General features: G+C 50.3%; 1 protein-coding gene and 1 pseudogene across 4 annotated transcripts; both read right to left on the reverse strand.

Annotated features, from left to right (window-relative positions):
* Positions 1-9,336: 9,336 nt before the first annotated feature.
* On the reverse strand, positions 9,337-28,660 carry EPHB3 (EPH receptor B3). 4 transcript variants are annotated; one of them, XM_037131307.2, is made up of 16 exons: positions 28,109-28,660; positions 19,800-19,864; positions 18,039-18,711; positions 15,608-15,763; positions 14,493-14,843; positions 14,203-14,327; positions 13,865-14,024; positions 13,677-13,785; positions 13,246-13,298; positions 12,171-12,293; positions 11,800-12,047; positions 11,116-11,331; positions 10,855-11,004; positions 10,574-10,767; positions 10,316-10,471; positions 9,337-10,200 (listed from the first exon to the last, which is right to left on the reverse strand). In XM_037131307.2, exons 1-16 carry the CDS (start codon positions 28,209-28,211, stop codon positions 10,092-10,094), a joined length of 2,991 nt encoding a protein of 996 aa, XP_036987202.2. In that variant the 5' UTR covers positions 28,212-28,660; the 3' UTR covers positions 9,337-10,091. The 4 variants fall into 4 exon arrangements, with proteins under 4 accessions (XP_036987202.2, XP_036987201.2, XP_036987200.2 ...); XM_037131306.2 differs by having other exon boundaries at positions 10,316-10,767; XM_037131305.2 differs by having other exon boundaries at positions 10,855-11,331.
* On the reverse strand, positions 28,401-56,354 carry LOC119056437 (actin-related protein 2/3 complex subunit 2-like; annotated as a pseudogene).
* Positions 56,355-70,926: the final 14,572 nt, after the last annotated feature.

Here is a 70,926-nt window from a genome sequence, read left to right on the forward strand (position 1 = left end):
CCTGGTTCAAATACAAGCTCTGACTTTTTCCAGGCTTGTGACCCTGGGTAGGTTACTTCCCTGCACCTCAGTTTCCTTGTCTGTAAAATGGGGTAATAGCATCTTCCTCACAACCAAATAGGGTTTCTATGGGGATGAAACTATGTAAAACGGTCTAGTCCAAGATACGGTCATTCCCTTCCCCTCCCTTCATATATTCTGTGTTCCTGTCCAGGAGAAGCTCAGTAGGAGGAGAAAGTGTCCCCAGCAGAGTTAAAAGTCCAGTGGTTAAATATTATAGATGCCCATGAAACCTAAGACAAGACCCTCTGCCTCTGTTCTTCCACCTGGAAAGACGTAAACATGGGGGAGACAGAATGAGACCGGAAAGGTGACACAAAGTAATGCAAAAGGAAAAGGTCGAAATCCCAGTTTCTGGCCTCCTTTAACCCACGCCTCCTGTACTGAGGTCTGGCTGTGGGAGAAGGCCCATTCCTGGGCAGGGGGGAACCCTCTCCCCGTCTTCACTCCTGGGGCCATTGTAGAGGCAGGGTCTCCATGATTCCTCTCCCATGATGAACAGCTTTGTTATTTGTTTGTTGTTGTTGTTGTTGTACACAGCGCTGGATAATCTGCCTGCAGGTGCCTGGCCCAGAGAGTGAGAGTCAGGGGCCATGGGGAGAGTCTGGGCTCGGGGGGGGGGGGGGCTCTACCTCCCACTCCCACCTGAACCCTGACGCCACTTCTTCTGCTCTTGCCTTGAAAAGACCTGTCAGGGGCAGGAAGCAGAGGCTTCTCAGGGAGGACTCCTGAGGCTGTGCTGGTACAGTCACAGGCCAAGGGGGCCCTAGACCTGTAATGCCACTGTTCCCCCAAACCCACACTTCTTCGTAGACAGACACAGAGCACAGGTGGCTTAGTTTACCTTCCCACAGGGAAAAAAAGGAATGTACATACTTTTTTACCTCTTGAAATTGTTTGTGAAAGGGTTTCTATGTGCCTCACACTTTCTTTGCACCCTCTTGTTTCATTCTCTCAATGGCCATGTGAGGTTGGCGTCGTGAGTTCATTTTATAGATAAGGAAGCTCGGAAAGGCTAAGTGAGTTGTTCAAGGTTACACAGGCCCCATGCAGCAGAGCTCAGGTCTCACAACTGGATGCCTTCAGAGGTAGAGCCTGCCTTTTAACTGGGAAAGGCCTCATTCCATCTTGTCGTTCTGACTGCTACTTCCTAAAAGCCCTTCTCTGAGATGAGATACGGTTGTCCTTCCAGACGCACAGAACACCCCTCACTCCAGACACAGTGCCCCAACACTTTTTGGAATACCTATTAGTTTACTGCTGTAATCACAGCTCTCCAACCCTGGAATCTGCTTGGGTGCTGGGGTTCCAGAGTTAAGCCTGTCGAAGATACCACAACAGGCGCGGAGGGAGGAGCCCCCACAATAACCCCTTGCCTTCTTCCTAGGATGGCTAATGGGAAGGTGTTTTCCCTGGATATCAAGGCAGGAAGAAGAGCAAGAAAGGAATCAGGACGCCTGTAATAAATTCCAGGATGTCTCTGTACTTGGGGGTGAGGGTAAGTGGGTGAGGACCAAGCTTTGGTGCTTAGCTGTGATTTGGGGAGGAGTCGGGGGGCAGGACAGGACAGATTTCATAGACCATTGTGGAGGAAATGGCCAAAAGAAGGCATAGGTATATCTAGGGAAAAGGGTAGAGACTATAATTTGTGCATTTTCTTACTCTCTTTTACAGCCCTAAATATAGAAATTCACCCTTCTTTATCCATCCAAACTTCTAAACATTCACTCATTCATCCAACCATTCATCCACCAAGTCATCCAGCCACCCTAATTATCTAATTGTCTGTCCATTCGCTCATTCACCCATCCTGCTGTTCATTCATCTTTTCATCCACCCACCCACCAGTTGTCTGCTCATCCATCCATTCATCTGTTAACTTATTTACCTCCCATCCTCCATCCATCCTTCTATCCGCTCACCCATTCACCAGTTCTTCCATCTATTCATATATTCATCCATCCCTCCACCCATCCATCCATACGTCCTTCCATTCATCCATCCATGCACTCTCTCATTCAAACACCTACTTGTCTATTCTTCATTCATCCTACCACTTATATGCCCACCTACCCATCCACATAACCATTCACCTACTCACCATCCATTCATTCAACTATTCTTCGTTCATGCACACGTTCACCTGTCTATCCATCCTTCTATCCATCTGTTGATCTTTTCATCTACCCATTCATTCATTCACCCATCCATTCATCTACTTGCACACACGTGTATGCATACATACACACATACTTCACTCCACCCATCAATATATTCATGTGTTAACTCATGTTTATATAATTAAATAGTCTAATAAAGTTCTTTAGCCCAGCGCCTGGAACAGTAAGCAGTGAATAATGTTAATCATAGTTGCTGTTCTTATTCCAAGATTTTATTTGAGAAGCAGAATAGTGTGGGCATAACAGCTCTGGAGTCAGACTACCTGGATTCAAATCTGGGCTCTGCACATACTAGTTCTGTGACCTTGGACCAGTTACTTAACTTCTTTTAGTCAAGCTTCCCCATCTGTAAAATGGAAACAGTAAGAGTACATTTCCATTGAGAATCAGAAATGTAGACTTGTCCTGAAAATTCAATGAATTACTAAATGTAAAACACTTAGAATAGTGGCTGGCACACAGTAAGCCCTCAACACATTATTATTATTATCCATTCATCCTATAGGCACTACTGAGCCCCTGTCTTGTGCCAGATCCTGGCACGTCTCCCGGGAAATACATGTTATAAAGATACGGTGCCTCCTTTAAGCAGCAGAGAAGACACACAGAAACATTTCCGATGCAGTGCGATGAGAACTCTCAGAGAGGTGTGAAGGCTGCCTGTAGGAGCAGTGAGGGTGCATCCCCCACATACCTACCTCAGCCTCTTCTCTGCTCTCCACACCTCTCCTGGGCAATCCTGCCCTCCACCCCTCAACTGTGTCCCTGGCCTCCATGCTGTGCCTGATCCTCTGCCTCACACCTCACTCCTAAGCTCCAGGTCCATGTGTTCAATGGCTCTATGGGCAACTCCCTCAAGGCTTCAAACTGAACCCACTGCTCTCCACTCATATCATTCTTCCTCCTGTAGTTTCTGAAGCCATAAAAGGTGCCCAAGGACACCCAGTTGCCCAGTCCTCCCTATCACCCAGGCTCAGATATTTACCGTCTCCCCTTCCACATGTAATCAGTCTCTAAGCACGTTGTTTACCTCTGCAAGGTAAGATCCCACCTACCTGCCTCCTCCTCACTCCATTTCCGCCCAGGACCTCATTCCTTTCCCCCGAGACGGTGGCTTTCTCCCTTTCCTTCCTGGCACCATCCTCTGTGTCTTCTAATCCATCCCACACCTGCCTCACTCCACTTCCCAAAACAGTTCTCAAGATGTCACTCTTCTCTTCAAAATCCACCAGTGACACCTAGAATATTCATTCTTTTGTCACCCTATTACTTAGCTTTCTCCTCCACTGAACCGTAGGCTTCTCAAGGGCGGGCGACTCACTTATCTCCATTGCCTGAGGCTCAGTGCCTGGAAAAGGGTGTAGCTGAGGCTGGAGTCGGGTAGAAAAGGCTGTACCAGCTGCCGTGGGAGAATTTTATCGGAAGTCAGAGAAACAAGGAAAGGACTGCTCAGAGACATCAGGACGGGAGTGTTTGAGAGTAGGCATAGCCCAGGTTGGGCAGGAAGAGCACACCCCGGAAGACCCCCAGGAGGGCAAGAAAGAGGGGTCGGGGACCAGAGATCTCAAAACCGGGCAGCCAGGAGGAAGTGGCAGGGAGCCTGGGATATCAGACTCGAAACGGAGTTGGCTAAGTGATAACCAGGGTCACAGGGCTGCCCTCCACGCTGCTGTAAGCCAACTGGGAACAAAGGGGGAGGTCATTAGTGGTAAGAGGTCAAGGTCTGGGTGTAAAAGCCAAGAAGCTGGAGCTGAGAAGAATCAGGTTGGCCAGGTACCAAGTCCCAGAAAACACCTGACTGTGAACCTTAGACTCAAAAAGGATGACTGAGGTCAGGATGGGAAGAAGGTAGTCTACGGGAAGATTTCAATAATGAAGGAGGTGTCTTCAGAAGAAGTGGAGAGGACAAAGGGAGAACAATGCCTGGGCGTGGTGCTGGGGTGGCCCCGGGGAAGGAGTGGCAGGGTGTGTGGGAGTCAGAGGTGTCTGCAGAAAGCTAGCTCCTGTACGCCCCCCCTACATTCCTTCAGACACACCCTTTCCTGGTCCCCTAGGGCAAGCACCACCTCCCTCACCTACTCTAAGTTCAGTACCCAGAGAGGGAGACTTGTCTCCTGCCTCTCTCCTTCTCCCTGTCAGTTCAGGACAAAGTGGGGAAGTGGGTCTTCCCCAGGCCCCCAACAGTCAGGGTCAGGACAGCCACCTCTGGGCTGATGTCACAGCAGGCCTCCAGCCAGATCCTGAGCCTGTTTTCATTCCTGCTCCGTGAGATGGGAATCATTAATGACAAACAGAGAGGGGCAGGGAGGGAAAGTAGAGGGACAGGGCTGCTTGCCTGTCAGACCTGTGTCCCCACCCCCAAGCTGGAACCCTATACCATTCCTGGACTGTACTGACAAGTGCCTTCAGCTCCTGGGGCCCCCACCCTGGCCCCTCCCCCCACTCTCACTCTCCTCTTCCTCCCACCCTTTCTCTGAGAACTGAAAGCCCAGGAAGCCCCTGCTCCTCTGTGCAGGGCCCTTCCTAGGGGGGAGAGCATCACTCTGAAGTGGCCCAGGAAGGGCCTGTGTGCACCATCCAGGTGCAGCATTCCTAGATGTTCGTAGGCCCTCTTCCAAGGCATCCTGATGTGGTGGGAAGAAAATGGAAGCATGACCGGAGTAGACCAGATTGGGATTGCTTTGCCATTGACTGACTGGCTCTGTGATCTCTCCAAGAGAGGCAAGCCATGTGTTCTCTCCAAGCTCTTCTGTGGAAATAGGGAGAGAATCGTTTTCTCAGAGATGTTTGTGGGTAAATGTGCCCTGCTGCAGGGTAGAGGACTACAGAAATAGCAACCTACAGAACTAGCCCAAAGAACACTGTGGAGTTGTAGAACTGCTGCGGCCAGGTGTTCAAGGCTGGCCCTCTGGGCTGTGGAAAGCACATGCCCCCAGCTGGGATTGAATTACGGGAAAATAGAAGGCTTGTCAGTGTCATATATCCATGGCCCTGTTCCTTCCTCATTGCCTGAGTTCGAATGAGGAAGGAACAAGGTTGTGGACATACGACATTAACTAATGGACTGCCCTGCTCTTACCTGCCCCAGGGCCTTTGCATGTACTGCTCTCCTCTCCCCTCTTGCTAATTGCTAACAGCCTTCAAGGCTTAAGTCAAGTCACATTCTTGAGCAGTCTTCTTTGACAGGGTGCTTAGCCTGGGTCCCTTCCTTACAGTCCCTGGTCCTTACCTAGCAATAGCACTTCCCTTGTCACATCGTATTAGTTGACTTATATATAGTGTCCCCCTCTGAGCTGTGTGTACGTTCAAGGAGTGATGCTGTAGCCAGTTCATCTCTACTTCCCCAAATCCACACACTGAGACTGACATATGCAAGGGCTCAATGAAGTTACGCAGAATAAATGAATGAGTGAGGGAGGCAGTGAATGAAGACATACTCAGGGTCAGACAGCAAAAGGTTGAAAGGACCTGGATGGTAATAGGGGCTCCAGCTCCCACTCTGGGGTATGGGATAGCCGGTCCCAGGGCCCTTAGCCTTGCCCAAAATTAGCTCAGGTCCCCAGAGTTGTGATTTGGTCCCACATACGTAACATTTATCTCCACTTGATTATATACATTTCTTGTTATGGCTGTTTGAATGGCCTCCATGTCCCTGTTGGACTGAGATCTTTGAAGCAGTAGCTGTCTCTGGGCTTGCTCATTCCACTGTCCCTAGTGCCCACCACAGTGGCTAGTGCATAGAGAATGTCCACTAAATATCTGAAGAATGAATGAATATTGGAGGGAAGGAGCCCCCTCCTGCCACCCCCTCCAGACCCAGGATCAGTGGGCCAAAGGGAGAAATGAAGGAACTAGGATTCCTCAGTTACTTGCTTCGTTCTTTACCCCTTAGTGAACTTCTTTACTCTCACTGCCTTCAAACCACCTGGGCCCCAGCAGCCTTTTCCCAGGAAGTGGGCCCGGGCCTGGGCTAAGCTTGCATCACAGTGTTCAGCACCCCCATGGGCGGAATGGGGTTGATGGATTTCCCCGAGTGCTTTGGTTTCTTTGAACCCTGCTCTGTGCCAAGCACTATTCAGCACTTTCCTATCTGTTCCTATATTTTATTTAAACTTCATATTAATAAAAATAGTAGCTGACATTTTTGAGTACTTACTATGATCCCAGCACGTACTTTACATGTATTAACTGATTGATGTTTGTAACAGTCTCATGAGGCAGGAATGATTAACTCCATCTTTTTCTAGATGAGGGCAAGAGGCACTGAGAGGTCACAGCCTGCCCAAGGTCACAGACTAGGAACCTAGGCTTCCACCCCAGGTCTGCCTATACTCCAAATCTATGCCCTTCCCACTGCAGTACTACAGTAGCCCCAGATTTTCCAGGTTCTGAGCCAGGGCCTGGCCACCCAGGCTTAGGTCTAAAAGCAGCTCTCCAGGCTCCTGCTTGCATGGGGCCACCCTGGAGGGGCTGAGCACAGCCCAGAGCAGCTCGCTCTGCCTACCTTTCCCACTCTGAGTTCAGGCATAGAGAGGGGAACAAAATAGGCCTTTTGGGGCTACAACTGCCTCTTAGGGGCAACATCCCCCTCCCGCTGGCTTCCCATTTTAAGAGCTAACTTGGAGATCTAATTATTTACCCCCCAGGAGTGTGTGTAATTAACCAAGACTGGGCAGATTAAGACCTCACTTACCTTCACTCCTTACCTGACTCCAGGAAAGCCAGGCCCCTCCTGAGTACCCTCATTCTTCCCCTGCAGTAACCACAGCCTGCCTCTCCTCACACCCCTGCTCGGGAGTCTGAGGACTCATCCCAGCCTTCTCAGAGGAGACTCAGGTTGCTGGGTTGGTTAAGCTGCCCAGGTAGGAATGCACCGGGGAGAGGCACTTTCAAGGGAGGGGATGGCTTTCGTCTTTCCTCCTTTGCATCCCTTCCCCCCATCTCAGGGTGTGTGGGTTGGGAGGTGGGGCTAGGGAGGGTCTAGGAAATGAAGACTTGTGAACCCGAGTAAGGGAGGTGATCTGGGGACTTGGTGTGGGTGCGGCTTTGGTAAGGGTAGTGTGCCCCTGCCTGCTGTTTGCGCATGTGAAGGAAAGCAGAGGTGTGCATGCAGGGGCTTCCAGGCAATCTGGACACGCGTGGAGGAAGATATGTGCAATGTGCTGCACCAGGCACATCCAACAGAGCACCAAATGCACCCTGGATTTCCGGGTTCAAGAGGTCCCTCGAAATCTTCGGCCTGGGGCGCACACCAAGTGTCCCCGTCACTGCGGCTCCCAGCCCCCAGTCCTCTGGCGCTCCAAGTCCACGACCCTGCCCTTCCTGCGGACCCAGTAGGGGGCGACGTCTTACCTCTTCTGGCAGAGCCCCCATTCCATACTCCCGCTAATATAGTTGGAGTGACGTGAGAGGGGTCACAACAGGCGACCGGGGGCCACGGACCCTCCCCTGTGTCGGAGCCTGAGGAGTAGGAAGTGGATACTTGAGCCGGAGATTGGAGCGCCCCCTCCCCTTTATCTGAGTCCTCTGTGGGGGAATGCGGCGCAGGGTGTGCAGGACGCCACTCAGCACTGCGTCCCCTCCCCCGGTGGCCCGTGACACCTCGTGCTGTTGACAGCTCTGGCGCCTAGGCCCAAGGCGACCTCGGGCCCCGGCAACGTTTCCCGACCCCCGCCCTCCGCAGACTCCCCAGCCAAGGCCTCGCCAAGAAGCTCCGTCCCCTCCCCGCCCCGCTGTGAGGACCGAGAGGACGTGGTGAGCCGGAGCTTTACGGGGCGCCCCTCCCCCGGCCGGCTACTGCAGCGCGGCACAGGGCTCCGTGGGGGGAATACTAAGGAGCGGGCGCGGTCGCAGCGCTCAGCGGAGGGGCTGGAGCGGCCCAGGGAGCTTGCGCCGTGCTCCTGCCGCCCGGGTCCCCGGGTCCCTGCCAGGCGGCCACTGGCGGCGCGCAGAACGAAACTCAGCCTTCCACTCCCGCAGCCTCTGTCCTCCAGGTCCAGGTCTCCTGACCTGAAGGAGCTGTCCCGGGACTACGGGCCTGAAGCTCCGCCAGCCCCTAGCAACCACCCACCCCCATTTAGAATTCCTCAACCGCTGCGCCAGCCTGGAAGCATCCGGGAAATGTGAGGGGCTTTGAGGAGATCTAGGAGGCTTTGTCCATGACCTTCCGGCCATGGGTCCAGCCAAATACCCTCTAATTTAGGCTGTGTAGATACCTTGGAAACCTGTTCCAGGTTACGCAAGGTGTTATTACTGCTCAAGGGCCCCTCCTGATACTGGAAAAACGACTGGACCTGCGCCCCCTACCTCTCTTCTGCATCCAAGGGGTCTCTGGGCACCCCCCCACACACACACACATTTTCTCCTCTGACATTTACAGAAGCTGTTTTCCCCGACCCTTTCCCGGGCTCTTGCTGTTTGCCCCCTGAACCTTTCTAGTGTGCAGGCAGTCTTTGGGTGGGGGCCCAGGCCCAGGCCCAGGCCTCCCTGCCTTAGCGACTTCGGGCAAGTTACTTAACCTCTCCCTTTCCTCCTCTGTAAAAAGGAAATTAAAATACTTCCTTCCCTGGCTGGGTTGTTGTGAGATTAAATAAGAGCCATGTAAAAAAAGCATTTTAGCCCAATGCCTGGAGCATTGTAACTCGGCAAAGACTAGCCGCACTTCTGGGCTGATGTCTGCTGAAAGGAGCCGGCCTCTGCAGCTGAACTCAGGTGGGCTCTCTGCCCCGCGGTCCTTAGCCACGTGACCCTGGGAGCTGACCAACCCACTCTACCCTCAGCTCCATCAGAAACAACGGGTGTGAAAGGATGCTGTCTGTAAAATGCCATCCAGACTCAAGTGTCTGCCCCTCTGCCCAGGAGGGCTGGGCCCTAGAGGAAGCTCTGGTGTCGTTTGCACTCTCCTGTTATCACCCCACTGCCAAGAAGTTAGATGCACTGACACTACAGCAAAAAAGGAGGGAAGTCGAGCCTGGAGAGGCCTGGATCTGGCCTCCCATGACTCCAGGGAATTCTGAAGGGCTGGCCACCAGGGACTGTGAACTTCAGGGCACCAGGGCATCCTGCCTCAGGAGCGAAATGAGAAGGAGCAAGAGGATCGTCTTATTGCCTTTATTCCACTGACGGCCCAGCTGGCCCCACTGCAGGGTACAGGGCCAAGCTTTTACACACTCACCCACGCTCTCTGTGCAGGCCAGTGCGTGCACACACAAACACACTCACACACATCATATCTCTGGCTCTGAGAGTCAGTCTCTGGGGGGCAAGGGCTGCTCCTCAGCCTGCCCCTGCCTGCCCTTTTATGACAGCACCAAGGGTGGGGGCGGGGCAGGGCCCTCAGCCCCCAGAACAAGTCCCTGTGCAAACTGGAGGTGCCAGTTGGCTCTGGAGTGGGGGTGTCACATTTCCCCATTCCTGGAGTCCCCTCCTCCAGTTCCTGAGGGAGGGACTGCTCTCTGCCTACCTGGGGGGCCACACCCCTGCCAGGGCTGGGCCCGATGGAACCCAGGCTTATCTCCCACCTGCCCCTGTCAGGACCTCCGGCATTGAAGAACAGTCAAGTCTGAGGTGGTGGGGGTCTCCCACTGGCGAGCAGGAAGGCCTGGGCACCCGAGGGGCCTGAGGCGGGGTCATCACCCCTCTCCTAATCCATCTTCAATATGAAGAGGTGTTGGGCACAACTTCTGGGGAGGGAGCACAGGCCTGGAGGAGAAGCCCCGGCTTGGGCCCTCCCCAAACTTTCATCTTCTGGGCCACAGCCTAAGGCCAGGCATCCAAAAGTCCAATAGTCCAGCTGACTGGTCAGAGTCCCTGTGTGGTCCTTGGGGAGCACAACCCCGTGGGAGCTGGGTGTCAGACCTGCACGGGCAGAGTCTGGTTCATCTGCAGCCGCATGTCCTGGATACTGCTGAGGATCTTCTTCTGGTGGCCAGCCAAGGTGACTCCGATCCGGAGTAGGTCTCTGCAGATGGGCCAAGGGCAGGGTCAGTCTCCCACCTCCTGCCCACCACCCTGGGCTCAGCTCAGCTCAGCTCAGCAACCGCTGCCCTGCCCTTCCCAGTCTGAGGCACACTTACTCTGCGGTCATCTGAGCCACCAGGTCAAAGGATGCAAACCCTGCACTGACAAAGCTCTCTTTGTACCGCCCCATCTTAATGGCGTCCAGCCAGTCACCGACTGTTGTGAAGGTCGTGTAATCTGGGACTGTGCGGTCCAGGAGGGGCTGTGACATGCTTCGGGAGGAGAAAGGGACCTGGTGAGTCTTAATGTTTGGGGAAGAAGGGGGAGGGCTGTTGGCTCGAGAGCAGGGTAGGAGCAGGTGCAGAGGTACTGACCCAGACTGGGCGCTGGCAATGACCTTGAGGCTGGCGGCATTGCGGATGAGCTTGTCCAGGGTGTTGACAATCTGGGAGAACTTGGGCCTGAGGTTCCGGTCCCGCACCCAGCAGTCCAGCATGAGCTGGTGCAGTGCCGTGGGGCAGTCCATGGGCGGGGGCAGTCGGTAGTCCTGCTCCACAGCGTTGATGACCTGAACCGAAAGCAGAGGCACCTGGAGTGAGCAACCACTCTGCTCCCCAGCCAACTCCCACCCCCCAACCACCCAGGCCCCACTCACATCCTGGTTGCTCATGTCCCAGTAGGGTCGCTCTCCATAGCTCATGACCTCCCACATGACAATTCCATAGCTCCACACATCACTGGCAGAGGTGAACTTCCGATAGGCTATGGCCTCTGGAGCAGTCCAGCGGATGGGGATCTTTCCACCCTGGTGGGGGGGGCACATGCCCTTCACCCTGTGACTCCGGGCTAGTCCCCAGCCCTGAGCCCCTGCCTGCTTGGCCCCGCCCCCAGGCTCCCTCCCAGCTGCTTCCTGTACCAGGGAGCTGGTGTAGGTAGGATCAGAGGGATCGTCCTCAAGGAAGCGGGAGAGGCCAAAGTCCGAGACTTTGCAGACCAGGTTGCTGTTGACAAGGATGTTGCGGGCAGCCAGGTCTCGGTGCACATAGTTCATCTCAGACAGGTATTTCATGCCAGCAGCAATGCCCCGCAACATGCCCACCAGCTGGATGACGGTGAACTGTCCATCGTTGAGCTGGAGACAATAAGCAAGCTCAAGCACAGCCATCCCCTCCCCCCTGGCCCAGGGCCTGCCCAAGGCCTGCTCCCCCACTCACTCCAAGTCCTCCAAGACTGCTCTGCGTATCCCTGTGACCACGTCCAGAGGGCACTGAGGGTAAGGAAGCTGCCCTGCTCTGTAATAGGCATCTATACACAACATCTCCATTAATCCCGGTGAGTAACCAAATAAAACTTTCCACTTCCATTTTACAGCCAAGGCAGCTAGACTTGGAGGCTGAGCAAAGCCTGAGGTCACACAGGCAGTGGGGGCAGAGTCAGGATGAGAACCCTGGTCTCTCTGGCTCTGAAGGCCCCACACTATGCCACCTCAATAACCGCTTACGGACTTGAACAGGGTCTGTGTGGCCTGTGGGAGGGGCTGGCTTCCTCAGCCCAGCTCTCTGGGACAGGGGAACGGTGAGGGGTTGGGGCTGGCTCCTACCCGGAGGAAAGAGTCCAGGGCGCAGTTCTCCATGAACTCTGTGAGGATCATGACCGGCCGACTTTTGGTGACCACGCCCTCCAGCCGGATTATGTTGGGGTGGTCGAACTGACCCATGATGGAAGCCTCACTTAGGAAGTCCCGCCGCTGCCTCTCAGTGTAGCCCACTTTCAGTGTCTTGATGGCCACGAACACCTCCCTGCGGCCGGGCTGCTTCAGCCGACCCCGGCACACTTCCCCAAACTCCCCTGCAGGGCACAGGGCACAGGCAGTAAGTTATTTCTGGGATTGCTCCTACACACAGCCCCCCTCCTCTGGGGTAACCGCCCCTCCCCCAACCTCTCTTCCCCCTTGTGACCCTGGGGACTCACCAGCTCCAATCACTTCCTCAATCTTGACGCAGGACACATCGATCTCCTTGGCAAACTCCCGCACAGCCTCATTAGGGTCCTCATAGGTGAACGGGTCAATATAAACTTTCATTCCGGGGGCGACTAGAGAAGGAGAAGGTGGGCACACTCTTCAGGCTGGGGATGGTGAGGAGACTCATCAGCCTGCACCCTCAGGCTGTCACCCCTAGTGGGACCACAGGTTGTGACCTCCCTGCTAAGCCAGCTCCATATTCCTCTCCACTGAAGCCACAACTTCCCCCTCCTCCTCTCCCTTCCCCTCCCCTCCCCTCCATAAGAACTAATGTCCATAAGCAGTCAAAGGATTCTTCTAGGGTATTCTTCTTTCACCTTCTTCTCTCATCATGCTGAAACCTCTCTCAAATCTGCCCCTCCCCTTACACCGCCCCTGACCTCGTTCAGGCCTTTAGCACCCCAGCTACTCCAACAGCCTCCCAGCAGGCTGCCTCTGGACTGTTCCCACCAATCTACCTGCATACCTGTCTTCCTAAAACAATAGTTTCATTATATTACTCCTCAGCTGGAGAGCCTTTCCCATTACCTATGGTGGAGTCAAGTCCCAACTCCTCTGCCTGCCTCTCACGACCCTCCAAGGGCTGGCTGCAGCTACCTGGCCCGCTTCTCAGCAGCTGTCAAACCAGTCTTCTCACTGCCCCCACAGTTGGGCACTCTCCCTACCCCACCTACTACCTCCCAGAGGCTCCTGTAGCCAGGAGTGCTCTCCCTCGCCTCTCTATATCCTGCTTAGAGGCGGGCCACCTCCTCCAGGAAGCCTTCCTCCTCTCTGAACTCTTAGTGCCCTTTATGACAGGAACACCCAGCTTAACACTTAATCGTTTTCTCATTGCTTCCTGTGTACATGCATCTTGTCTTTTTCACAGGACTCAACTGCCTTTGAGGACAGGGGTCACATCTCATTCATCTCTGAGGCTGGCAGGAATAAGGTAGGGGGCTCAGGAAACGGCACTGATTGGAAGCAGGAGGAGGCATCTCCAAGGCCGGTGGGGACCAAGGGAGCTTAAGGAGTCAAACTCACTGTATTGCTGCAGCTTCTCCGTGTATTCTGAATCAGAGCCATGCCGCTGCTTCCTGGAGGGGGGAGGGGGGAGGCCTGAGACAAGTCCCACAGCAACCTTTGTTCGGGGGACCCTAGGGCACACAGGAGGGGTAGCGTACCCAGGGGACTGAGTGTAGACCAGTGCTTGGCTGCTAGATCCGCGGTTACAGCAGCCACTGGGTCTTTGGGCAAGGGGCTCAGTGGACACAGAGGGAGCAGGATGTGGATGTGGGCTTGGGCCAGATCCACATGGACCAGAGAAGACCCTTCCAGCAAGGAGAGCGGGGCCCAGGAAGGCTGTGCGTGGCTCTGCATTTGATGCAGGCAATGATTCGCCTATGCACGTGCGTACTAGGGTGCTAAAGGGAAGCTCTTGTCAGCCATGGGAACAAACGTGGGCCTGGGAGTACCTGAGACAGACAACAGCGATGACCACGACAGCCACCACGAAAACAAGTCCAGCCGTGGCAGAACCCACAATGAGGGGAAGCTGTTCCTGGAGCTGCTGGGCACTGGAGCCTGGAGACAGAGAGGGCCCTGGTGAGTGGAGGGACGGAAAGTGTGGCCTGGGGCACGGACAGGCACAGAGGGCACGCACCTCTCTCACTTGTGGTCTCAAACTCAGCGGGGCGGCTGTACTGCCCATAGCCAGCAACAGTGCGGGCGCGGACCTGCACCACGTAGCGGGCGTCAGGCCGCAGCCTGTCCAGCTGCACCGAGTTCTTCTGGCTGGTCACGGTGGAGGCGATGCCCTCACTCTGCAACACCAGCAGGAAGCAGGTGTCTCAGTGGGCCGAGGCCAATTGTCCCCTGCCCACCCCCAGGCCCACCCCATGGCCCCCTCAGGACCCAAGACCTTACTCCCAAGGGCCCCTGATACTATCTGGGGATAATCTTCTGGTCCCAAGGCCTCCTCCCGCCCCTTGAGTCTCTGACCTTCTCAAAATACTTCATCTCGTAGTCTAGGATGACGCCGTTGGGCCGCTCGGGGGGCGCCCAGGACAGTGTCAAGCTGCTGCCTGAGCTGCTGTGCAGGTGGAGTGTAGGCACTTCAGACGGGGCTAGGGGAAGAGTGGGTGGCTCACCACGGGCTCCTTGGGCCCTGGCACCCTTCCCAAGGACCCAGTTCCCGTGGGTCCCCTGGTGGCCCATTGGCAGGCCCCGGGAAACCTCAACTCCATGCAGGAAGTTGGTCCCAGCCCTGCCCTCCTGGGTCCCCTCCTCACCAGCCTGGTTGGTGGTAATATTCACAGCCGCATAGCGAGGGGGCAGAGGGCTCTTGCCCGAGACACCATTGACTGCCTGCACCTCAAAGGTGTAGCGTGTGTGGGCCAGCAGATGGCTGATGTGGACCCGGCGCTCTGTCAGGCCCAGCTGCCGAGGCACAAATTCCACGTTGTCATCGCAGCGTGAGCAGGTGGAGGCCCCCCCGGCCCCAGGCCCCCCATGGCACTTCTTGCAGATGACATTGTATAGGAGGTCGTCCCGACCCCCCAGGTCCCGGGGCTCGCTCCACTCCAGAATCAGTGAGGTCTCATTCACATTGGAGATCACACCCCGGGGTGGAGATGGCACAGCTGTGGGGAAGGAGGAGGGAGAGGGCAGTGAGTGAGGGGCCCCAGGACCACCCTTCTGCCCAGGGTGCCTACACATTCCAACCTGCTCCCTCCCTCCTTGCCTCTGCCTCTGCTTTAATAAGCAGAGTTCCTTTCCTGTACTTTTTTACTCGGCAGACTCCTATTTAGTCTTCAAGGCTCAACTGGAGATGTCACCTCCTCTTGGAAGCCTTCCTCATTCATCCTCTCCCTGTCTACTGCACTCCCATAACACAAATTCTGGCCATCCCTCCAGCCCAGCACTCAGCACACTATGTGGCTATTATCCGTTTTCATGTCTGTTCCTCCCACCAGGTTGCATTTTAGGCAGCGACTGTATCTGATTCTCCTCCACCTCCCTGGTGCCTGGTACAGTGCCGGGCACACCAAAGGCCAGAGCGGGGAGGAAGCAGGACACCAGGCTGCCTGAGGGATGTGAGGTCCCCTCTGTGGTTAAAGCCAGGCCAAGAGAGCAGAAGTTCTGCACAGAGGAAGATGGCCCAGAGGCCCAGCCAGTTCCTGACGCTCAGGAGCTAGGAGGTGCTCACAGTGTTGGGGAAGGGCTGAGCCAGCCCATGTGAACTCTGTCGAGCTCAGGGCCAGTCATCTCCTAGCTGTGCCATGCTGAGTATAACCTCTAACCTCCTGAGCCTGGAGATACTCATTGTGACTGTTCACGCCCTCCAAGGCTGGCCCGCAGAGGCAAGGCCTGGAGCCGGAGAATGTGAGGATGTGTGTTTACTCACTGGTACAGGCGCTGTCTGCAGAGTCCGAATCGGCACGGTAGAAGTTATTGTGGCAGGTGCAGATGCTGGCGGCCGGTGAGGTGGTACGGCTGTTGGGGGGGCAGGGGAGACAGGGCCCCTCTCCCTGTTTTGCCTTGTAGCTCCCGGGGGGACAGGCTGCGGGCAAGAAGAGGAGGGACATGCTCACCTCCCTTCCCTGCAGAAACCAACCCTCCACACCACCGTGAGAATCTGGCCCTTCCCCAGCAGGTCTTGGCCCCTCCACCTCCTACACTGTGGGGGCCATGCTGGTATTGCCTAACTCCAGCTGCAGCTACAAAAAGCCCTTTTGCCCTAATACCATGTCAGTGGATTCCTCCCCAATGCTGCCCCCTCACCTGGGGCCTCACTGATGAAGACTTCAGCCTGGACAGCCTGGGCTTGTCAAGGCCGGGAAAAGAGAAGAGGAGGAAAAGGTGGAAGATGGGAAGAGACCACGAGTGAACTGGCCGCACCCTACATCCCGCCCAGATGCCCCGCCCCTCTCGGAAGCTCCGGGAAAATTGTGGGATCTCAGGGCCACTCCAGGACAGGCCGGAGATAGGGCCTCGGCGTTTCACAGCCAGTCTTTCTCCCCACCCAACCAGCAGCAGGGCAGCAGCTTCCTTCTGCCCTTGGGCAGGGGTGGGCGCTGAGGGGTGAGAAAGGAGAGAAAGAAAGCAGGCAGGAAAGCTGGGGTCACCTGGAGTTCAGAGGCCTACAAGCATCCACAAGGGGAACCCCAGGCTTCAAAGAGCTGGATGCCTGAACGTCAGTTCTCTGCTCTCTCTCCTGCCACCTACCATCTACACTAGGGCCCGGACCTGGGCTCTGTATGTTCCCCAGAACTATCGTGGCCATATAATTTATTATTCAAACTGGAATATTCTGAGAGTGAAAGGGGTCACTAGTAATAATCATGTTAGGACCATCTGCATAAACTAGGAGTGCCTTGGACACACTAAAGCATGTGGTCACCTACCCACAAATGACTACCTCTGGGGAGGTCATCTAGAGTGTGGAATGCCCAGAGTTGGGGCTATGTCTTTCTCTGGGGTTTACGCTCCCCTCCCTAAGGTGATATTCCATCCAAGCTCTTTAGAGCCAGTGGGGGAGGGGGCAGAGGCCAGGCCAGCCTGGTTGCTATGGGAACCAGCATGCATTTCCTGCCAGGGACCTGCAGAGTGTTAGCCCCTCTTCAGCCTGTCAGGCTCATCACCCCCACCCCCTTTCTCCACTTAGGAAGAGGAAGTCTGGGGGCAGGTTCCCAAAGAAGTGAGAGGGGCCTGGCAAGGCACTGTTCACCTTCTCAGGACAACACCCAACACCAGCCTCAGAGACAGGTTGGGGCTGCCAACCCCCTTGCACTTAGGGCTACGCTCAGGGCCAGCTGCCACCCCTCAAAGCTACAGGCTTCAAGTGACGGGGTAGAGAATTGGGCAGAGGGGACGAAAGACAAGGCCCGAGACATCCTGTACTGCATGACAGATCACTGGCTCAGGCTTTAGGCCCAGTTCCCACAATGCCAGCTGTGAGGCCTCGCATGCAAAACCTGAGACTTAGTTTCCTTCTTGGAAAAACAGGGGCCATAACTGAATTGGCCTTACAAGGTTGTGGTGAGGCTCAAATAAGAGAAGTCTAGTATGCAAGTCTCAGCGAGCCACGGGGCACGGGCCTCCTAAACTCCTCTGTGTGAAGTAAGGACAAACAAGCCTGATCGCAAGGCTCCTGAGAGTGACCACTGAACTGCAGCAGAGCCGGTGCTCACCCGGTCCCGGGCACTGCTCCAGCGCTTCACATGCCTCTACTCACATAAGCCCCACTACGTCTCCATGAAGAACTCATTACTGTCCCCCCTCCGTATATGAGGAAACCAAGGTTCGGGAGTTAAGTATCTGCCCACGTTCTCACAGGTGCTACGAGGCAGAGCAGGACTCGGATTTCAGGGACTGGGCCCCTGTCCACAGTGCATAAACACTGCCTTTCACGGAGCTGGTAAGACCCCAAGGTGAAAGGGCCGAACACACGGTGCCCACAGCTTCCATCCCCACAGCCGTATTTCCAGGGTGAGGTGCGCCCTTGGGTAGGGATGAAGCAGGCATCTCTGCCGGCCTCCTGAGTCTCTGACCAGGTTCCCCGAGCACCTTTGTCAAGGATTCTCCATGTCTCTCTTCTTCTCTCTTTAGGTTCATTTTTTCTCTTTTTATGCCTGTATCTCCCCATATTTTTCCTCACCCCCCTCCTTGCCCAACATTCTCTTCACCTGATACCCCTCTTCCCTTTCCGTCCCCGACCCCAGACCTGATGCCAGACTTCCTTGTCTGGCGGGCAGGGAGCAGCAGATAGGGGGCAAAAGGCAGCTGTGGCCCAAGCCCTTCCCTCCCCCTCCCCCCCAAGGCTGGTCCCCACTCACGACGGCACTGGGACTCCTTGGCAGCTGGCTCATGGCCGGAGGCACAGGTGCAGGCACCCACGGGCACCATCCACTCCCCATCACCATTGCAGTACAGCTTGAGTGGCACCGACACTTCTACAGCATTAGCGATACAGGTGCCAGGGGCAATGACCAGTGAGGTGGGCTCAGCCCCCGTGAGGGTCTCGGGGAAGAGGGCGAAGCCTGCGGTGGTGGATGCACACTTCTTATAGAAGGCACGCACAGAGATGAGCGACATGCAGGCACCCTGGTCCTGGAAGGCCAAGTAGAAGCCGGCCTTGGACAGCTGCCCGAAGCTGCGCACCTTGGTGTTGACACGGCCAGAATCGAGCCTCGAGAAGCTCTCATCGGGGGCGATGGTGTCCACCTTCACGTAGGGATTCTCCATCCAGAAGGGGGAGGAGGCTGAGGCCACGTCACTGTCAGCCTCGTAGTAGAAGAGGTTGAAGGTCTCCTTGCAGGAGCCGGGGATGTTGGGGATGCTGTTGCAGTCACGAACAGTGAACTTGAGCTCCACATAGACCCGCTGCACATCCTGCCGCCAGATAAACCCCGTGCGAAGCCAGTTGTTCTGGTTTGACTCACGCACGTTGCACACCTGGTACGTGCGGATGGGGTTCATGGCCTCGTCGTAGCCACTCACCTCTTCCCACTGTACAGGGACCAGGTGAAAAGACATGGCGTGAGCGCCAGCATTTGCCAAGTGCTCACCAGACGACCAGACCTGCTGTATTTACTTCACAGATATGCTTCTGCGCTATAGTAGCTGTACACACAGACTATCTGCATTCAAATCCCAGTTCTCTGCCAGCTGTGTAACTGCAGATAAGTCACTTACCCTCCCTCTGCCTCCATTTCCCCATCTGTAACATGGCGTGAATGAAGCTATACAAGGAATAAATGACTTTAAATGAATAGAGCACTTAGGACATTTGATAATACCATGTGAGTGTTACACCTACTGTTTATTATCTTTGTGCTTTAGTTGCATTATCTCTAAAAAAAAGCTGAGTGGAAGTAAATGAGGCTGTGAGGAAGTCATACAAGTAATGGGCTTATAACAGCGCCTGACAGAGAGTAAGCATGCAATACAATTAGCTATGACATTTATCCTTTACAGCAACCTCACAAGAAGGTGCACCTGTTGTTCTCACTCCAGAGAAAAGGAAGTCAGGGCTCACAAAGGTAGGGGCTTGTCCAAGTGTTCACAGTCAACCTTGGGGCTCCAGAGGTTAGTGTCGTTGTGGAGGCCAACTAAGGAGGTTAATTAGAATAGTTTGGAGATGTTGGGACTACAGGATTTGCAGTCAAGAAATGGAGGCCCAGAAACATAAACTGCCTTGCTCAAGGTCACAGAGTGAGTTAGAGGTCTGGACCCAGGGTTCTCTGGTTCCCAGGCCACTTGCTCTTCCCAGGGGGCCCAGGAAAGAAGGAGCCAGGGTGGACACGCAACGGGCTGTCAGGCTGGAGGGGGCAGGAACAGGCTGCAGACAGGCTGAGGGTGGGCAGAAACGGGACAAAGATGATGTGTGTAGGAGGGGACAGAGGCAGGCTGAAGGCTGAGTGACAAAAATACCCGCAGAGATGGGCCATCAGGCAGAGAAGGCAGGTGACAGGTGAAAAGGAGGGGGTGCTGCAGGAGTCGAAACTGACAGGCAGCGAGAGGTGGCCCTTCTCCAGCCCCGAGAGAGCAAGGAGGATGGCTGCTGGAGAAGCGAGTGGTGAGGAAAGAAGTCTTACCCCACTTTCTGGATGAGATGTCCACGCCAACTCAGATGTCACCCATTTTGTGTCCATAAGGGTCTCTGGGGGAGCAACGGAAGAAAAAAGGTCAGGGGCCGAGCTCAGGGTGGGAAGAAAGGTCACCCAGTAATGGCCAGAACACCAGAGACCAATTCCTGCCAGGCACCACCCTCCCCCTCCCCTAAGTCCCCCAAGCCCACAGCTCCCCTGCCCTGGAGAAGACCCTGCAGCCATCTCCAGAGATGTCACAGCCCCAGAGATGTCAGGTCAGGCCAGCTGAGAGCGGGTGTCTGCTGCTGACCCCAGGCCGGGTTAATGAGGCAAGAGCCAGGGCCGGCTCACACACCTACAGCCTCTGCTAATCTCCACACAAAGGGGCCAGCAGAGCCTTTATGCTGGAACAAAGGCCCGTGTGCTTCAGACCCTGCTGCCCAGGCCTCCCTTGATTCCATTCCCAACGCAAAGGCCCAGCCCCACACACCCTGCCCCGAGGAAGGGGAGGGCAGTTAGGGGTCAGAGCCCACTCCACCCCAGCCTCCCACTCAGCCACCTCGGGTGGATGGGGCGGGAATGCTCTTTGAGGGTGGGAAGGGGGCCCCCGAGACCCAGCTCCTTGAGAGCCAGTGCGGTTCTTCCTACAATCTTTAGATGAAGGTACAGTTGGCGTATCCCTTTTGCAGATGAGAAAACCAAAGCTCAGATAAACATGGTTTAAGGTAGAACTGCTAGGACTTGGGGTGAAGGCTTGAGGGGCAGCTCAAATGTGGGTCTGACTCCACAACTAACCCCTTAAAACCACCACATGCTCCCTGCAATACGGCCCTCTGTAAAGGAGAAACAGAGAAAGCCTGCACAGCTGCTGTGTATCCTTTAAGCCTCAACTAAGTGGTCGCCTCCTCCAGGAAGCCTTCCCTGAACCCCTAAGACAGGGTTAGACGCCTTCCTTTGTGCATCCAGGACCAAGGGCTTTGTCACAGCACCAGTCCTTTTCTGAGTTGCAGTGTCTCGTCCCCTTCCCCTTGCTCAGCCACAGCAGGAGCCCATTAATGCTGCTGACATACACTTGCTCCCCTCAGAACCTGGGCCTGGGTTCTGACTAAACAACTCTGCTGACAGTGTGACCCCAAGATCAGATCTAGGAGCAAGAAAGAGGAAACAAAAGTGCCAACTCCTTTCCTGAGGGGAAGACAGGACAGCCAGCCATCCTCCCTCCCCTCTCAGCTGGAATGGGGCACAGTCACCCCAGAACTTCTGGAGGCCTTTACACCAACAGTAGAGCAGGCTGAGGGGACCCGGAGGGGAAAGACCCACACCCCACAGGTTCCAGGCTTGTGGCCTTCGCTGGCTCCCTGCAGTCTGGGTCTGAGCTGAGACGGTGGAGGAGGCAGCTGTGGCCCCAGTCCCTCAGGTGAGGCAGTGGGGCAGCCAGTCCCTGCCGCGCTGGTCCCCGGAGGGCGGGCTGCAGGGTGACCTCTCCCAGACTCAAAGTCGTCGTCGGTGGCCTGACAGGCCCCTCTGGCAGACAGACAGATAGACACAGACATTGGGCGGGGCGGACAGGAGGGAAGAGGGGACGGGGCAGAAGCAGGGGCGCAGAGACAGGCAGGGAAAGGGGCTGGCGGTGCAGCAGGGGCCTCATGGAGGCGGATGGGGGGCGGCTCTGAGCAGGAGGGATGTGCAGAGTCGGCCGGGGAGGACCAGACAGCTGGGATGGCCGACGGCGCGTCACAAAAGACAGTGAGATGGAGAGACAAGAGGCCCAAGGAAACAGAGGCAGAGAGGGAGGCTGTCAAGCGGCCTCTGCCCGAGCCAGCAGCCCGATGTAGCCCCGTCCCGGGGAGCCCGGCCAGCCCGGCCGAACGCACCCCTCCCCCAGCCAGCCCGCCAGTCCGCCCGCTCGTCTGCCCGCTGCCCGCCACCCGCCCGCGCTGCTCCCTCGGCTGCCTCCCTCCTCCCTCGCCCTCACTTCCTTCTGCTCGGCCTGTGCCAAACCCATCTGGAACTGTTTAAACCCAAATATTCAGCCCCCTCCCCCCTCCAGCCAGATTCCTCCACAGTTTAAAACAAGCCCTGCGCTGGCTCTGAGGGAGGGGAGGGGAGTGGGGGGCGGTGGGAGGAGGGGGGCGGGCAGGAGAAAGGGGGAGGCTCTTCATTTCTGTTTAATTTCTGGGGAGCGAGAGGAGGAGGGAGGGGATCGGCCCTTGGCCATCGCTCAGCCTTGGCCATCGCTCAATCTCGGCACATTTTTCCCATTAATGAGGAGAGGACTTGGATTTCGAGTCCTGTGTGCCTGAGGAAGGGCTCCGGTCACCCCGACAGGGAGGGGGCTGGCTCTCTGGGCGAGAGGAGGGGTCCGTTCCCTTCAGCAAACAGTCCCAGCCTCTGGAAGGGTGTGAGTGGGAGGGAGGGGGACAGAGCCCCCGACTGCTGGGAGGGAGAGGCCCAACCCGGCAGAGCCCACCTCTTTTCTGCTCCGTGTGTGGTGTGGGTGTGTGCGCTGAGGTTGGGGCAAAGGATATGGGGGGGGGGGGGGGGGGGGGGGGGGGTAAAGACAAAAGAAGAGTGAGTGAGCAGTCGCCAAATGCCCAGCTGTTGCCTGCACCCCTACCCTCCTCTGTTCCACCATGTGGCTGCTGGAGGGAGACCACGGAGCAGCCGGCCACTCCCAGATACAGGGCTGGGTCAGCGAGGGAACCCCAAAGGCCCCCCCAAAGCAAGCAGGGAAGTGGACCCCAGGCCTGGGGACCTTCTGGGACTAGGCCTTCGGATGCCTAGAAGTGAAGCAATACCACTTTTAAACTTCCACAAAGCGACAGAGAACAGCCACGTGGCAGCCGCCGTGTGGCCTTCGCCTGTGCACAGACGCACAGACGCACGCGTTCCTCGCAGTTCTGCGCAGCCAGGCTCACCCCCACCGCTGCAGCCGAGGAGCACAGAGTCAACACACATGGTGGACAAACACACACAAAGCCGCAGCTGCCCACAGATGCACACACGGCTTCACAGGTAGCCATGGCGGTCCGTCTCCCTCAGACACACGGTGCACACGGTGCCGGCACGTCGGGCTTCCTGACACTGGCACACAGAGCATCTCTCCTGGCCTCAGACCAGACTCACTCCTACCGTCCGCATCGGTGCAGACGCCCTGACGCCTGCATCCGCAGAGGGACACACACCACTGCACACACTGTTGCCAGTCACAAGCTCCAGTCTTGAGTGTGGGCAAGTGCAAACACAAACGCCAGCTCTCCTGCACAGACTCTTACGTGGTCTTACACAGTCACATCTACCTGCCACACGCACACACACAGAGGCCCCTGGCACTGAAACACGCGGCGGGCGCGTACACACACAACGTAAGTGTTAACATCTAGAGTCTGTGTAAAGCCTCAGAGGTACATCCTTCACGCACGTGCAACATACGCATGCGCGCTGCATGGAAGGTCTCTCTAGGGCAGGGGTTCGGAGGGGGCAGTGTCCGCTAAGAAAGCAGTGGTACTGGGGCGGCTCTGACCAGAGGTGCAGACCTGCTTCCCATCGCCCTGGCAGCACAGGTCACAGGCGGGAGGGGGGGGGGGCAGGGGCATCAAGATGATTCTGGGTGTGGCTGGGTGCAGCCTCCCCAGGTACAGCCTGTGGCCAAGCAGCCGCCACTTCCCTGCCAGCACAATGGCACTGTCCCAAGGGCCCCTGAGCCTTTGGGGAGGAGGTGGCATCGTGAAGAGATCTGGCCACAGGAACTTTGAGCAACACTTCCACACCTAAGTTAGGGGCCCAGCATAGGGAGAACAGGGCTTGTGTCTGAGAGCCTCATTGGGTCACCCTGGGCCAGGAGCACCAGCTAGGAGCCCGCCACCGGCCCTGACTGGCCCCACACTGCGAGGCCCCATAGCACCCACCCTGTGAATGGGTGTCGGTGAGACACAGGGAACCAAAAAGTTCTAGAGAAGGAAGTGAGATGCCTCTAAGCCCAACTCCAGCCCAAGGGCTTCATGGTGGTGGGAAAAGGTCACTCTCCAGGGCAGAGTGTGCAGGGGCAGGAGGACAGAGAAGCTGTGGCCTGGGCAAGAAGGCGCATCCCGGAGCCCTGCCCGCAGGGAGGAAGAGCTGCCTGCCACCCCCGAGTTGCACCCCCCCACACACACACATAGGGCCCCTACCTCAGCAACCAACTCCAGGGATCTGTCCCCAGTCTTCTCTCTTGAGGACCAAAGGGTCTTGGGGTTCTCTGCCAGGGAACCCGGAGGAGCCTAACTCACTCAGGGCCACCTTTCCCATCCATCTGCCCCCACCACAGTCCTCTGGCACTCAAGTCTTGGAGAGAGGGGTGTGGAGCATCTCAGAACAGAGAACACATTTTGTTTTTCATTCTTCTCCTCAGATCATGGGGATTTATAATTAAATAAACCTGAGAGGGAGGAGAAGGGAGGAAAAAGCAAAGGGCAGGGAGCCCAGATGCCTCGGTACTCATCCATGCCCCCCACCCCAAGTCCTGGCCCTGCCAGCCAGTCAGAAGTCTGGATAGACAGCCCTGGTGAGGCCTTTGAGCCTTCCCAGGGATCCGAATCAGAGTGGGTCTGGCCGGGAGTCTGGGGACAGAAGACAACTAGAGACCTGGTGCTAGGGCAGCCCTTGGGGCAAGGGGCCTCTCCCACCCCAACCAGGTGTCCAGCTGTACCCAGGCTGCCTCCCCAACACTCCCCTCCTCCAGTTGCCAATCCCGACAAACCAGTTTGACTCAGCACAACAGGCAGGGCTACAATTTTCAAACTATGCAGCCCTGGTGATTCAGCCTCTTCACGCTGTTTAATTAGTACAAGGCCGGGTGGCAGAGGCCTTGCCCATGGCAGCTTCAGCTTTCGCTCACTGCCGCTGAGGCCACAGAGTGGCAGCAGCAGTTCTGGCTAAAGGCAAGGCAGTGACAAGCAAACTGGTTCCCCAAATACCTGCCACTGTCTCTCAGCAGGAGCTCTGAAGCGCTGGCTCATGACAAACAGGGACTGGAGTTGGGGGGCGGGGCGGGCAGAGGCAACTCAAACAAGTGAGCCGGCCGCAAAAATCCCAGGCCATTGCCCCGCTCGGTTACCACATACACAGTGGTCAGTGGTCAGTGCCGCAGCCTGAGAAAGAGCTGGCCTCACGCACCGCCCCTTTCTCTCAGGAACCAGTTCCCCTGCAGCGGCAGCTCCGCTAAGGTGACTTGGCCAGGAGGGGGCCCGCCGGCTCCCCACCTCACAACTGCTTTTCAATTTTCTCCAAAGGGTCTGCGGTTCCCAGCAGGGCCCTGCCCTTCCTGTCTCAGGTGTGAGGACTCTGGTTCCAAGAGCCCTCCTCATCCCACACCCTGGGCCTGGTCCGCTCGCCTACCGGATCCCACTCCCACTCCCATTCTTGTTCCTGAAAGGGAGGGTGGTCTCACTTGGGAGACTGGGGAACACTGCTGGAAAGGAGACCGAACAACAAGGTGGCCTTGTTTCCCCGTGTCCGTGGGTAAATCTGAGGGCAGTGTGTGTGTGTGTGTGTTTATGTGTGTGTGTTGGGGGTGGGGTAACCAGTCAAAGGGCAAGGGGCGGGGTGTTTCTTCAACCCGGGAGGACAAGCAAGGGCTCTGGCTCCATCTTCACGGAAAACTAACGCAATCCTTTGATACAGAGTTTTGCTGAAGCCCAGGTGTAAGGGGCGGGGAGAGCAACTGGGTGCTAGCCAGTATCTAATGAGCCAGTCCACAAGGGGCTGCGTCCTCCGCTCACGAACCCTGAGCCTAAATATAACGACTTCGGGTGCAGGGAGCCAAGGTCTCCCCTAGGCCAAGAGCAAGCCCATATCCTGGCAAAGCCTAATGGAAGGCTGAAGCAAGGAGGCTAGGTCCCCTGCCCAGAAAGCCGGGGGCACTGACGAGATCTGCAGTGCTTCCCCCGGAGTCACAGCCCAGGACCTCCAAGCCTACCCATCCCACTGTTCCAGCTCCATCCAGAATAGGGGTGGGGGACAGGCTGGAGTCAGGGACAGCTCTGTTCCCATTTCACCCCATCCCTCCCACAGCTAAAGGGGGAGGGAGGTGAGGTGACAACTTCTCTCTCCTCAGACCGACCTTCCCTCTCCCCATTATTCTTTCCTATAACCACTCTCCAGCAGGGCAGGGGCACAACTGTGAATTTCCACTTCTGATGTTCCCTAAGGAGCAAACCCTGGGATGATAATAATAACAGCTAATCCTTGAATAACAATGGCTATGTGCTAAGCACTCCACACACATTAAGGATTCAACCCTCACAACAACCCTAGGAGGTGGGTACTATCCCACCCCATCTCACTGTGAGGGAGAACTGGAGGGTGGACAGGGGTGCCATCCTGGCTGCGACCAGTGCCTGCAGAATCTCTCTTTTTCCTTTCACTCTCTCACACACAAACCAAAGACCCTAAGGTCTGGGGTTGGCAGAAGGAACTGGTGAAAGCCACACTTGGGAGGCACTGCAGCTTCCTCGGGGCATCCCACACTGGCCTGGCCTCCCAGCCTGAGAGCAGCCCTAGATCCCACTTCATGGCTGAGGGGGGAGGACCTCTGGGGCCACAGAGGGGTAGGGGCCACAGCTCATCAGGTCTCTGCCTCCTAGTCGGCCCCTCCCTCCGCTCCCTGATCTCCAGAGACCAGCACCCAGCCAGGGCCTGCCTCAGAGGGCCTAGCAGATTGTGAGGGGGGAAAAGAGACAGAGAGAAGGCAGGAGCCTCCTCGGGTAGTCCTCGCTCCACTGGCCCAAGCCACACCCCCATCCCCTCCTGAGCACCAGTGCCCACCACACCCCACAGCAAGGGCCCTGGAGCTGGGCACATGTAGCCCCGTAAGCGTGTGTGCCTGTGCCGCCTCTCCTGGGCCGAGACGGGGACCTGGGAACTTCAGCAGGCTCGCTGGCTCACAGCCTCGAGGCAACCAACAACAAAGCCCGCACTGGCTTCTCATGCCAGCGATCCTATCACACACATGTGGATGAGTGTGCACAAGTGTGGGCGCAACCTTGTGCGTCTGTCTGAATTTGCATGTGTCCAACCGTGTGAATCGGTCTGTCAGCAACCAAAGAGCTCAGAGATAAAAGTGGTGGGGCGGGGTGGGGGTGGGGAGTACATAGGAACATGTTCTCCATGGACAAAATCAGAAAGCACCAGAAGATACCTTTCTCTCAGAACTGTTTTTTTCCTTCCACCCTTTAACTTTACCCCCATTGTGAACATAGGAACAGAAGTCGGTTTTGTTCTTAAAATAAGTAAGTGACTAGACCTGTGAAAGACATTGAAGTACTGCCTATATTCTAATTTCCCCCCAATTTTTGTGGTGCTCTCTCTTCCACATTACAGGTTATTCTTCCCTCAATCCATAGCTTCAATTTTTTTTTGAAACCGTATGTGTGTGCTTTGCGTCCAGTGTCAGTTCCCTGTCCGCCACAGGCTTGTGCCAAGTGGCAAGTGTGTGAGCTCTCCCACCAGCCCGACAACACCTGGGCTGTTCACCCAACTACGGTCATTTGGAAGTTGGAGCCACCCTCTCAGCAGCAGTCTGGGCAGGTTTCTCAGAACCACTGGGAAGCCCGGCCTTGTCCCACTGGCTAATGGGTAAGGCACCTGGCTGCAGTGCCACCCGGGGCCAACCCCACCACCGCATGGGTTCGGTGGAGACCCGAGCACTCGGGGGTGGCCTGCTAGGCGGTGGAGGGGGATCCACAGAGCAGTGTGCAATGTCCACGCACACAGCACCTCGTGTGCAGTTGGCACTCGGTAAACCACAAACAATAACAGGCACCCGCCTCTCCACCCCCGCAGCCATTCCCTGACAAAGCGGGGTGTGCGCGCTCACACTCATAATTAACTCCAACGGGCTCGAAATCAACGCCGGCCCCCAACCTGGGGAGTCCCGCGTTGCCCCCTCCCGCCACAACTCTGCAGCAGCTTCAGAATCTCTGCCTTGCCCGGGGGTCGCCCACACTTCCTCGCCTCCTGCAGGTACCGAAGGCCCCCGCTGCTCCGAGGGGTACTCCCACAAAAGCGCACCGCGGGGCCAGGACTCTTGGGACGCTGACCCGAGTCGAACTGCCCACGATCTCGCAACCTGTGGACCACTGGTTTCAGAGACGCTCGGAGGCGTCTCTGGGGGCATCCTCACCATCCCGTCCTCCAGCCCCTGGAGCAGGCGAAGGTGGGGGACCCTTTTCCGAAGTGCGCTCAGCCCGCATCGGACCACCCTGCGGGCTCTCTCCGGCCCACACTAGGGAGACCGAGCATCTTAGCCCTTGGAAGCGCACCCCGACGCTGCTCACCTTCCAGCGCGTGACAGCAAGCGGGCAGCAGCAGTAGCAGCGGAGGGAGCAGCGGCAGGAGCCCCGGCGGCGGCAGCGGCGGCGGCGGGCGGGCTCGGGCCATGGCCAGGCGGGCTCTGGGAGCCGAGCCGGGCCCCGCCAAGCCGCGCCGGCTGGGCTGCGGACACCCGGGTGAAGGTCCGCTCGTCGCGCTCCGAGGAGCACTCGCGCACGGTGACAAGAAACGGAGCAAAGAGGGGGTGCAGTCGAGACCAGCGATTCCGGGTCGAGGCGACGCTCCGAGCCGGCGATGCTAGCAGGTCGGTCCCGTGGGAATCTGGACGCGCCGGTCCAGGAGGATTCGGGGCACCGGAGAGCTCGGAGATGGAAGATTCAGGGAGGCCGGCCGGGGCGAGAGGAAGCAAGCCGTGGTCGTTCGGGGTGCACGGTAATCCGGAGGTGCGTTACGGGCTCGACTTTGATCCGGGACTCCAGGAACCCGGGCCGTCGGAAGGCAGAAGACGGATCCCGCGGCGCCGCTCACGTCCTCACTTCTGCGGTACCGGGAGCTGGCGCGGCCGCTCTGGGCGAGAGGGGCGGGACCGGCCCTCGGCCTGTTAAAGCCGAGGCCCCGCCTCCACTCACAGGTCGCCCACTCACGGAGCGTCAGCAGTGTGGTTCCGCCCCGACAGCGCTTGTTGAAGTTCAGTTGGCGGCGCCTCCAACGAGCCCATCCTCAAGGTCCGGAGTGGGCAGGACCAAGGAAAAGATGAATTAGATTGGGCGGAGCAATACTGTCTATCACAGGGAAACACCGCCTCCTGTCGCCAATGGGCAATTTGTAACCGAGGAGCTGCCATCCAGATACGGTGAACCACGGGCGCCCCCCGGTGGCCTGTATATGCCCAGGGACGCCCCCACATGGCTGTCTTTCCCGCAGGCTGGTTCAGACCCTAAATTCAGTTTAGTTCGCATCACAAGGCACTCACCTCCACACTCCCTGCGACCAGCGCCTTCTCACTCGTTCATTCCTTCATTCACGCATTCAGCCATGTATCTCATCCTTCTCTGAGCCAAACACTCCAGTCACTGCCGGCGCTACAGCAATGGCTAAGACAGCTTTGCATTCTCTCGGAGCTAGTTTAGTGGTGGAGGCAAGCATGAGTGTAATAGGTATTACGAAGGAAAGACAGAGTTACTAGAACACATGGGAGGGGCATGGCTCTGTCTGGTACTGAGAAAATGACATTCAAGCTGAAATATGAATGATGAGTTGTAGGTGAAGTATGTGTGTTTGGGGAGTGGGGGTGGAGGTTGATTCAGGCAGAGCAAACACACTTGGTGTGGAGTCCCCAGGTAAGAGACACTGATATTCATTGAAGGAATCTGAAAGAAGTGCAGCTCTTGCAGAGTCTGAGAGGGGCTGAAAGAAAGCTTAGAAGTAGGTGTGGGGGAATCAGAGGAATTGTTTTCAGATTCGTAAGACCTTCCTCAGAGCTAGGTTTGGAAGCAGAGACATTACCCAAACAGACTAGCATGGTTCCTCTGGGAAGGATGAGTGGGAGGAGGCAAGGGTGGAAACCAGCTCAGAGAGGAAGCTGTACAGTGGTCAGGTAGACGAAGATGGAGGCCTGGGCTAGGTGGCGGTAGTGGCGGGGAGAGAAGTGGGCAGGTCTAATATGTGTTAGGAGGTAGAGGTCACGAGATCTGTGAGTAGTTGAGAGATATGTGGTTGGGAGATATGTGGTAGACAAAGACATCAAAGAGAACCGCAGGTTTCTGGTTTAAAAACCTGGACTTCTACCCCATTTGATCAACAAAATTTATAAGGTGCAATAAACAGTCTGGAACAATAGTCTCATTTATTAAGTGGCAGATGTTATTATAGCCTAATTTTACACACAAAACTGACACCTAGAAAGGTTTAGTGACTTGCTCCAAGCCCCAGTGCTAATAAGTGGCAGCAGAGCGGTTTGAACAGAGGACTGTACCGCTTTTAGACTAACTCATCACACTTCATCAGAGATCTAAGTATCACTCAAGTGCTTGTTAAAAACTCAGAATCCTGAGCCACCCACCCCACCTCTCGTCGTGGACCTGAGAGTCTCTGAGACACGGGCCCCGCATTCTGTACGTTAAACGAGTACTCCCTGATGCACACTACAATCTGAGAATCACTATCAGCATGCAGCCTCTCACTGCCCTCACTGGAGAAACATGCTTCCATGGGCCCTCGGAGCCTTGCCCTGATGCCCTAAGATTTCTGGAGGCAGAGAGTGAGAGGTCAGATCCTAAGTGGCCTCAGAAGCAAGATGGTAACACTTAATCATCTCATTGGGAAGTACCCTAGTTCCAGTCTGGAAGCTCCACAGGGTAAAGTGGGGTCATGGATGTGGTGCTCAAAGACCTTGCTCTGAGAGAGGTCAGTCCTTCTGGCCACACAGGGGCACAAGGGGTACACAAGGCTGAAGCAGGAGTGGAGGCCAAGGTGCCTTGAGACAAAGGCCCAGATTCCACCCCCACCCCCAGGTACTCCTGCCTCCCAGACCTGTTCTCAAGCCCTAGAGATTTCCAGCAACATCACTCAAGGCCCACACAGGGGTCTTACAGATCATCTTGTGCAGCTCTCCCACTGCACAGCTGGAAAGCCTGAGGCTCAGAGAGTGGGCTGCTTGCCCCACGGTCCCCTCTGCCCTGGGTGCTGATTGGAGTTGGACAGGCTAACATTTCAGCAGGTAGCCTAGCAGCAACACCTCCCAGCTGCAGCCCTGCTGCTTGTGAGGCGGATCTGTGAAGCCGACACTCCTGTTTGCGCAGCATCTGTGCCAGCCTAGGCCTCGCCCTGGGCAAACACAGCATGAGGGGCGGCAGGCAGCGAGCTGCTTTGTTCTTGAGGCTGAAAGCAGAGGCAGCAGGGCCAGGAGGTATCAGAGGGCCCGTCCTGACCGGATGTTGGCACCATGGTTCCCACGGGAATGCTTCCTGATCAAGAGGCCAACTGGCTGAAGGGCATCTGGGCATTGGCTACAACAGCCCATGGCAGGAAGGTGACCAACCGCCTGGCAACATAGAGGACGTGAGAGGGAGCAGGTGGAAGGACGCAGACGGAAAGCCAGACCAGATAAGAACTAGAACACCTTCACCTCTCCAGGGCTGGGTGGGCAGAAGGTGCTAAACTGCTTATCTACCCAGGCTGAGGTTGTGCCAAGGAACCCAGGGAGCAGGCTCTGGTTTGGAAAGAAAGGAAAACACCCAGACTGAGGTCCAGGCACCTGTCATCTTTTGCCCATTTGAGTCCTGGAGGAAGTTCAGTGTAGAAGCCAGAGTTTGGGCCTTGGCATCAGAGAGACTCCTGCAAATCCTGGCTCAGCCATCTACCAGCAGGGGGCCTTATGGTAAGGGGCTGAACTTTCTGGTCCCAGGAGGGATGAGAATCATCCCTGCCTTGCAGGGTCAGTGTAATGCTCTGGCCACAAGCGCCAGGAGCACTGCAGGTACCTGATAAGTGGGCCCCATGATAATTAGTGCCCAGTCCCAAGAACCATGCTGGAAACACTGTCATTTTGGGGGACAACTAGAGGAATGTGTGTGAATTGAATTGGGGCTCAGTGCCCACAAGGCTGTGACTGACCCCATATTCTCCTTCAAAAGATGCTGTGGGTGCTCGTTTATGGGAAGAAAAGGACAGGCTTAGGGAGGAACAATTTGGTTGGAGGTACAGGCTTGGGACTGGGAGTGCCACTTTGGACTGGCTATTTGGGAGACCTGTTGCATGTCTGAGTGAGCTCACTGAGCAGACAGCTGGCTCCGCCTCTCCCATCTCCCTCACTGACCCCTCCTTGCCATCTAAGCAGCCTCCATGCCGCTGTCCCCTCAGGGCCTTCGCACTGGCTGTTCCTCCTGCCTGGCTGCTCCTCTTCCAGCTCCTACAGAGCTGCCCGCTCTCAGAATTTAGGTCTCTGCTTAAAGGTCGCCTCCCCCCACCACCACTTCGATCTCCTCCCCACTCCCCACACTGTCCCTCTCTACCCAATGAACTCTCTCATGTTCCTTATACTCCTTGGTACTAGATGAGATTATACTGTTTAGCCATTGGTTTCCATGTAGAGTGTCATTCTCCCCTTCTGGAATATAAACTGTCTGAGGGCAGGGGCTTGTCTTCCTTACCACTGACTCCCCAGGGTAAGTAAGTACCAGTGCCCTGCATGAAGTAGCGTCTGGATAACAACTCACTAAAGGAATCAGTAAGTACAGCGAATCTGTGGCATCCATGCTGTTACTGCCTCTTCCCAAGGCTGTGGCCAGCGTTGCTCATGGGTCATGGACTCTCCTCAGTGTGACACTGCCAACTGTCCTATCTACCTATCGGAGTTGGCACATGGAATTGCACTGACCCTCCCTCCCTAGAGTGGACAAAGGTCTCTTGCCTGCTACCCACGTGACCTCGTGTGAGTCTTTTAAAGCTCCTTGGGCCTCAGTTTCCTCATCTGATGTCATCAAAATGTAGGGAGTCTTTCCACTCCTCCTTTATGGGTTAGGCCCCCAGCCTGGAGCCTCAAGATGCCTACAGACACACCAAACCCCCCAGACACAGGGCTGAGGTCCTGTCCCTCTATTAAAGCACAGCCTCTCCTGCACTTTCCTCTCTCTCCGCTTCCCCTGTGTTCTCACCGGTCCCCAAAGGCAAGGCTGGAAGCAACCTTTGGCACCTGGTCCAACAAAGCCCTCATTCTCAGGTGAGGAAACTAACCTCAGAGAAGAAAAGTCAGTGGAGCTAGAAATCCAACAAAGACTCGTTGTCCACAGCCAGAGCTTTGGCAGCAGCCATTTCTCTCCCCTGGATCCACCTCCCCAGCCCCCGCCCCCTGGCCTGGGCACTGGTGTCAGCACCTCCTCTCCGTGATGGGGCAGGGGTGGGACTGCAGCTTCCTTCTGCTTCCACTGGGGCACATTCCCAAGCCCAGGAGGCTGGCAGCCTGGCTTCCCTCCAGTCCCCAGGCAGTTGGTGGGATAAGGGTGCCCTGAGGATTCCTGGCTGCTCCTCCTACTTCCAAGCCACCCATTCAAAGGAGGGGAGAAAGGTGCCGGCTTCTTCCTCCACAGTTGCTTTTGGAAATTGCCTTGGGATGTCTGGGCCAGTTCTGGGCTCTTAGCTCTTCCAAACACAATTAAAGGCCTGTTGGCCACTTTTCCCCTTCATCTTCTCCCCATCCTACCTGCAGCATCCCCTTCATTCTCCTCAATCTACTCTGCAGCCCGTGCCCTGTGCACCAAGAGCTCAGTTCAGCTTCCCCTGAGGAAGGGTGAAGGACGAAATGGACTTGTATTGACTGCACCTCTCTGTGATCTAAGCAGAAATGCTTTAAACATCTCCCAGAGAGAGGGCGCTTCCCTCACCTTTGAGCCTGCCTGCGCAGAAAGCTCGTTTGCACAGCCTCTTTTCTGGTGGAGAAGCCAGAGCCTCCTTTTCCAGGAGCTATTTGGGGAAACACTAATGTTTGCAGGAACAGAGGGCCAGCCCCCTGCTCAGGAGGACAGCGAGGACCCACAGGGATCCAGAAGTGCTAATTAAAGGCCGACGTCCATGGACACTAGGGGAAAGTTTAAAAACGGGAAAGACTGGAGCTCTCGTGTTTAATTAGGAAGGAGGAAATATCAAGGACTAAGGGAAATTTTGAGGGTGACAGGCTTTAACTCGATGCTCGACATCTCAGCCCATTTATTGAACAGGTACTGTGTGCTCTGGGGCACAGGCATGGACAGGCACGCCCTGCCCTCGGAGGGGGAACCCCAGGACAGGGGTCACCAAAGGCCCCCAAGGAGGCAGACACTGAGCTGAGACCAGGCTGAGGCCTGGACACGAAGAGGTACCGGCCAGGATTGATGGCAGAGGGAAAGGCTGAGCAGCAGGGGTCCTCAGCCCTGGACACACACTGGAATCACCTCGGAGTTTTTAAAACTGAAGGCTAGCCCCCTACCTGGGATCCTGGTCTGCAACAGAGCCTGGGCACTGATGAGTTTTTAAAGCTCCCCAGGTGGGTCTAAAGTTGGGAGCCAGTAGGGAGAAACACTAGATCATAAACTCTGTGTTGGAAAGACATTCGGGAGACCCCAGCAAAGTCAGCATGGCAGAGGGCTCCACCCACCCAATTAAAGAATCGGCAGTCTGGCCCAAGGGGACAGGAAGCCTCCTTTGGGTGTTTAGGTTCAAGCACAGGAGGAGTCAGTTACATATGCTTTTTTTTTTTTAAGAGATATGGGAAGGGAGGAAGAGAGAGATGCACTGATGTGAGACAGAAGGCCGGGAATGGAACTGGTGAACCCTTCGCTCTGCCCGATGATGCTCAGCCAGCTGAGCCACTCCAGCCAGGGCAGTCTCATTTGCTTTTCAAAACAATGCCTTTTAGTCTCACACTTCTCCTCTTCTTCACACCCACCTGATGTGCAAGAATCCCTAGAGATGCCTACTCAGGACCACGAGGGTTCATGGGAGGGGCTCTCCTTGCCTCTGAATAGCTACAGGCCTTTGCCAGGCCTTGCTGCAGGTTTCAAGAAAGGAAGGTTCATTGGGATGCCCTGCCCCACCTCCCTCACTTATCCTCCCAGCATCTGCCCAGGTACTGGCTCTGGCCAGTTCCATCCTGGGCATCTTTCCCAGCCCAGCCAGACATGGCACCTGATCTGCCCCAGCGTTCCAGCAAGCACAGTACAAGACAGGCATTTTCTCCTCCCTGACTTCTGAAGCTACCACACTGGGGTCACACCCAACACCTTTTTCCTTCTCATAATGCACTTTGTCGGGACTGTCTGGGTGCCTACTGCCACTCAGCATCTGTGCTGCCCCCCTCCAGCTCCCAGCTGGAGGGAAACAGCACAGTGAAAGAAAGAAGGGCTTTGGGGTCGGGCTGACAGGGTTAGAAACCTGACCCCACCTCTCACTAGCACTGTGACCTTCATCAAGTCTCTTCGTCTGATTCGTCATTTCCTCATCTGTAAAATAAGGACACCAACCTCAATGGACAGTTGTCCGGATTAAATGAGGGAAATATGTAAAAGCCTGAATGGAGCACCCAGCACACAGTAGGTCTTCAATAAATGGTAATGCCATTTATTATTATAAGTTAATGTTAACTATTATTACTAGTGCTGGATGCTCTGCTAAAAGACAGAATCTCTCTGAGTTTAGTGTCCTCTTTCACAGAATAAGGAGATGTGACGCCCAGCTTGTAGAGTTGCTGTGAATGCAGAGTGCAGGCAGTTTGAGAGACCTTTTAAATTATATCTGAAGGCTACTCATGGACCAAGAAAATGCCAAATACCAAAACAGGCCCTTCAGACCTTCCAACCTGGGCTCATTGTGGATGTTTACCCCACTGTTGGCTGGAGACTCACACGGGCTTTTCAAAGCGCATCAGGATGAAGCCCGGGAGGTGTTGTAGCATCACCATCGCCTGGCACACAGTTTACATACAAGAGCAAAGGCCCAGGGTGTGCATCACATTCAAACGCCCTAAGGCAGGTCCTCCCAAGCACAAATCTTCATCAGTGTTTGTGACCATAGCATAGAAGCCAGCTCTGGTTTGTGCATTTTCTCCTCTCTCCTTTCCTTCATTCACTGAGCAAGGATACATGAGGGTGAAAGGGCCAGTAGATGGAATTTGACTAGAGAACCCACAAATGGCCAAATCTTGGCCTGCGGTCATCCCTCTTTCCCTAAAGTTCCCAGGCTGTGAGGATGAAAATAAAGGAGAAACCACAAGTGCCAGTTTATTATTAGCTGGGGGGGGGGGGAAGGATTTCCCCAAGGCAGGCCTCTCTGAGTGGTAGTTGGGGTCAGGTGGGGATGAGCACCTCCTCAGCCTCGCACCCCACTGGGCCTTCCCAGGAGCTACTGGACCAAATGAGGAGCCCTTCCCAGCGCTCTGATCCATGTGGAACACCAGGAGAGGAGGACTTGCTGGCCCCCAGAAAGCCCAGGGGAAGAATGCTGAAGAAGGGCCACAGGAGTGTAGGTGAGTTGTAACTACTGTGACCCTGTCCCTGTCTGTGCCCTGGAAACTGGCCAAGTAAATCAGCATCCTTGGAAGTCTAGGGGGTGGGGGAAGCAAGGAAAAGGGCCAGGAGGGGCATGTTCTCCACCTCCCACAGGGATACACTGAGCAAGACAGGCATGATCCCTGCCTTCACGGACCTTCTGGTCTAGTCCGAAAAAGCTTTACAGGTGAGATTAAATTATTAGACTGTAATCATGCAGAAGAAATGTGCGATGCTATAAAGCAGGTTCGGGAGGCCTGTGAGGCTCTGCTCAGGAAATGCCACGGCCACTGAAAGGTCAAGACTGAGTTACCTGGGTAAGGCAGGGAGGGGAGAGGGGGCGGGGCAGGAAGAGGAACAGTGATAAATGAGACACCCTTCCTGAAATTTTCTCACAAAATCGCAGAACCCAGAAAGTGTTCTGGCCTGCCCTGAAATGTTGTGATCCCCAGGCTTGACCCTCAGGCCTCTGTCAGTCTCATAGGACACAGTGCCCTGGGGGAACCAGCTCCGCCCTTGACTCTTTCCCATGATGCCCCCAACCCCATCTGTCCATTGGCTCCTGGCTATTCCTGTTTGGGTGTCCTTCAGGCATCTCCAAATCCAAGATGTCCCAAATTACAGCCGTCTCCCTATCACTCCCAACCCCGCCACTTCCTCCTTCCAGTCTGCATCTCAGGAAGGACTGCCCTCCTCCAGGTGCCCACACCAGACACCCGAGTGTCCGCATAGACTCCTCTCCTTCCTTCATTCACCCTCCTGGTTATCACTGGTGACAGAGTTTAGTTACTGACCACTCGTTTTCACGGTCTCCAGTCATCCACACCCTCCTCTCCGTCTGAGGTGCTGCCTCAGTATCAGTTAGTCCTTCCTGTCCTGCCTGCTTCATTGCAGTTGCCTCTAACCAGTTCCCAAGCTCTTATCCACTTTGTTCTTCTGTTAAATTACTGTTTGTGATTGAGTGAGGTGCCCCTGCCAGTCACCCATCCCTGGAATAGAGACAAAGAGTGTGGGCTCTGCATCAAGCACATTGGGTTTAAGTCCTGCTGCACCGTCAGAGTGACCTTGACCAAGCCATAAAACCTCTCTAAGCCTCGGTTTCCTACCTGGGAAGCGGAGGTAAACAACACCTGGGTAATAGAAAATGGAGATAAAACAACAACAGAGCTACTGTTTCTGCCACCTCCAATACAGTTTCCTCCTTCTCACATTTCCTTTGGGTGACCTTGCTCTCCTCATCTCCACATGGTAGCATTGCTAATCACAGAGGCTGCTCCTGATCACAGGGGTGGGCACTGGCACAGGTCAGGGTGGTCGGAGCCTTCTCCTGAGACTGGAGTCGGGAGAAGTCACAGGGACTGAACGTAGCTGCTGCTGAGCCAGAGGAGCCCTGCCCTTGAGACAGAATGTCCATGCCCAGCCACGGCAAGCCCTGGTCCTATCCCAATCCATCCCAAAGCTGGGCTATCTTTTCCTTTAGCTTTGTGGATTTCGCCTTCCTTCCTTCCTTCCTTCCTTCCTTCCTTCCTTCCTTCCTTCCTTCCTTCCTTCCTTCCTTCCTTCTTTCCTTCCTTCCTTCCTTCCTTCCTTCCCTTCTTAAGTTAGAGCCTGTTTCTCTTCCTAAATCCTAAAATCTGTATCATAGTCCTATTGCCAGGATAAATGCAGCCATCAGGTCGAGGAACGTTAGCTACTGGGATGATGTCGGCCCACCGCTCACCTAGTCATCCTGGAACCAAAGACTGCCGGGAAGTGAGGCTCGGTGAGGCCATTCAACAGACCATGGGCTTCCAGTAGATGGAGAGCCACATCAGGGCAGGGACTATGTCTGACTTGCTGACAGGTGACCACTCCCCGTCTCCAGGCCTGCACAGTGTCCGGCATTTAGTAGGTCCTCAATAAACATCAGCTTACGGTTGACGATGTCCAGAGTCTGCAGGTGTAACTACTCACTGTTCTTGTGGACAGGACAGTCCTTCTAGAAGCTCGCCAAGCCAACCTCCTCGGCCTGCGGCTATTTGAGGTGCCAGAGTCCTCCCTCCGACAGGATCGGTGCTGGTCTCCAGCTCTGAACCTGTCTTCCTGGGAATTCCTCAAGCTTCGGTGTTATTGCTCTGCTATTTCTACCCCTTCAGGCTCACCTCAACCCCCAGTTTGGGAAACTGCTTTTTTCCCAGCCCAGTCATTTGATTCTAGTGGACCCTCCAGCCAGTGGACCCCACACCACGGCCCCAGGAATGACCAAGGGTCTAGGGGGAGACCGTGCTGCTGCCCTCAGTCCCCAGAGCCGAAATGCTGTGACTGGGGGCTTCCCGGTGGCCATCCTCCCCAAACTCGGGCACAGTCCGCCCGCATAATGGAAAACAAGGCAGAGAAGACAGGCAGAAGGCAACAAGAGGCTTGCCACATCACTGGGTTCCTGGGTCCAGCCTGCGTCGGGGACGAACTGCCTCCAGGTGAAGGATCGACTCATGTCTGCCTTTAACAAAGTGTTAGTGAGTGCCCAGTGCGTGAATAAGTAAGGTCCTGTCCTCATCTCTGAGGGGTAATTGTGCTGTGACAGGCATACATGTGCCTGTCACAGCACACACAACGGATAATGAAGGAAGCACAAAAGCAAGACGGTCACTTCTCTCTGGGATCGGGTGGGTGGCAGCTCCACAAAGACTTCATGGGAGTGGTGACCCCCAGAGGGTTCGTGAAATGCCCCTGGTGGGAGTGATCCTCAATGGGTCTAGTCTTTAAAGTAAAAGGCGAGGCTGCCAAGTTGGAAATCCTTTGTGGACCGACTTCTAAGGATAAGCCTTTGTCACATGAGCAGGCTGCAGAGCTGAAGGCCTTCCCTCGGGAGGTGGCACAATGTTAGAAGGGAGCCACCGGCCGCCTCCCACCACAGATCTCCCGTGGTGCCCCGCCATTTCCTCCGGAAGTTTTCGTGTTGGAAGGCCGCCCTGACCTACCTCTTCAGGTTGATGAAATGGCCCAATTATCTGTGTAGGATCCCAGATTGTCTTGAAGTGAATAGATGGGAGCGGGGAGGGGGCCTGTCTAGAGAAGAAAGTGCCAGAGGGAGTCCAGCCATCCACAAGCTGTTAACCGGAGCCGCTGCCCACAAAGGATCCCTTTGTTATTCCAGGAGGTGTTGTCACCAGAGCTTGGCCACAACTCTCGAAGCACATATCCAGGAACTGTTTTGTGAAAGGGCTGGCGGGGAGCACTGTCTGGTGGCCTGGAACGGATTCTGATCTCGAGGAGGCCGGGAGGGGGAACACCCGCCAGGCTCCCCGGCACCACCTGCCGCAGAGCTGGCTCTCCCGTGGGCAGTGACCAAGAAGCATGACCAGAACCCCACGGTGAAACCACAGGGAAAGGGCTTCTGAGCTGTGCTTGGCTCCCTGTCTGAAAGGTTCCGGGGGCTCCCGCCTCCACCCTAAATCTTGCCATTGTAACCACAGTTGCTGCCCTCCCCTCATGACCGGCTGTCCAGCCTTCGATCACATCCACACCAGCCAAGGCAGAATATTAGAAATCCAAATGCTCTGGAAAGGAAATTAATCTACTTTTATATCTAGCATGGCCATATAATTTATCTTTCAAACCTGAACACTTTAAAGAGTCCAAGGAGGAGCCTTTAGTAATTTTGCCGGGACAACTGGCACGAACTGGGACAACCTTGGACGAACCTAGCAGTTTGGGCTCCCCTCGGATTCCCTTAAACAAAAGGTCAGGACGACAGGGTCACGCCTTGCAGCAGATGTCGGCGGTGGAGGCGCCCGCCAGCCAGTCCACGTCCCTGGTGTGCTCCATGTCTCCTGCTCAGTGCTTCACGGCTCGGCGTTCTGAATGAAGACGGGCACAGCTTGCCATAGCGACCTCCACCCGAATTTTCTGAGGACCTAACAGCCAAGAGCATACTCTAGGTACATCCCCTATCTGACTGTTCTTCCATTGTTTTTTGTTTTTTACCACAAGGGGCTATTGAGCGCTGAGTAAGGAGGTAGGCTGTACAGTGAGAGCTGGAAATACTGAGTGTAGGTGGGGACATGAAGCAACAGAGACTCTGGCTCTCTGCTGACACAGGGGACACGCACAATGAGTTTAAAGAGTGGTGCCCTCGGCCCAGAGATTCTAGTCTTGGGTGTACGCCCTTGTGAAACTCTTACGTGTGTGCAGAAGGGCACCTGAACAAAGCTGTTCGTAGCGACAATGTCTACAACAGTGACAAATGACAGCAACCTGAAGGTCCATCCACAGGGCAATGGATTTTAAAAAGTGGTGATAAAAATAAACAATCCCATTAAAAAATGGGCAGAGGATCTGAAAAGACCTTTTTTCAAAGAAGACACACAGATGGCCGGCCAACAGGTACATGAAAAAGCATGCGGTGTCGCTAATCATCAGGGAAACGCAAACCAGAACCGGGACGAGTTATCACCTCACACCTGTTAGAGTGGCTGTCATCAAAAAGACCCGCACTGACAGGTGCTGGTGGGGATGTGGCAGCAAAGAGACCTCGTGCCCTGTGGGTGGGAATGTCGACTGGTGCAGCCACTGTGGAAAGCAGTGTGGAGCTATGTCAAAAAATTAACAGTAGAACTACCGTATGACCCAGCAACTCCACTGCCGGGTATTTCTCTGAAGGAAACTTAATCACAGTCTCAAAATGCTATCTACGCCCCCGTGTTCATGGCCGCATTTTTACTATAGCCACGACACGGAAACAACCCGATTGTCCACTGACAGATGAATGGATAAAGAAAATGTGGTGCGTGTGTACAGCTGAATATCACTCAGCCACACAAAGAGGGAATCTTACCATTTGCAACAACATGGATGGACTTCGAAGGCATTAAGCTAAGTGAAAGGAGTCAGACACAGACAAATACCTTATGATCTAACTTATATGTGGAATCTAAAAAACAAAACAAAACAACCTGAACTCACAGATACAGAGAAAAAAATTGGCTGTTACCAGAGGCAGGGAGTGGGAGGGTGGGTGATGTGAGTGAAGGTGATCAAAGGTACAAACTTCTCGTTATGAGATAAATAACCCTGGGAATGTAATGTACAGTATGATGACTATAGCTAACAGTGCTAATAGGTTATTTGAAAGTTGCTAAAAGAGTGCATCTTAATAGCTCCCATCACAAGAAAAAATTAGAACTATGTTTGGTGATGGATGTTAAGCAAACTTACTGTAATCATTTCACATATGATTAATATGTACATGCATCAAAGCGTTATGGGGCACCCATAAAACTAACACCATGTTGTGTGTCGATTACATCTCAACAAAAATAAATTGAAAATAAAAAGTGATAGCACATAAAGTGGAGATGTGTGTGTCAGTGAGGACAACTGCTGAAAACAACTCCGAGAGAGGAAGCTGCCGGAGGACTTGGCTTCTCCCATGCTGCCCGTCTGAGGCTCTGCGCGTGGAATCGGGTACGAGGCGCCATTTCTAAATCCTTGCACATATGGTAAAGGCATAAAAACATGAGTGAAAATGATAAGCACCAAATTCAGGACTGTGGCGGGGAGAGGTAAGGGGATCAGGAGGGGAATCCAGAGACTTCAGCTCTGTCTGTAACCTTTTATTTCTCAAGCTGGATGGTAGGTAAGCAAGACCACTCGAGGTTTTCGACTGAGACAGGGCTGCTTTCCAATTCCAGCCCAGGACCTCATTTCAGTTGCCTTAACCCAACAGTCTATCCCTCATTGTACCGATTTCCTTCTCCATAGTGGGGATACTGAATACCAACTGCATAGGTGGCTGTGAAAATCCTTTCATAATGTTTTATAAAGATTTACAGTGTTCCCTACATAAATGCACTATCTTGCCTCCCTCTGCAGTAGCCCCAGCAACAGGTTCTCCAGAAATGGAAACTGGGCTGAGTGGGTATCCACACCTGTACCTGTGGCCTGGGGTACAGCTGGGTCTGTGTAATGTGGCAATTTGCAAAGACACCATGCCCCTGCCCTGGTGTTCTCTGGCTGGGCACACTGCTCAACCAATCTCTCCGTGTCCCCTCCTTCCTGTTCCTCCTCCTGCTCACTCACAAGACTAGAGCTACAGATGCCACAGTCACACAGCTGTCAAATGGCAAAGCTGGGATTCAAATCCAGGTGTCTCAGACACAAAGCTCTTCCCAGCTAGGCCAGGGGTCCGCAACCTTAGTGACCTTAGCACCACTTGGGGACCTACCAAAACCACCAAAGCCTCGGCCTGGCCCTGGGAATCTCTGGACACCACAGCCACATGGCTCCTTAGGTGGCGCTGACACCCAGCCAGGCTTGGGGTCTCACGCACTCCAGTTCCTGTGCGCTCTGCTCCTCCCACTTACCTATCCAGTCCAAGAGAAGCCCTGGTGGTGCTGGAACCACTAGCCAGCCCTGCTCCCCCACCTCGCCAAGAACTTGAACCTTCCATCTTTATGCCCCCAACATGCAACACAATCTATCTCTGACATGCTTTTCCCCCCCTTCATTTATTTACTTTTAGAGAGAAACAGCAATGTGTGAGAGATAGAGACCGGTTGCCTCGCACGCCCCCAGCTGGAAACCTCCCAGGCACATGCCCTGACTGAGAATCAAACTGGTGACCTTTCGGTTCTCAGGTTGGCACTCCATCCACTGAGCCACACTAGCCAGGGCTCTGGCATGCTTTTAGAAGGGTGCTTAGTACTCTGCAAGAGGGAAGAACTGAGACGGAGAAGAGCACATTTCAGGGAGGCAGACACACTTCGCCTTCCTGCGTGAAGTGTGGACAGAAAGGGCTCCTCACTGGAAGAGTCTCATAAGAAGTAGAGGCTGATGCTTCCTAAAGAGCTACCGCCTTTGTTTAGATTCTGTTTGTTTTTCTCTCTGCTGCCAACAAAGTGGGAACTTCCTCCTCTCGTTTCTTATTGCTACAGACACTGAATTCTGGTGCAGGCAGGCCACAGGGAGACCCCCTCCTCTGGTCTCCAGCCAAGCTCTGCAGCAGCTCTGCACTGTGCTCGCCCTCACTGAGCAGACAGCCTGGGCAGCCTGATTATCAGGAAGTTCTCTCTTCCTTGGAAGGGAAGCCTCCTGCTCCGCAGCTCTGTCACCTGGTCCCGGTCCCATCCTTCAGAGTGGCATCTTTCCTTCGCTCCACCTGCAGGGTCTTGGGGGACACAGGAAGGGGTTTGGATTTTATTTCAAGTGAAATGGGGGACATAGAAAACATTGTTAAATGGCAGCGGCAATGTGAACGGGTTTATTTTAAATGAATGTTTTAGTGCTCCAGATTATAGGAGAGTAAGGGTAGAACCCAGAGTGTGGACTGCGAGCCTGCAGGGGCAACTCCAGCAGGAGCTGATGGTGGCTTAGGCAACAGTGTGATAGTGAGGATGGGTTTGGACCCAGAACTTGCTGGATCCCAGACTTGCTGGCAGATTGGGTGTGGGTGTGCAAGCATTGGCTTGGTCTGGGAATTTTGACCTTTATGTGTCATCTTGTTTTAGATGCCCTTGCACCTGATTAAGGGAGTCAAGCCATGTATGGAGCCACTTCTGCCTGAGCAGAAGAGAACAATGCAGAGAAAATTCGAGGTCTGACTGTCCCCTGCTACCCTGTCTCTGGGATCATGTAGGCTCATATCTGATCTCCTGAAACCAGCCCCTTCCCCTGCCTGACCTCAGCCTGGTCCCCACACAGCCTCAGCTCCTACTGACCTGTGCTCTCTGCAAGGTGGAGGAATGACCTTACAGCACCAGAGGCCAAGCTTGGACAAACTTCTGAGCTTTGGATTGCAAAAATAGCGTTAACTCCAAGCATGGAGAAGTTCAGGGAAAATCCACTAGAGAGCACTGTAGCACTACCCAGAAAACACCATCCCAGCACAGAGAAGTACTAGTGTATTGAGCACCCATTTAGCCAAAGTCCTAGATGAGATACCAAGATGCGAAGATCAGGGCACAGGTGCTGCCCGCTGTTGAGTTTGGGGGCGCTCAGAGCCCTCGGAGGTGGGTTAGGAAGTAGCACCTGTGCAGGGTCCATCCGTGGTGTTTTCCTGCTTCTGGGATTTTAACTATATAGGACTCACATGTACACAACACATGAACGATGCACATGGAGCACACATACGCGTGGTGCACGAACCACACACACCCTGCAGTCCTGGGCTTTGAGTGCCTGTGAGGAGGCGGCTTCCGGCAGATGCCGGGGTGCAGAGAGAGCAGAGAGGCTAGAGACTCCGATGAGAAAGAAGGTGCAACAGGGCAGCAGTGAGTTTACAACCTGGGAGAACAACTCCCAGAGTCCCCGGACAATCCACACATCATTAGGATCACTGTAAAAGAGCCCATTAAAATGCACACATGCTAACCACACGTTGTATGAACTCATCAACACCCACTAGCGCAGTATCAGCACAGATTTACTGAGTGCTGGGGGCTGGCATGGGGAATCTTTTGTCAGAGGGCTACGGGGAAGGAGAATGACAGCCAGCCATTAAGAACAGCTGACTTTGTGCTTCAGTGCACCAGGGGCTTGTGGGCATTCCCTCTCTTACTGCTCACAGGCCCCCACTTATGGGCTCCAACATTACCCCAGTTTTTAGAGGGGGATGCCAAGGCTCAGAGAAGTGAGGTGGCTTGTCCAGGATCACAGAGCGAGGCAGGTAGAGGGGCTGGGATTCTAATTATGCCCTAAAGAAACTCTGTATATGTGTGTGTGTGCATGTATGTGTATATATGTATTGTGTGTGCATGCATATGTGTGTGTATATGTGTGGGGTATGTGTGTATGTGTGAGTGTGTATAAAAGGATCCAACAAGATAATCCAGCAAAGAACAGCTTCATTTCCCTCTCCATTTCTCTCCTTCTAACAGCATATTGAGTTTGCAGAGCTTCACCTGAAAAGGAAGGGGAAACCCCCATTCAGGCTCCCCCACCCCAATGTCTCCAAGCAGCCCTGTGTCACCTGAGATGCAAGCAGCTCTGCCACCTGAGCCATGTAACCCAGCAGACACTACGGTGCTAAAGGTTTCAGTGATGGGAAAGTTGCCCTGTGGGATTAGCGGCAAGCTCCCATGGGAGACTCACAGCGAGGCCCCTGGGGTTCTCCAGAAAGGGCACGCGACCTCCAGCAGAGAAGTATGCATCAGCCAGCGAGACAAAACAGACTTCCGTGGGGTCTGGGTGGCCACGCAGCCAGAACCGCCCATTGCAAGCTGTGTCTGGAGAAACCTCCCAAGTTGTCAGGCCCAGCAGGCCCAGCGTCTGTCCAGTTACCACTGTAACAGAATCAGGTCACTACGGCATTTGAGTCAGCAGGCTCTTCACTGCGCCCGGATGTCTTTGCATCATTTATGCTTTGTGTGTGTGACTATGGTGTGTGAGAGCAAGACTGCATGCGTATGTCTTTCCTTTCTAAGGAGATTGTGAGTTTCCCAAGGAAGTCAGCCTGTGGGCCTCCCAGTGTCCCAGCCAAGGCCAACCCAAGACCTAATGTCCCACCGGGCTTGGGTGTCCTGCCCCAGAGGCAGCTGCCACAATCCACGTGGGGCCACCAGAGACCACAGAGCCTGGAATGTAGGAGGTTATCCCCAAGCCGTCGGCCAGTGCATGACACACCAGCTCCAGACAGAGGCACCAGAAAGCACCCATCGCTCCTTGTCCCTGCAACCTGCCTCTCCCATCAGCCCCTGTGAGTGACAGCTCAGTCTCCTGTCGTACCTCAGACTATAGGACAGTCATCAGGGGGATAGACAACCCCTGTGACATACCTGTGTTCCAAGGAAAGGAGGCTTTGAGATAAGTGTTGGCATCTGGGAAGAAATTTCACATTTAACCACATGGAGCAGGATGGAAGCCAGTCTCTACCTTCTGAAAAGGTCCAGAAGATTCCACAGGGTTGTGGCCTGACTGCCAGGGAAGGATTGACATAGGCAGGAAGGCTGGGCCTGAGAGCAATGAGGAAGAGGCTGTGGAAGGAAAAAAGAAAGGAGGGAGGGATCCCAGACACCTGGTGGGAGGGCTCTGAAACAGAGTGAGGAGTGACAGAGAATGCAAGCTCATCATCAGTAGGCTTCCTGCGGAGTCAGCCTTCCTTGAAAGGTCCTCAATGAATCAGTATTAGCAGCCCATCCTTCCCACTCTGAGTTTAAGAAAAGTCAGATTTCTTACCACCCGACACACAAAGAATCCAAACAAATATAAAGGGTGTTAATGAGGCCCCATGAGCGGTTTTGGTGGCAGTGCTTTCAGCCTTTAAAAGTAATGCATCAGCGTCTCACCTCCATGCACTTCAGTTGCCTCATTTGTCCGACACGGACGTTAACACGCACTCACCATGGGCTTGCTGCGAAGGTTACATGAGGGAAGGATGTGAAGTGCTGAGCAAGGTGTTGGAGGCTCACTAGGACGGAGTCTATGTTAACTTTTATTTTGTAACAGCCAAATCACTTCCAAAGCTGAGGTTTATTTGTCACTTCGAAGTTTGCTCCCTTTCTGCATCTTGACTAAACAGCGCTAAATGCTCACAAGCTAAATTTTCACTTACTGCAGCATTTCTCAGAGACTCTTTTTGAAAGCAAACTCCTCTAGTAAGTAAAAAATGTGATCCGATTTCTAAAGTTTCTATTTTTGCCCTGACATTTTTAGAACTATCTTTCTCCATCAGCTAAAGGATTGGAGCAGCGAGGCAGTGTGATCTTTTCCAATGAAAAATTCATAACTCTGTTGTGTAAAGTGGGAAATTGTCTACTCAAATGGCTTCAAGGCCAAATATCAACCAAAGCAGATTAATATTCTGTGGAGAATAATTTGCAAACTGAGAGAGTTGAACCAAAACATTTAACATCCTATGATGAATGTCTTGTCAATAATGAGGTCATTTGTATGCAGTACATAATTCGGAGAGGAAGCAGAGTCTTGTCTGCCTAATTTAGCAAACTTCAAAAAATAAAAAAGAATGAATTCTAAGGAATCAATCCACACGCAGGGAGAGGGCCTTGAAAATGTTAAAGAATGCATTATTTCCAAAGCCCCAATTGCTACATAATCTAAATCTCTAACGGTATAAAGATGGCTAAGTAATATTTGGCTCATCTAAAATTTTTATGCAATCTTTAAATGGATGCATCATAAAGTCATGGTTATGCCCACCTGTTCTGACCTCAGGCTGCCTGAGTTCAAATCCAAGCTCCACCTCTTAGGTGCTGCGTGACTTGGACAATTTAGTTTCTCTATACGTCTGTTCCTTACTTGTAAAACAGGGATTAAACTAGCAGGTACCTCAAAGAGTTGTTGAAGATTGTAAAGCCCTTAGAACAGTTGCTCGCGAATAGTAAATATTTATCACACGTTAGCCAATGAGAGATTTCAATAATATGGTGTGATAGAGACTGCTAACACACTATCAAATCCTCTTCCTCATCTTCTACAGCTCCTGGCTGGACTACAGGTACCAGCTGCCCCCCCTTACAGTTAGGTGTGGCTATGTGATCAAATTCAAGCCAACAGAGCAGAGCAGAAGTAACGCCCCTGCCAGGCTTGGCCCATTGAAACCCCCCGTGTGCAGTCTCTAGCTTTAACCCTGCTGCTGGCTTGACGCAGACAAATGCAATGCCTTTGGAGGCATGCTAGGGAGATGGCGGAGGCCAGGACGGATTCTTAAATCACTGCTTGGAGAACTGCCTAAGATCATGAGCATCCATTTTTGGCTTCAGGTGAGTGAGAAACATTTTTGTGTTAAGACAGTGGGGTTTTTAGATGCACCGATTACAGCGGCAAATATTATTGCACAAGGGAGTGTTTTATGTTGTGTGAAAAAATATAGGATACATGAAAGGTATGCCAGAGAGTGTGAGATGCCCCCCAATATTTGTTCTTCCCTTTTTTTTAATTGAGGAAAACTTTTGTACAGTGAAATGCAAAGATCTTAGGCATATAACACAAAAGGTTTGGATGAATTTTTACTCCTATATAACCAACACACTAATTAAAATGTAGACTGTGCAACATCCCAGAAAATTCCCTCGCGTCCAACCCCCATGGGCAATGAGTATTTTAATTTCTATCATCGGAAATTAGTTTGTGCTTCTTGAACACCATGTGAACGGAATCATGCATTATGTATTCATTTGTGTCTGGTTTATTTCACTCAACATAACGTCTTTGAGATTCATGCATGTTTCTGCATACATCAGTAGTTCATTCCTACATAATTGTTTAATGGTTCTTATTATACAAATATACCACAATTTATTCATTCCCCTATTGATGGAAATTTTGAGTTATTTCTAGTTTTTTACTACTGTGAATAAAGCTGTTACGAACATTCACATATCACAATTCTTGTAGGTTTTTTGTTTTCCTTTCTCTTGGGTAAATATGTAGAGTAGGAATTGTGGGGTGTATTAGTTTTCTCTTGCTGCTGTAACAAATTAGTAAGGGCTTAGTGGCTTAAAACATGGCAAATGTAATGTAATTTTATGGGTCTGTAGGTCAGAAGTCAGACGCAGGTTCCATGGGGCTCAGACAAAGGTGTGTCGAGAACAGCCTTCCTGCCCAGAGGCTCTGGGGGTGCCTTCATCAGCGCCGGCGGCCGGGACAAAACACCATAGGCTGGGGGCTTCAACAATGGAAATTTATTTTCTCGTGGTTTTGGAGACCGGAAGTCTGAGATACGGGTGTCAGCACAGTAAGGTTCTGGTGAGGGGTTTTCTTCCCGTCTCGCAGATAGCTACCTTCTTGCCCTGTGTCCTGGCGGGGGGGCTCTCGTGTCTCTTCTTTCAGACGCACTAATCCCATCATGAGGGCCCCACTTTTACAGCCTCATCTAAACCTAACTACCTCCCTAACCACCCCCTTCTCCAGATACCATCACATTGCAGGTAAGGGCTTCATCATAGAATTGTTTGGCCCATAGCAAGAGTGAATTCATATCTATACTTTTTTCAGCTTCTAGAAGCTGCCCACATGTCTCAGCTCATGGCCGCCTCCCTCCATCTTCCAAGCCTACCACAGTGGACCAGTCCTTCTCACACTGTATCTCTTTGGGTTCTTCTGCCTCCCCCTTCCACTTTTAAGGACCTTTGTGATTACACTGGGCTCACCTGAATAATCTGGGAAATTTTCTCAATTGAAAAATCCTTAATTGAATCATATCTGCATAGTCCCTTTTGCCATATAATGTAATATAGTCACAGGTTCCAAGGATTAGGATGAGGACATCTTTAGAGGGGTATTGTTCTGCCTACTACCCTGGGTAATAAGATAAGTATATGTTTATCTTTATATAAGAAACTGAAAAACAATTTTCAAATGGTGGTATTATTTTACATGGCCACCAGCAATATATGAAAGTCCAATCACTGCACACCCTAAACAGCACTTAGAGTTTTTAGTGTTTTTAATTTTCTTAAATAGCCACTTTTTAAATTCTCACCCAAGGACATTTTTTCATTGCTTTTAGAGAGAGGGAAAGAGAGAGGGAGAGGGGGAGGGGGGAAGAGAGAGAGAGAGAGAGATGTGAGAGAGAAATGTCAATCAGTTGCTTTCCCATATGTGACCCCACCGGGGATTGAACCTTCAACCTTTTGGTCTATGGGACTATGCTCCAAACCGACTGAGCCCCACCCAGGCAGGGCAGTCTTTTTAACTTTAGCTATCCTAGTGGGTATGAAGCAATATCTTATTGCAGTTTTAATTCGCATTTTCCTGATGACTAAAAATGTTGACCATCTTCTCCTGTGTTTATTGACCAGAAAATCTTGTTTTCTAAAGTTTCTCTTCAAGTCTTTTTGCCTATTTTTTATTGGGTTGCCTTTTTATTATTGATTTACAAGAGTCCTTTATCTATTTTGAATACCATTTCTTTGTCATATATGTGTATTGCACATATTTCCTCCAGTCTAGGTGTTGACTTTTCATTTTCTTAATAGGGTTTATTGATGAGTAGTTTTTTTTTTAATTCTGTCCAATTTTTTAAAACAGTCTGCTTTCTGTGTCCTGTGTGAGAAATCTTGGCTGTTTCAGTGTCACTGTGGCAGCTTGTAATTTCCAAATACAGCTGCAAAAGTATTTCCTATCCATGTGCTCTTCTAGAATCTGTTTTTGCTACTCCATCTATTTTTCCTAAAATGTTTGATGAAATTTACTAATGAGACCATCTGGGCCTGAAGTTTCCTTTGTGGGAAATTTCTAAAAAATTATTATTAGAAATTCAACTTAGTTAATGAGTATGAGAATATTTAGATTTTCTCTTTTTTCTTGAGTCAGTTTAGGTGAGTTGTGTTTTTCAAGGAACCTGTTCATTTCATTTATTTATTTTTTAAATATGTTTTATTGATTATGCTATTATAGTTGTCTCCATTTTCCCCCCTTGCCTGGCTCTGGCTGGTACATCCATCCCCTCCAGCAAACCCTCACTCCACAGTTCATGTCCATGGGTCATGCATGTAAGTTTCATGGCTACCCCATTTCCTATACTGTTCTAAACATCTTCCTATCTTATACCTACCAATTTGTACATCTTTTTTTAAAGATTTTATTTATTTAACTTTAGAGGGGAAGGGAAGGAAAGAGGGAGAGAAATATCAATGTATGTTTGCCTCTCGTGTGTCCCCTGCTGGGAACTGACCTGCAACCCAGGCATGTGCCCTGACTGGGAATCAAACCACGGTTGTTTGGTTCACAGGCCCGCACTCAATCCACTAAAGTACACCAGCCAGGGCCCAATTTGTACATCTTAATCCCTGCAACTTTTCCCCCATCCTTTCCCTTCCCCCTCTCAGCTAATAACCCTCCAAATGATCTCCACATCCATGATTCTGTTCCTGTTCTGTTTGTTTGCTTCATTTGTTTTTTAGATTCGGTTGTTGATAGTTGTGAATTTGTTGCCATTTTAATATTCATAGTTTTGATTTTCTCTTTCTTAAATAAGTACCTTTAACATTTTATGTAACAATGGCATGGTGATGAAGTCCTTTAGCTTTAACTTGTCTGGAAAGCACTTTATCTGCCTTTCAATTCTACACGATAGCTTTCCTGAATAGAGTAATCTAGGTTGTAGGTCCTTGCTTTTCATCACTTTGAATACTTCTTGTCAGTCCCTTCTTGCCTGCAAAGTTTCTTTTGAGAAATCAGCTAATAGTCTCATGGGAACTCCTTTGTTGGTAACTATCAGCTTTTCTATTGATGCTTTTAAGATTCGCTCTTTATCTTTAACCTTAGGTTAATTATTTATGATGTATCTAGGTATGGTCCACTTTGAGTCCAACTTGTTTGAGACTCTCTGTGCTTCCTGGACTTACATGTCTGTTTCTTTCACCAAATTAGGGACGTTTTCTTTAATTGTTTTTCTCAAATAAGTTTTCAGTTTCTTGGTCTTCCTCTTCTTCTGGCACCCCTATGATTCATATATTGGTGCATTTGGAGATGTCCCAAAGGCTCCTTATCCTATCCTCATTTTTTGAATTCCTTTTTCTTCTTGCAGTTCTGATTGAATTTTTTTTCTCCCTTACATTCTAAATTGTTGATTTGATTCTCAGTTCCATCCACTCCACTGTTGGTCCCCTGTAGATTTTTCTTTATTTCACTTAGTGCAACCTCATATCTTCCTCAGTATTTTTTATGCTGTTGCTGTATCCAATGACTTCTTTGAGCTTCCTGATAACCAGTATTTTGAACTCTGCATAGGATAGGTTGCTTATCTCCATTTTGTTTAGTTCTTTTTCTTAAGTTTTGTTTTGTTCTTTCATTTGGGTTATATTTTTTGTCTCCTCAATTTGGCAGCCTCCCTGTGTTTGTTTCTGTGTATTAGATAGAGCTACTTTGACTCCCTCTCTTAGAAGCATAGCCTATCTGGATGATTGTGGCTTCTTTAAATTGTTGGTTGTTGGACTTCCATACAGATCCATTTTCTGAAGAATCTGGTGATATTTGTTTTGTAGTCTAGTTGTAATTTTCGTTGCAATTGTGTGAGGAGAAGTGTGTTTACTTATGCCTCCATCTTGACTAGAAGACTCATTTCATTTAAATAGTTAAATTTATTAGTGTGGACTTCCAGTCAAGATGATGGCATAGGCAGAAATGGCTCACCTCCTCCCACAACCACATCAAAATTATAACTAAAATATAGAACAACCATCACTCAGAACTATCAGATTGAGTGGAATGAAAGTCTGACAGCTATAGCGTTAAAGAAGCCACATCCATCCAAACTGGTAGGAGGGGTAAAGACATGCAACATCCACATGTGGTGGATAAAAATTCGAGACAGATATGTAGGCAGCAAGGAGTCCCAGACCCATACAAGACTTCACAGCCCAGGGTGCCGGTGCCAGGAATATAAGTCCTCACAACTTCTGGCTGCAAAAACCAGTGGTCATTGAATCGATAGAAGAATCTGCTGGAGCCTCAAGCAGTTCCTCTTTAAAAACCTACACACAGACTCACCTACCCAGAATCACTCCCTCTGAGCTGTAGCACCAGAGTGGCAGCTTGAAAGTCACCAGTGGCATACAGGGAGAAACTAAAGTGGCTGGCATCAAGGTGAGCACAGGCCATTGTCCTTTTTCTGAACCTTCCCCAACAGAACTGGCAAGCAGGTACCATAATTGAGACTCCCTCAACCTGGCTAACACTGTTTTTTCACCCTAGAGATCTCCTGAGACTCCACCCCACCTAAGTTAATAGCCCACCCAAGATGCTTTTCCTTATGAATAATTGGTATTAGCTCATGCTTAAACAACTTCCTAAATTCTCTCAGACAAGCAACAGCTGGCCTCCATGAGCCCCAGACCAGGCACCAGCAGCAGCCAGCCTATATTCATAGCTTGACTTTACCTGGGAATCTCCAAGCCCACCCCAGGTAGCAGCCATCTCAGATTGCTTTATAGCTCAGGCAGGGTGGCCCCAGGAAAAACACATGTGGGGGCTGACCTTGCCCTGAACCACCTGGAAAATCCCAGGGCCTGCACACCCAGTGGTCAGATACAGATCATGTCAAGCACCACCCCTGCCCCTACACTGGTGATACTCCACAGAGGGCAATGGGTGGGGTCAGTAGTCACAGCCATTTCTTGTAGCTGACTGACATGGGTAAATCCCTCTCACTGACCTGCCAACAACAGTCAGGGCTCAACTACAAGAGGATGGAACCCTCACAAAGGGCAGAGCTCCAGTGCCCAGATTGGGTGATAAGGGAGGCTGTGCCGCTGGACCCTACAGACCCCCTATTATGTTAGGGCACACTAACAAGACATGGAGTCAAAGCAGCTCTACAAAACATGTAGAAACAAACAAAGGGAGGCTGTCAGAATGAAGAAACAAAGAAACATGGCTCAGATGAAAGAACAAATCAAAACTTCAGAAAAAGAGCTAACTGAAATGGAGATAGGCAATCTATCAGAGTTCAAAACACCAGCTATAAGAGTGCTCAAGGAACTTAGTTAGGACCTCAGGAACAAAAGAAGACCCAGTGAGAAATGAAGGATTCACTAATTAAAATAACAATTTACAGGTAAACAACAGTAGGGTGGATGAAACGGAAAATCAAATCAATAATTTGGAACATAAGGAAGCAAAAAACAACCAATCAGAACAATGAAAAGAAAAAAGAATCCAAAAATCTGAGGATAGTATAAGCAGCCTTGGTATAACTTCAAGTAGTCCAACATTTGCATCATAGGGGTGCCAAAAAGAGGGGAAAAAAGAGCAAGAAATTGTAAATCTATCTGAAAAAATAGTGAAAGGAAACTTCCCCAATTTCCTTGGTGAAGGAAATAGACAGGCAAGTCCAAGAAGCAGAGAGAGTTCCAAATAATATGAATGCAAAGAGGCCCACTCCAAGACACATTATAATTAAAATGCCAAAGTTTAAAGATAAAGAGAGAATCTTAAAAGCAGCAAGAGAAAAGCAGTTAGTTACCTACAGGGGAGTTCCCATAATATTGTCAGCTAATTTCTCAAAATAAATTGCAGGCTAGAAGGGTTTGGCAAGAAATATTCAAAGTCACGAAAAGCAGGGCCTTCCAGCCAAGATTGCTCTACCCAACAAAGCTATCATTTAGATCAAAGGGTAGATAAAGAGCTTCCCAGACAAAACAAAACAAAACAAAGCAAACTAAAGGAGCTCATCAAAACCAAACCATTATTAAATGAAATGATAAAGGGACTTTTTTAAGAAAAATAAGATCAAAACTATGAACAGTAACATGGTAATAAATATATATCTATCAACAACTGAATCTAAAAAACAAACAAGAAGAACAGAAACAGAATCATAGATATGTAGAGCATTATGATGGTTGTCAGATGGGAGGGGTGTGTGGCAGAATAGGTTAAGAGGTGAGGGGATTAAGAAGTACAAGTAGGTAGTTACAGAATAACCATGGGGATGTAAAGTACAGGATAGGAAATGGAGGAGCCAAAGAACACATGACACATGGACATGAACAATGGTGAGGGCATTTCCTGAGAGAGTGGGGTTTGCTGGGTGAAGGAGGACAAAGGAGGAAAAATCAGGACAACTGTAATAGCATAATCAATAAAATATAATAAAAACAATGATAAAATAAAAATTAATTTATTGGCATAAAATTATTTATAATAGCTCTTTTAAATTTGTTCAAGGTCTGAGAATCCCTATTAACATCCATCGTTTGTTTCAGATATTGGTAATTTGTGTTCTCTCTCTCTCTTTCCTTCTCTTTCTTGACCAATCACAAAAAAGGTTTATCAATTTCATTAATATTTGCACAGAACCAAGCTTCAGTTCTGTTTCATTTCTTTTCCCTTCTTCTTTCTTTCTTCCTTCCTTCCTTCCTTCCTTCCTTTCTTTCTTTCTTTCTTCTTATATAAAAAGATTTTCTTTATTGATGACTCCAATCATATTTTAGATACAGCAGTGTTGAATTCAAATACTTAGCAGAAAACAAGTTAAGACTGTGTTATCCTGAAACTCTTTACCAGTAACATATTGCAGAGCAAAGCCACTTGGAAGGAGAATGGAAGGGAAGGGGGAGTGAGGGAGGGACGGTAAAGAAAAGGAAATAAGTTGATCAAGTGGGATTTTTTATTCCTTCATTTATTTATTTAATTGTATTTTTCCAATACTATTTATCTCCCTTATATTCTTTCCCCACACCACCCATTGCAATAACCACACTGTTGTTCATGTCCATGATTTTTCCCTTTTTTGTTCCATCCCTCTGCCCCCTAACCACTGCCCCCACCCCCTGCCAAGCTGTCAGCCTGCTCTCTGTGTGTCTATATTTTGCTTATTAGTTCATGTTGTTCATTAGATAAAATTCTTGCAAGCACAGCTCATTTATGAAGATTATTTTCTAAACGTGTGCAAAATGGACCAAAATGGAAACTCCTTTAAGAACCTGAAGGGGTGGCACATTAAAAGCTATGATTATCCAGTAGCAAGTGTTCCAGCCTCCAGTTGCCAGCCACTTCCTCTTCCTGTTCCCAAGAGTTAGTTGGTGAAAACATCTTCCCTGTGATTGTTTTCATTTCTTTCTTCTTGACATCTGCATGTGCACTGTTCAGCACCTTAAAGGAGTGGGATGTTTCTGCCCACATATGTGTGTGAATATAGGACTTAGAGCACTTGATGTGGTGATGCAGGTAGTCCTGGAATGTGTGGACCAGGTGGATGGTGTTATTGGGAGCACTGGAGTTGGTAAGGTGATGGAACAGCATTAAGTAATACAGCAGTGTTGTCACCCACAGCAGCATCAGTGTCTTTCAGCTCCAGAGGATGCTCCCTGTGGCCCAAGAGGACCTGTGGGGTTGTGGGGATGGCTCTGCATCCTTCTTTGAACTACTGCCTTCCCAATGATCACATCACCGTCATCCTTAAACACTGTGCTGAAGACTATACTGTTCCTGTCCTTTTTTGACTCAACACACAGGGTCTCATCATCCCTATAATGAATAACTGCCCTGCACTCTCATTCCTTGCCTTCTTCTTGGAACTGGAAGTATTTCTCAAAGACAGAGGCAAAACAATTTCATTTCAACATGCTGGCCTGATGCACAATAGAATCCTTGGATGTGGACAGATACTCAAGGTTGTGTAGAACAAAGAGACATTGTGTACTTATTCTGGATCTATCAAGAAACTCCCATACACTCTCTTTAGCAATTCAGCAACACCATGTGCCTGAAGTTCCTTGTAAAATTTCAAAGAAATACTGACCATCACTTGCTTTGTCTCCATTGGGATTTGAAATATGATAGAGGACCCCATCAAAATATACAAATACTAATTCTACTCTCCTTGTTTGTTTCTGGCAGCTGTGTTCTTCACCCTGAGTGCAAGTGCCTCATGAATGATGCAGTTATTCATCCATCAGGATCCTGGCAGAGGCTGCCCTCGAAGCCTGAACCTGCCTGCCCCACCCCGCCTCCACCAATGCAGCTGCCGCTGCTGCTTGCTGACTCACCCACCTCTGCTCCTTTTCTTTTCTTAGGGACCCTTGCCCCTATCTTTATTATTTCCTTTCTCTACTTACTCTGAGTATAATTTACTCACATCTTTCATGTTTCTAAAGCTGGAAACTTAAATAATTGATATTACACCCTTGTTGCTTTTCTAATGTAAGCATTTAAACCTATAAATGTGCCTCTAAGCACTGCTTAGGTACATCTCACAAATTTTGATGTTTCATATTTTCATTATCATTTAACATTAAATATTTTTTAAATCTTTGATTTATTTATTTTTGGAGAGAGGGGAAGGGAGAGAGAAAGGAAAAAGAGAAACAACGATCAGTTGCCTCTTGAACATGCCTGACTGGAGGAACTTGCAACCCGGGCATGTGCCCTGATCAGGATTCGAGCTGGTGACCTTTTGATTTGCAGGACAATGCCCAACCAACTGAGCCACACCCATCAGGGCTAACTTTAAATATTTTAAAATTTCTCTTGTGATGTCTTTTTTTTTGACCCATAATTGATCTATAGTTACCTTATTTAATAGCCAGATATTTGGGGATTTTTCTACCTATCTTATTGTTATTGGTCACCAATTTAATTTTGTCGTAACCAGAGAACATACTCTAAGACTGCAGGCTTCTGAATTATATTGAGAGACTTACACTGGGCATCAGCATATGGTTGATCTGAACACTCTGTGTGCACTTGAGTGCTCAGTTGTTGGGTGCACTGTTCTCTACATGGGTTCCTATCTAGTTTAACGTTTTTATACTGAAGTTTTGCAGGCAATGAATTCTCTCAGCTATCACATACTTTTAAATGACTTTAATTTACCCTCAGTTTTGAGGCCATATTCACAGACATAAAATTATGGATCATTGGCTTTTATTTCCAGCCACTTAAAGATGTTGTTTCATTATCTTCTGCCTCCCTCATTTTGCATGAGGAGTCAGTGATCATTCATTTCATTGCTCTCCTGTATATTTGGTGTCCTTTGCTGGGCTTTCTCTCTTTATATTTGGATATCAGCAGTTACACTGCAATGAGCCTGGGTGTGATTTTCTTCTCGGTCCTCCTCCTTGGGGTTCACTGACTTCATAGATTCCTAGGTTGATGTTCCTACTAAACTTTGAAAAAGTTTGGCCATCATTTCTTCATATAATTTTTTCTTTTCCTTTCTCACTTCCTTTTTCTTTATGAATAGATCTCAGCTTTAACTATGCTGGTTATGAAGAGTAGATCTCTGTGGACAACTAATGAGCACAGCTGTAGCATTCCAACTGATGTGGGAAGCTCTGGAAAACCTTTGTTCACCCAAAACCCCAGGCGCCCTGGGAGAGCGATAAGGCCGTCTGGGAAAAGCAAACAGCAGGACAGTCACAAGGACTGGGGCTAGCACCCCCACTGATAGAACTAATTTTCACATTTAGCCTTTGTACTCTGCTTCTGCCCCGTAGATAGAACTAATTACCGCATTCCGCTTCTGTATCCCGCTTTGCTACATAGACAGGAAGACCCCATAGGCTATATAAACCCCAAGAATCCTTTGTTCGGGGCTCAGAATTCGGAGACTCACTCCTCTGGGCCCGTGCACATTAATAAACCTCGTACTCCAGAATCCCTCGGTGTCTGGTTGCTTCATTTTCCTGTAACACAACCAGCAGGAAAAGAAAATAAAGAGAAGTAGAAGTGCACTCCTTTGCTTCTACTCACATTCCATTGGCCACTTCCCTAGACAGCTGTGCATCCAAATAAAATTCTCTAACTGAAGAAGGAAGAGATTTTTATTATATCACTGATAGAGTAGCTGATACCAGATTCCCAACATCACCACCACAAACAACTATAAAACTAGAGAAAAGATATGAGGCAACTCTCTTCAGACATTGGACAATAAACAGTACCAGACTGTGAAGCTTGAGAGAAAGAAAATGTGTGGTGAATACCACAGTGGACCTGGCTTTCTTCCTGGGGACACTTTCAGGGGCTAAAATGCAAACCAATGGCATTGACACAGAGGAGAGCATTCTTCCTGAACTGAAGAGGCAGGAATCCAGGGATGCTAAATTAGCTAGAGATTTCAGGGAAAGGTCACAAAGATGAGGGAGCTGCATGGGTGATAAAGGTGCTAGAAAGTCCACATTGGGGTTCTCCAGGCTGAGGGCTTGTCTGAGCTTGTGCAGGCAGGACACCATGAGACCTAGAAGAAAGTGGCTGCCATGGGGCTGACTGCCGAGTGGGAATCTCAGGGGTTGCACAGTGTTGAGGATGCAGGAGCTCCAACCAACCAGTAGAGGAGTAAGGACCATGCCCTAGAGTAAGAACCCTTCTCAGAACTAAGGACAAAACCAAACAGACCAAACCTCAGAGTCAGTAAGATCTGCTAGTCATGTAACTAGTAATTTGCCTTCCAGAACAAAAGGGGCAGAGTCAGAAGCAAGTAAATCATGCAACAGAGTTTTCCCATGTAAAAGCCATGTGTAAAGGGGGACTGTGATGATAGTTACTTGCACATGGCACAGACAGGAAACAAATGGGCTAGAAGGCTACTAACTCTTGGGGGGAATTTTTCAAGTTTAATCTTTCTTGTATTTTTTCCATTACCAGTCATACCCCTTCCCAGGAATCACCACACTGTTCTCCATGTCCATGAGTCCTTTTTCCTTTTTGCTCAATCTTCCTATGCCCTAGCTGTCATTCTGTTCTCCATCTATGAGTCTGTTGGAGATAATTTTATTACCAAAAAATCCATAAGTGTAGCTTGAGAAGAAAGCCTTGATTGTTTTGACTTCAAAAGTAACTCCTAAGTGCCCCCCCAAAAGGTACAAGATAAAATAGGTTGTGAAATCTACAAGCCCCAGCAAAAGGGCATACTCTCCAATGCCCACTGGGGACGTGCCATGGAGGAAAATGGACAAGGAATGATCTTCCCCAAAACTAACTGCTCTCTCTGGGGTCAACCGACAAGTGGCTACCGGGTGGACAAACCAAGGCATTACCTCCACTGCCAGGGCTGGAAATGTTCATAACCTCTATGTGGTAGGATTATAGAAGTGCTAGGGATAGTGACTATTGTATGGTGTCCATCCTTCCCTTTTCTTTTTTTTTAAATATTTTATTTATTTATTTTTAGAGAGAGGGGAAGGGAAGGAGAAAGAGTGGGAGAGAAACATCAATGTGTGATTGCCTCTCATGAGTCCCCTGCTGGGAACTGGCCTGCAACCCAGGCATGTGCCCTGACTGGGAATAGAACCGCGATACTCCGGTTCGCAGGCCCGCGCTCAATCCACTGAGCTACACCAGCCAGGGCTCATCCTTCCCTTTTCTTAATGGAAGATTTCATTAGTCATCCTGTTCCTTCTCCATAGGTGCATATTGGGTGTATGTGGGATTGGAAGTAGGGGAGGTAACTTTTCTTTCTGTTTATAGGTCACCAGACATAAAGAGTTGCATCTGGATCTGTGGGAGAGGACCCTGCAGCCCCCAAACACACTGAACTTGGAGCTGGAGGAGAGGAAGTGTGTTCTGTGGGTGAGATGTATGGGTATTTAGCTATTTCTCCAGCAGAAGAGTTTCACAGCCTCCCTTCCAGCTGGGTGTAGCAACGTCACCTGGTTTTGCACAACAGAATGTGAGCATGCATGATGGGCGTGACTCCCAGGACATGACCATTTGGGGAATGGGGAGGACTGTGCCTTTGTTTTCCCTCTTCCCACTAGCTGGAATGTATCCTAGATGACTGGAGCTAGGACAGAAATCTTAAACCAGGAGGCAGGAGTGAAATGTTAAGAGCAGCAGAGGAACAAGGCAGAAGGAGCTCCAGTCCAGATGCCAACAAGCTGCCATACACCTGTCCTGCCCACCTGGACTCTCATCTGAGACAGACAGCAGCTTCTATTGTTTAAATCTTCATACTTTAGAACCTTTTTCTTACAGTTGTCCTGTCCATTATTTTAAACTATGTTTATTAATTTTAGAGAGAGTGGAACGGAGAGACAGAGAAACATTGATGTGAGAGAAACATATACTCCTCCTCTTGCTAATTCTCTGAGATGGGTGTATGGGAGATAGGGCTGCTATGGTCTACTGGAGAAGTGAAAAGGGGGCTTAAAGCCCGGAGCACAGGTCCTGGTACTGCCCTATAGCTCCTCTGATGTCTGCAACCTTGTTTCTTGTTGGCCTGGCACTGGACATGCATCTCACTGACTTTTGTTGTTTACAAAGATGATTAGAAAATTTGAGGTCTTTCTTAGCTTCTTAGGAGTCCAGGGGTCTTTCAATAGACTCCTCTCTGCTTGAGTCCTGCTGGTGTTCTGAAGCCTGTTGAGGCCTGGCTGCAACTCCCATTTGGCTCCATCCCAAGTCACCACCCCTCCTCATCCACAGGATCAGCTCTTCCTCCCCAAGAGTATCCAGGAAATTCTGGACACCTTTCGTGCTAATGCATGCCAGGAAAGACTCTGGGTAGCTAGATACTGGCCTCCTCTCTACCTAAATAGGTAGAAAATTTTCTCCAGGGCAGGTATCTTGTGAGGCTTCTCATCCAAGAACCCCAAACAAAAATGGGGTCTGAAGCTTCTCTTCTGCTTTTGATGTTTTCTTCACTCTACCTGTCTGAATGTTGGAGATAGTCAGGACACGCATCTCTCACCACCTGCCCTCCCATCCTTGTCTTTCTCTTCCTCCCACAGTCCTCCCAGAAGAAGGGATGGCTATTTTTCCCATTTCCTCTTTATGGGAGTTCTCCCTGTGTAGACATTTATGATCAAGTCCACCAGGGTTTGCCTTTGATCTATTAAAGGGAAAGTTTCAGGATAAAAATCATGTCTCTACAAAGGCTGGCACTGAAGACCCTTGTCTTTTTAAGGGGGTGAAGGAAGTCAGGCCATGACAGTCTTCCCAGGGCCTCTCTGTCCCAGGCAGTCTCTGCCCCTTTTCTCTGGTCACTGAGGCTCATGGCTCAACTTTGGAAGAGAGAAGTTCAATGGAGCATGATTTATGGGGAAAATAAAAATACACGGATTTAATATTGTTCCTGCACATTTTACCACAGTTCATCACTTGTATTTCACTTTGTTTATGATGTCTTTCAAGGACAAGCCTTTTTAATATTTATGGTGTCAAATCTGTCAGCTTTTCCCTAATAGCTTCTGGGTTTGGTGCCCTGCATAGGAAATCTTTCTCTATTCTAAGCCTGAACAGAACTGTTAATGGCTGAAAAATATGCCATTGTGCAAACATGCAAATGTGCCCTAATTTATTTACAGATAAATACTTAGTGTTTTTTCACCATTTAAGTTATCATAAATAATGCAAGAACATCTTTATAAATCATTTTTTCTTCTCCTGCAATTTAAATTGTTTCTGTAGAATAGATTCTTAAGAGGTTCATGGGTCTTTTTCACTATTTCAAAAGCTTTAACAATAATTGAGCATTTAGCCCTGGCCAGTGTAGCTCAGTTGGTTGGAGTGTCATCTTGACTGGTTCGCTCCTGGTCAGGGCACATGTCTAGGTCGCAGGTTCAATCCCCAGTTGGGGCATGCGCAGGAGGCAACTGGTAGATCTTTTTCTCTCACATTGATGTTTCCCTCTCTCTGTCTCTCTTCCTTCCCTTCTCTCTTGAATAAGAATAAAATAAACCTTTAAAAAATAATGAAGCATTTACTTATAAGGTGGCATAGGTCAACTGAAACACCTAATTTCTTTCATATAGAACTGCAGGTGCTCAGTGTAGTTTATTTATATTTCTTGACTAGAAGCTTTGGTGGTTGCAAATGACTGATTATTTAAAAAGACAGAACCAATTATTAGTTGACAAATTCAATTTGTTTAATAGACTAAGTCAAAGGTGTCAAATTCATTTTCACCAGGGGCCACACCAGCCTCACAGTTGCTTTCAAAGGGCTGACTGTATTTTCAGCTCCTTAACTTGTAAGGACCAGTTACATCTATGTAGCCCTAACATTATTTTGGCCCTTTGAAGGCAACCATAAGGCTGACATAGCCCCAGTACAAATGAATTTGACATCCCTGGACTAAACCTTTTCAAAGATAGGAGAAAACATTAAAAAAGTGTTTCTTATTTTATAGAGAAGTCCAGAGAGAAATAAGAAGGTAATCTCAAGGATATCGAGATAATTCCTAGTCATCAGTTCCTAGATTTCATTTTCTTGTTATCCTTCCTTTCAATGAATAAACTCATCACCACCATCCCCCCACCATCATCACATCGCCCACCCAAGTGCCCAGCTTCACTGTAAATGGGCCCACGCTGCTCCCCTCACTGTGGCCTGAGTGGTGCTGTAGAGGTCTCTGCACCCCCGCGCTCACACACGAGAAGACCAAGTTCCAGAGATGTGGAAGCACGTGGACTGGCAGGGTAGGTTTCTGGACCTGAGTCCAGTACCTTGTGAGGTTCATCTCAGTAAGAAACTAGATTCTAGAGTCAGACATTTCAGGTTAAATAGTCTAGTACTCTGCCTCTTACTAGCTGTTAGTCTTGGGAAAGTTTATTTAACTCTCTGAGGTTCAGTTTTTTCCTCTATAAAAAGGAGATGTGAACACTTACATCAAATGATATGATCGATAAGAAAGTATGAATTACCAGATAACATATAAAGGAAAAGAGTAACCCATTCATAGCACAAAGATCTCCAAGCTTGGTGAGCCCACATAATACAAGCAAAGTAAGTAATAGCCACTGAGAAAATTTTACATTCACACTGCAATTTAAACCAACTCCTAGAGTTTGCATAACCAGACTTGGGACCTTGTTTGTGTGCTCATTCAGATGAGCACGCCTTTACTGAGGGTCTGGGCTAAACTTCGGCAGAATAAAGGTTAACCCCGGGCACTAAGCCACAGCTCACCTTTCCATGCAGGTGAGAACATGCAGTCTGTTCTGTAGGCAGGTACTCTGCAGAGTGTGGGAAGAGGAGGAGCAGCCCGTCCAGCTGAGGCAACTCTGGGAAAGTCTGCCTCAGTTCTCTTTTCAAGTACAAAAGTCTGAGCTTTTGAGAGAATCCTTTTCACACCATAGCAGTACATGTTTACTTCAGAAAACCCAGAAATGGAGACAAGCACAAAGTAGAAAATGAGTATCACTTGTAATCCCATTTCCTACAGAAAAACAGAGTTGGTGCATTTACGTGTTTGTGTGAGACAGTCTTCAAAAGAGATGAAGTGGGGCTCCTCCCACACAGCCACACAACCCAGACCTTTCTCCACATCAACACACATTCCTTAACTCATGCTGGTCACAGTGAGGTCCCGAAGCAGTGGCACAGGCATCACTGGGAGCCTGTGAGAAATGCAGAGTCTCGGGCCCCTCCTCAGACCTGCTGAATCAGAAACTGCACTTGCACAAGCTCTCCCAGAGGATGTATGTGTCCCACACACTTTGAGGAGCAGCACCTCCCAGCACCACATCTAAAGGCCACAGAGTCTCCTGTAGCACCTCTGAACCAGAATTTCTCTATCACTGTGGGATTCTACCCTGGGACAAGGAGCTGCCCCTGGAGGGTCTTGGGCTTCCCACAGTGGTCCTCATGCTTCTTCAGACCCTCCCTCCAGCAGCAGGCCCTTCCCTCAGTGTGGGATCCACTTCCCAGATGGCCTCTTGGCCCCTTTCAGAGTCTGCTCCCTGGAGACTCCTGACAGCTGGGGAAGTGCTGTCCTTGCCTGTTCTTCAGGGGCTAATCCCTGCCCACCCATGTCCTCACCTTCCTCTACCTGCACCAAGCCCTGCAGCTGCAGACTTCTGCAGCCTCCCTCTCCCACTGGTTTCTGTCCAAGCTCCAAGCAGAGCTCTGACAACAGCTACTGCCCAGCTCCTGCCAGGCACTGCTAAGCCTCCAGCCAACCTGAAGTTCCTTTCATCCTGCTACTCCCATATCCCCTTCCCACTCCTGTAACCCCCAGCTCCATCTGAATGTGCCCCTAATTTCTCCCTGGGTCTCCTCTGTACCACCACCCACTTCCAAATCCCACCCTTCAGCCCCTCCCCAACTCTCTGGATGTGAAACCTCCTCTCTAGGCCTCTTTCCCACGCCCTCCAGCCTCCACTCCCCCATCCCTGGAAACAGCCTCCCCCCTCTCACCCACCCACTTTGCTCCTCCCTTTCCAACTTCCTCAATTCCCGCCTCCCACCTAAATTCCAGTTCCTCTGGTCCCACCCCACCTGTGTGTGTCCAGAATGGGGTGGGGGTGGAAGGCGCTCCTGGGGAGGGTGCTGGGTCTGCCCGAACCCCTCCATTCACTGGCCTAGGGACACTGAATGGAGCCCTGTGTGGCCACACTGTGTGGGCGGGATGTCAATGGCCATTGTGTCACTGGATAAAAAGAGGCCCATGGATGGCTGTGAGGCCTCCCTGAAAATCAGCCCCAGCCCACCCACCAGGGGTGAACCCAACACAGCTCCTGGGGCAGGTAAGAGTGGCAGTCAAAATGAACTCTGACCCCAAAGACTCACTGTGCCCCCCCTAGGGCCTGGGCTCTCCAATAGGGGCCACCGTCCCCACGGAGCTGTGTGTGGGGAGGGCTGGGTGGGCACTCTGTCCCTGACAACCACAGGCGACCCTCCCAGCTGCCCCTGCGCCAGGGGGAGGCCACCCTGCCCAGCTCTGCAGGGACAGGACAGCAGGTCTTAGGGGTGTCCTAAAAAATAAAGCTTTTCTCCTTTTATGAATGTTTTATACACAATTGGGGGAATGTATTCTCAAAATAATACAAATAAACTTCTATTTTCACCTATCAAACTAGTACGATTTTTTTAGAATAAGAATGTTTAGTGCTGACAAAGCTGCACAAGAAATGGAGACACCCAAGCCCTGCTGGGATTGACGGGGAGTTGTCCCACTTGGTACAGAGAGAACTAGGAGTCTTTGAAGGCTTATACAAGTTGGTACCATAGTTCCATTTGTGGAACTGGACCAGGAGGAATAATCCCAAACATTCCCCAAAACACAGATATCGTTGGTACCAGAAAATGAGAGTTTATTAAAGTTGGAATCAACAGGTTGGGGATTGGTAAGTATATTATGGTACATCCACAAGTTGGAATATCATTCTGTCACTGGTAACATTCATGAAGAGTTTTTTTAAAATGTTTACTGGTTAGTTACAAAGGATACAAAGGAATATCCACCCCATAAAGCAACAGGTCTGCAAGGGTCCCAAGCACAGGAGCTTCTGTCCCTCTGGGGCTGGGGTGTGTCCATCCCAGCACGTGGGTCTCTGGAGGGCACAGCCTAGGGCTGGGCTGCAGTGCCTCAAAGGACGCCTCACTTCAGCCTTCCTCGTCACTGCGACCTGTTCTCCAAAGTGATCACACTAGCCGCGGATGGGTCGCTGTGTTCCCATTCCTCATCAACACTTGCTGTTGTCAGACTTGTTAAATTTCCTCCCCAATTTAATGGGTTTGTAGCCTTATTTCATTATGCTTTTAATTTGCATTTCCCTGATTACTATGAGGATAGAGGTTGGTTATCTGTCCACACGTTTACTAGTCATTTGTGTGTTTTTTATTCTGTAAATTCTTGTCATAGCCTTTTTTTATTTTTCTACTGCTTGTTGTAATTTTCTAGTTGATTTTAAAGAATAGTGTATATAACTGGATATTAATTCTTTGTCAGATGGATGTGTTGCAAATACTATAATTCATATTGTGGTTTGTCTTATAATCTTGGTGTTGTCTTTTAAAGCATAGAGAATCTAAATGTTAATATATTATAACTTACCTACTTTTTATAGTTTGTACTTTGAGAGACTTGGTTAAAATACTCTTTCTTATTCCAAGGTCGTAAGTCTCCATATATTTTCTCCTAAAGTTTAACATCTCTGCTGTTTTATATTTATTCTTATGCCCACCCAGGACTGATTTTCTGTAGGGGTCGGAGAGCGCCTGCTCGCATGGACAACGAGGGCCCTTGAGCCAGTTATGGGACAGCCCGCCCTGCCCTGTTTCCTGGAGCGCTGTCTTTGTCATGGGTCAGACTTCCCAAAATGCACTGGTCCATTTCTGGACTCGCTGCTCCATTCCACTGGACTGTTCATCTGTCTGAGCAGTATCACCCTCCCTTAGTTACTGCACTTTCACAGTCAGTCTTGATCTCTGGATGACCATGCTTCCCTGTACTTTTCAAGACTGTTGCAACTGTTTGGGGTCCTCACATTTTCAAGCACATTTTGGAATTAGCTTGTTCTACAAAATCTTTGTAGGCAGTTTGATTTATACAATGAATTCATACATTCATTTGGGAGAATTGATATCTTCATGATATTGAGTCTTCCTATTCAAGCTGGCACAGCTTCATCTATGTGGATCTTCTTCAAAACCCTGTAGTAAGTTTCATGTTTTTCACAGACATCTAACATCTTTTGTTTGATTTTTTCCTACATGCTTTATCTCTATATTTCTGTAAAATTTCAGCAGTCTCCAGAAGTCACTTTAATTGTGATTTTTTTTTAGTATTGAAAAATTTAAATAACATGCAAATTGGGGTCATGGCAATATTGTCTATTACATACCAGTTTTCTGAGGTTTGATAAAAAGTATTGGAGGAATAAAGAGGCAGGTGAGCTTTATTTTAATGCACTTAAGAATTGAAAAATCAGGTGTATGCAAAAGAGGGAGAAGAAATTTATAATTAAAAAAGAAAACTAAGTGAAAGCTTTGCTGGATAGAGCAATCTTGGTTGTAGGTCTTTGGATTTCATGACTTGGAATACTTCTTTCCAGCCCCTTCTTGCCTGTAAGGTCTCTTTTGAGAAATCCACTGACAGTCTGATGGGGACAGTCTTGTAGGTGACTGTCCCCTTATCTCTTGCTACTTCTAGGATTCTCTCCTTCATTTTAATCTTGGCTAATGTAATGATGATGTGCCTTGGTGTGTTTCTTCTTGGGTCCAACTTCTTTGGGACTCTCTGAGCTTCCTGGATTTTCTGGAAGTCTATTGCCTTTGCCAGATTGGGGAAATTCTCCTTTATTATTTGTTCAAATAAGTTTTCCACTGGTGGCTGTTCCTTTCCCCCTTCTGGTACCCCTATAATTTGGATGTTGGAGATTCTTAAGATGTCCTGGAGATTCTTAAGTCTCTCCTCATTTTTTTGAATCCTTGTTTCTTCATTCTTTTCTCTTTGGTCATTTTTTTCTTCCTTCTGGTCCACTCCATTGATTTGAGTCCCAATTTTCTTTCTGTCACTATTCGTTTCCTGTGCATTTCTCTTCATTTCACTTAGTTTAGCCTTCATTTGTTCCTCTAATTTGTGACTAAAATCAACCAGTTTTGTAAGCATCCTGATCACCAGTGTTTTGAACTGTGCATCTGATAGGTTGGCTATCCAGCAAAGGTTTCATTTAGAATGAAAGGGCAGATAAAGTGCTTCTCAGATAAGGTCAATTTCAAGGAGTTCATCATCACCAAGCCCTTATTATATGAAATGTTAAAGGGACTTATCTAAGAAAAAGAAGATAAAAAATATGAACAATATGAACAGTAAGAAGACAGCAAACTCACAGTTATTAACAACCACACTTAGAACTAAAACAAAAATAAACTAAGCAAATGACTAGAACAGGAGCAGAGCCACAGAAAAGGAGATCACATGGAGGGTTAGCAACAGGGAAGTGGAAGGAGGAGAAGGAGGGAGAAGGTACAGAGAATAAGTTGCATAGACGGTAGGTAGAAAATAGACAGGGGGAGGGCAAGAATAGTATGGGAAACATAGAATCTAAAGAACTTGTGACGCGTGGACATAAACTAAAGGGGGGATGGTGGGGGAGGGGTGTGCAGGGTGGAGGGGAATGAAGGGGGAAAATGGGACAACTATAATGGCATAATCAATAAAATGTATTTTTAAAAAAAAGAAAACTAAAAAGGTGAAACATGCAGTGAAAACTCAACTGCCCACCTGCCCATCTCAGGTTCTCAGACCCACAGTAGCCTTTCCCAAACGCCTGCTGCTGATAAATTCTAGTAATTAAATTTTAGTCTCCCACAATTATGTATCTGATGCTCTCCCCAAATCTATCCTATCCTCTTATGACACAAATGGAAGCACAAAATACACAAAGTTCATCACCTTGCTTTTTAAAATTGAATAATATATCTGTAATGTGTCTTTGGACATAAAGTGCAGCTCGTTTTAAAAACATCTACACAGTAGTTTGTCTTCCAGTTCCCTATCCATAGGCATGACTTTCTTTCCAGTCCTTTATAGTAATAGCACTGCAGTCAGCATCCTTTCACAGGTAGTTTTGCACGCATGCAAACAGGAGCACACCTGCGGAGTGATGGATGTGTGATTTTGATAGACTTTGCCCAACTGCTCTCTAAAAAGATTACAATTTAAACTTTCACCAAAGCCATGAGAATGCCTGTTTGCACTGCCTCCATTCACACTAACACTTAATTATCAAACTATTTTATAAAAAAGTAATATCATTTAAAATTTTTTCAATTATTATCATTTTAAATTATTATCATTGCATGTGAGACAGCAATGTCTGTCAGTTGCCTGTTGCACCTTCCCTGGCCAGGGATTGAACCACAGCCCTGATTGGGAATCAAACCTGTGACCCTTTGGTCTATAAAACAACACTCTAACCAACACCACACCAACCAGGGCAATAGTTATCTTATTTTTTTGTTAATTTGCATTTCCTTAATTATAAGTGAAATGGAATATCTTTGGTCTTTCTGCCATTTATGTATCTTTTTCTGCCCTGTGCTCATATTTCTGTTGGGCTGGGCTTTTATAAAAAAATGATTTCATAAGAGCTCATTATTTATTAAGAAAATTAGACATTTTTCTGACATATGAATAGCAATTATTTTTCTAACTTTTCACTTATTTTTTATTTTGTATTTGGTATTTCTCCATGCAGAAATTTGTTTTAATGTGTTCACACATGTCCATATTTTAGCTTCTGAGTTTTGTCCCTTACTTAGGCTTTGCTCACTCCAAAGTTATTATTTTTAATTCTTCCACCTTTTATTCTAGTACTTTACATGCATTTTTATAGTGGAGGCATATCTATATGAAATTAATTTGCCAATTCTTTAAAAATATTTTTTTTATTTTGATTACAACAATAAATTCATAGATTAATTTGGGGAAGTTGATATTTTTACAATATTAAGTCTTCTTATTAATAAGCATAGTATATATATATATCTTCATGCAAAAACAGAAATTTTATAGTCCGTATACACACAACAAACTGCACTATATTTATGCATGTATAACATACACACACACACACAAAGAAAAAGGATATTGTTCGCAACCTAACACCCTAGAGCCCTTCCCCTGTCCCATTGTGCCCTTTGCAAATGCCAACCTTCTCCTCTCCACCAGGGGGAGGAGTTTCTAATTTCTGTATTTACTGATCCCTGAAGTAAACTATGTATTTATCCCTAAACAATACAGTTTAGTTTTGCCTTTCGTGAACATTATTCAAAGGGAATAATATGATACTTTGCTTCTTTCGCTCAGCATTTATATTTGTGAGATTGTTTCCTTGTTGTGTGTAGTAATAACAAGAAGCAAATTAGACTACACTTTGTATGTTGACTTTGCTCCCAACATCCTTGCAAAATCCAGTTGTTTTGGATTTTCTACATACACAATTACCTTGTCTATAATTAATGATAGTTTTATTTTCTCCTTGTAAATTTTTATAATTTTTATTACTCTGGGGTTTTTCCCCTGTTTACTGGATAGGACTATCATTAATTATAGACAAGGAGGAAAATATGTTAAAATATGTTAAATAGAAGTGGTGAAATTAGGTATTCTCTCCTCATTCTCTACCTCAAGGTGAAAACTTTCAAAATTTTACCATTAATCATGATGTTTGCTGTAAGTGTTTTTAAAGGAAATTTCCTTCCATTACTAGCTTGCCAAGAGGTTTTGTTTGTTTATTTGTTTTTAAATCACAACCTTAAACTCGAACGGACAGAAGGCACAGCTACAGATATTAAGAGAAAGGACAGTGACCTAAGTAAGACATTATGCCCAGGCAAGAAACCACTCACCTTGTCAGGTAAAAGATAAATGCGAAGGATGCACTCTAATCAAATAAGAAATTAATCCGAATAGCCCTCCACAGAGGGAAAAATGAGAAAGGAAGGGAGGCAGTCACATTCTGTTTATCGGCTCATCTATTGATGGGCACTGGAGTTGTTTACACCTTTTGGCTGTTGTGATAAGGGTGCTATAAACATTGGTGCGCAAATATCTGTTTGAGTCCCTGCTGTCACTTCTTTTAAATATATACATAGGAGTGAAACGCTGAGTCATATGGTTAAGTTCAATGTCAAATCTAAAGTTTTATGAGATCAATGGATATCTCATGGCCACCATGAGGGACAAAGGAGAG

The sequence above is a fragment of the Artibeus jamaicensis genome, unplaced genomic scaffold, assembly GCF_021234435.1.
Source record: "Artibeus jamaicensis isolate MK-2021 breed Jamaican fruit bat unplaced genomic scaffold, CSHL_Jam_final scaffold_474, whole genome shotgun sequence".
NCBI classification, from domain to species: Eukaryota; Metazoa; Chordata; class Mammalia; order Chiroptera; family Phyllostomidae; genus Artibeus; species Artibeus jamaicensis.

What these genes read in the sequence shown, in the direction of transcription:
- EPHB3 (XM_037131305.2), bottom strand. Translation starts at nt 28,211, where the DNA reads ATGGCCCGAGCCCGCCCGCCGCCGCCGCTGCCGCCGCCGGGGCTCCTG. An exon ending in CCCTGGACTCTTTCCTCCGG is followed by an intron (nt 11,332 to 11,799) that starts GTAGGAGCCAGC and finishes TATTGTCTCCAG; the next exon opens with CTCAACGATGGACAGTTCAC. An exon ending in GGGACATGAGCAACCAGGAT is followed by an intron (nt 10,768 to 10,854) that starts GTGAGTGGGGCC and finishes CTTTCGGTTCAG; the next exon opens with GTCATCAACGCTGTGGAGCA.